The following is a 72089-nucleotide window of genomic DNA, read 5'->3' on the forward strand; positions in this document are numbered from 1 at the left end:
CGAGGAGTGAGGCAGGTTTCCTCTCTGCCATGGATTTCATGGCAGTGAAATTCATAAAATGATTGGCTGAACCAAGGCAGTCCCACCAAGAATATTGCAGCCTCCGGACCACCCCACCACTGTAGAAATCAAAAATCCACTTCTCAGGGGTTCCACTGATACTTAGTCCTTTTAAACTCACAAAGAACTTGACACAGAAGCTGGAATATAAAGTATTAACCTCAAATGAGTGAGACTACGTCACACAGAAGCCTTAGCAACTGAATGAGGCAGTCTGTTAGAATGGTCTTACTTCACGTGTTATATTCTCTTTACCCTGCCCCAGGCATGTAAGGGAGTTGTACCAATTACATTCCTAAACAAATGGAAAATCTGGAGGGTCAGCAGGTGAGTAGCCTTTGGGGTTTTAGCAGGATATCGGCAAAACATTATAATTTCATAGTTCACAAAGGTTAATCTGATTTAGATGGTACTGCAGGGCATGGCATGATTACATGTACAGTATCCCAACCCAAAAGTTAATCATTAAGAATGTCCCAAATTCAACCTCCAAAAGCCGGACAAACCTATAATTGAAAGCATAACCCATGTAATGAAGAAACATAAAAAGAAACAGTAGCAGATGATGGACAAGATAAGGCATGATCAAGGAAACTAAAAGTTAACGATGTCCTGAACGTTGATTGGCAATCTCAGACAAAGATCGATCAGGGAAATTGGCTTTGCGAGGTCAGTTTCAGGTGAAGAGGTCAGTTTCTTACAGTTCATTTCAGAGTCAAAAAGATACCTTAGTTAATGTATACATGAACTAAGAAGGCCAGGCCACTTTATTCGCCAGGCTACCTTCACAGGCCTACGTGAGGGCAACACAAAATGGTGGCACAGAACAAAATGGAGTCAGACTCGATAATTACAGAACCTCACCACCGCCAGGGATGGGTGGTTCCCTGCTAGTGTCGCTGGTCCCATGGCAGTGTGAGATCACGTCGTAATGGGGCAGTCGGACCACTGGTGCGGCAGTGGCTGGATCGTAACCGATGTGCCACCATGAGTCTGGCGGTCCTCGGACCACCAGGCTCGTAATTAACCCCTTAGTCATTGGGGATAGTTGACACCAATTCTGTACGACACATATTTCACCCTTCTTATCTGAATATATTCATCTTACCCAGACATACAGACAATATGCATTAAATCTTATATAGCACTGAATTATTTACCACAGTATTCTTTGATATTTTTAGAAGTACATGAGTTGGACGAATGCCTTGTTTTCAGTCTTCTGGTGGCTTTGAGCTCTACGTGCGTTTTGGCATAAGCGCCGTCATCAGGAAAGCCACGTACATCAAATAATAAGTAGGAACCTGTAATTACACATTTCATTAGTGGGAGCACTAAACACAGCTAAGTGATCAACCTACATGACTTAAAAGAAGCGGGTTGTGACCAGTGACCAGACACCATAGCTAGATCAAGCCAAAGCTAAACACCCATGCAAAAAGTATCCCTTTTACTGTAAAAAAAACCCAAATGTATGAATAATATCAGTTGTAGATCATACCAACACCAGATACTCCAAACCAAAATAGTGAGATACTGAAAATAAAGATGCACACAATACAGTACAGGAATACACTACAGGTATGAATGAAGATGTATTGAACCAGAAATCATGGATCGTATCACTGGAGATTGTAAGTAAATAATAATGAGCCCGGTAACTACACAGTGGGGCTCTGCTGTTAAACCTGTGCAACTTGTATCCAGGAAGATAATGCATAAGCTACTTGCAATGTAATCCTGGCAGCATAATACATCTCCCAGTGAAGTATGGCAAAGTGAGATGTGAGCCCTACTGTGGATGTGAATGTCATCCCAGAGATCTAGAGAAACCAAGGAGTATAGGGGTAAACCTGTCAGGTTACACGTCCTGAATGAAGACCATCGTATAACTATGCATTAAAATCTAACAAAGGCATATCCTCATATGCAGGTGCTAATAGGAATACGTGGAGATGTAAAATTAACGTGTGTACCCTGGGGGAATTGTGGCTCTGTCAGTGAGGGCAAGCATTATACGAGCCCCTGGATTGCAGCTAGTGTGCCGTAGGTGTAGCGAGACCAGGTAGTATGGAATATAACCATTCAAATACTGCGTCCAGATAGAAAAAAGGTAGGATCTTATGTTAGTGCAATATATTCAGTGCTATCTCTTGAGGTCGTAACCACAATACAAATACTGGTTATTAAAAGTGAGCTTGTTATGCCACATGGGACCGGTGCCTCGAAATAATCTATGAGGGCTTGCACAGCATGGGCCTCTAAATCGGCGGCCGGGTGCAGACAATTACCTGAATCAGGCTGTGCGTTAACTTCTGATCATACTGTGAATAACACTAGCAGCCATGTTGCTGTTATGCTGTTATGTGTCTGACCAATCACTAGGAAGTAACCCATAAACAATTAAGACTACTGTTAAGTGGGATAACTAACACTATTTTGTTGGCCAATGTAATGCAGGTAAAATGGTGACACTTCCTCATTTTCTTTACCATTTACATGCCATACTGTCAAACGTTTTTAAGTAACTGTATAAACATTTCTAGTGAGTTATCTCCAGTATTGTTTGATCTTATAAAAAAGCCTGCAGCACATTTCCTGCCCTGTATCTGGGTCTACTTTCCCACATTCAAAATTAATTTACTGGACTGATAAGGAGAATTTTTTATTTAACCTAATTTGAATTGCAATATGTTAATGCCAGCAGATTTCAATCATAAAAAAAGAAACTAGTTCATGTTATCAATGTCTTCCTCCTATTTTTAGGGAGCATCCAACAAAGAGTGGTTGCACAGGGCAAGGTATCAGAAAGACTGTCTGCCATTCCCCCTTTCACAAGACTGATATGTGGAATTGCAAAATATTTGTTCATGTTGAAATTGAAAAGATAAAAACCTCCATCCCCATTAACCCACGCTCTGGCTACTCACTCCAGAAGAAATATTTGCTAACTATCCATTTACTTCTCTATCACAATGGTCACTTCTCATTTTCAGAAATAAATTCTATACACAAACCTTTTGGCTTCAAACAAAAATGCTGAAAGGCCACCTAATTAGGGATATGAACCATATCAATAACCCAGTGCAAGACGTCCCTCTACAAACAAAGATTCTTTTAAATCCCTAAAACAAAAAGATCAAGCAAGCTAGTGTCCAATTGCCACGCATGCTTTTATGACTTAGACTAGTCAAGCCCTTCTGATCACCCAGTTATAAGCTCCAGAAGAATCCCTGCCCCCTTACTCTCAATCAAAAAATGGTATTGCCTCTGCGACCGATGGAACTGCTATCTAATCAAATGTGTGCACCCTTCTAACTCTTCTAACTCCCAATAACTTGCCAGTCCCCTTTAACAACATTGGACATCCAATTGTCATTGACCAGCTCCACTCATTAACCAGGAAAATCTCCCAAATGTTTGGCTGATTTTGATCATTCCTGCAAAACAAATGTAAATGCTTCCCGTTCCAGAGTGCTAAGTTGTGAAGTTCTCTCATAAATTTCTCCTACGGGGTTCCTGAAGTCTCCATACTCTCAATGCCTCCAATGTTCAACATAGGTACTGTTAGCAACCTCCAAGAAACTGCCTATGAGTATTGACTATATGCAATCCCTAGGCAATATCCTAGGAGACTCACTAGGAGGATTTCGTAATTACACAGACAACATCTTCTTTAGTTCGATTGCTGCAGCAGTGTCTCTAATTATCTCTTGCTAATATCTGCTGTAATCAACTCATTTGAATATGGATGAATAGAAACTTGCTACGATTATATATCACCAAAAAGAATTCCTGAAGTTAAACCAAATCAAAACTGAGTAACCTAGGCCACAAAATCCTCATCTCTTAAAGGCCAAATGCTTCGAAATTGATTTTGATCCTCCATTTTCATTTTGCACTTTAATATATAAAAAAAAAACATTAAACTCCTTATCAAACTACATTCCTGAATGCATGAAGAAGCTGAAGATTCTGTTTCAAGGGTCAACATCAAGTCACTAAAACAGGCGAATACATTAAATCTCTTCAGAACGCACCCACCTGATACATTTCAAAAGCTTAAAGAGCAAGTGAAACTGAGGAGTTCTACTAGCTACCAGTTATAGACCACTGCAAATTTAAAGTTCTGGTCCTCACTAAACTTTGCCCACAACATTGAGCTAAAAACTTCAAGCTTTACCAAGTTCATGAATATGGAAAGTGAACACACGCTGCATTAGTCGATCTTAGGGTTCTGTTGTAGGAGTTTAGTTGCTGAGTTTATTTGCTAAGAATTCTGGCATTTGCTGTCACAGAACTTTGTGAATGATGGCAAGGGCTTTCAACTGGATTCTTTTACAATCACGTAGCCAATGGAGAAGTTTCAAAGTGTTAGAAATCATACACCAATTTTTAAAACTAGCCAATAGACACGCAGCAAGATTTTTGATGATCTGCATACTGTTCACCACTGCCGAGGGCCCTTCAAAAACGGCATTATTACGCGAAAAAAGGGTTTTATTGGAGTTTTGCATTTATAAATAACAAAGCAACAAAATAGTCGCATAATGCTAAGTTACGTCAATACAGGCAAATAGAAAAGATACCAAGACATAAAATATTCCTAAAAGGTTGGTTAGCAGCAAGTTTAGAAAGTGGCAGATCGAACACGGAGTATTGGAGTTGAGAAGGTAAGCAGTTGCGGCCGGCATGACTCGTGGCTGGGGGGCTGGGGTCGCGTGGGGATGGGGTCACAGGGGAGGGGTGTTAATTTAACATTTAAAAAAATGTAAAACATACCTCCTGCGGTTCAGTCCTGTGTTGCATAGTCCTCACAGAAATCAGCCGCAGGCAACCTCCATCCCCTCCCCTAAGCCAATCACAATGCTGCAATAGCAGCGTAGTGATTGGCTGGGACACCGACTGCACAGGCGTCTTTTGGGAGGCTGCTTTCTCCATGTATCGATTCAGAAAAGGGGGTGGTGATGAACAGAGTGTCTGAATTAAGCAGACCACTCTTACCCAGTCCAAAGATCAGGGCTTGATCCATCACCGTTATTTATCTCACTGCATCATCCCAGCTCAGAACCTGGCTATATGCAAATCAGTCTGTCCCTGGCCCAGTGCATCATGGGAACAGGGCAGACTAAACTACCAAGCCAATTCTTCACCAGAAAGGAGACAAGCTACCGGGGACCGGTTTCTGGCATTTCAGCCGTCTTCGGCCCGGCTTGCTTGAATCCTGATGATGCAGTGAGAAAGGGACTCATGTCTGAGTATACCCTGCCACACCTATAGTGGCCAAAATCGATTCAGAAAAGGGGGTGGTGATGAACAGAGTGTCTGAATTAAGCAGACCACTCTTACCCAGTCCAAAGATCAGGGCTTGATCCATCACCGTTATTTATCTCACTGCATCATCCCAGCTCAGAACCTGGCTATATGCAAGTCAGTCTGTCCCTGGCCCAGTGCATCATGGGAACAGGGCAGACTAAACTACCAAGCCAATTCTTCACCAGAAAGGAGACAAGCTACCGGGGACCGGTTTGTGGCATTTCAGCCGTCTTCGGCCCGGCTTGCTTGAATCCTGATGATGCAGTGAGAAAGGGACTCATGTCTGAGTATACCCTGCCACACCTATAGTGGCCAAAATCGATTCAGAAAAGGGGGTGGTGATGAACAGAGTGTCTGAATTAAGCAGACCACTCTTACCCAGTCCAAAGATCAGGGCTTGATCCATCACCGTTATTTATCTCACTGCATCATCCCAGCTCAGAACCTGGCTATATGCAAATCAGTCTGTCCCTGGCCCAGTGCATCATGGGAACAGGGCAGACTAAACTACCAAGCCAATTCTTCACCAGAAAGGAGACAAGCTACCGGGGACCGGTTTCTGGCATTTCAGCCGTCTTCGGCCCGGCTTGCTTGAATCCTGATGATGCAGTGAGAAAGGGACTCATGTCTGAGTATACCCTGCCACACCTATAGTGGCCAAAATCGATTCAGAAAAGGGGGTGGTGATGAACAGAGTGTCTGAATTAAGCAGACCACTCTTACCCAGTCCAAAGATCAGGGCTTGATCCATCACCGTTATTTATCTCACTGCATCATCCCAGCTCAGAACCTGGCTATATGCAAATCAGTCTGTCCCTGGCCCAGTGCATCATGGGAACAGGGCAGACTAAACTACCAAGCCAATTCTTCACCAGAAAGGAGACAAGCTACCGGGGACCGGTTTCTGGCATTTCAGCCGTCTTCGGCCCGGCTTGCTTGAATCCTGATGATGCAGTGAGAAAGGGACTCATGTCTGAGTATACCCTGCCACACCTATAGTGGCCAAAATCGATTCAGAAAAGGGGGTGGTGATGAACAGAGTGTCTGAATTAAGCAGACCACTCTTACCCAGTCCAAAGATCAGGGCTTGATCTATCACCGTTATTTATCTCACTGCATCATCCCAGCTCAGAACCTGGCTATATGCAAATCAGTCTGTCCCTGGCCCAGTGCATCATGGGAACAGGGCAGACTAAACTACCAAGCCAATTCTTCACCAGAAAGGAGACAAGCTACCGGGGACCGGTTTCTGGCATTTCAGCCGTCTTCGGCCCGGCTTGCTTGAATCCTGATGATGCAGTGAGAAAGGGACTCATGTCTGAGTATACCCTGCCACACCTATAGTGGCCAAAATCAATTCAGAAAAGGGGGTGGTGATGAACAGAGTGTCTGAATTAAGCAGACCACTCTTACCCAGTCCAAAGATCAGGGCTTGATCCATCACCGTTATTTATCTCACTGCATCATCCCAGCTCAGAACCTGGCTATATGCAAATCAGTCTGTCCCTGGCCCAGTGCATCATGGGAACAGGGCAGACTAAACTACCAAGCCAATTCTTCACCAGAAAGGAGACAAGCTACCGGGGACCGGTTTCTGGCATTTCAGCCGTCTTCGGCCCGGCTTGCTTGAATCCTGATGATGCAGTGAGAAAGGGACTCATGTCTGAGTATACCCTGCCACACCTCTAGTGGCCAAAATCGATTCAGAAAAGGGGGTGGTGATGAACAGAGTGTCTGAATTAAGCAGACCACTCTTACCCAGTCCAAAGATCAGGGCTTGATCCATCACCGTTATTTATCTCACTGCATCATCCCAGCTCAGAACCTGGCTATATGCAAATCAGTCTGTCCCTGGCCCAGTGCATCATGGGCCAGAAACCAGTCCCCGGGAGCTTGTTTCCTTCCCAGTGTAAGAATTGGCTTTTGTAGTTTGGTTTGCCCTGTTCCCATCATGCACTGGGACAGGAACAGACTAATTTGCATACAGCCAGGTTCTGAAACTGGGATGGTGCAGTGAGCTAAAAAACGGTGTTGGATCTAGCCCTGATCTCTTGACTGGGTGAGAGCTTTCTGCTTAATTCAGAGACTCTGTCCCTCACCACCCCTTGTTGTAAATATTTTTGTCCACCCTAAGCGTGGAAGGGTATTCTCAGATGTGAGACCCTTGCTCATTGCACCATCAGGATTCAAGCAAACCGGGCCGAAGACGGCTGTAATGCCAGAAACCGGTCCCCGGGAGCTTGTTTCCTTCCCAGTGTAAGAATTGGCTTTTGTAGTTTGGTTTGCCCTGTTCCCATCATGCACTGGGACAGGAACAGACTAATTTGCATACAGCCAGGTTCTGAAACTGGGATGGTGCAGTGAGCTAAAAAACGGTGTTGGATCTAGCCCTGATCTCTTGACTGGGTGAGAGCTTTCTGCTTAATTCAGAGACTCTGTCCCTCACCACCCCTTGTTGTAAATATTTTTGTCCACCCTAAGCGTGGAAGGGTATTCTCAGATGTGAGACCCTTGCTCATTGCACCATCAGGATTCAAGCAAACCGGGCCGAAGACGGCTGTAATGCCAGAAACCGGTCCCCGGGAGCTTGTTTCCTTCCCAGTGTAAGAATTGGCTTTTGTAGTTTGGTTTGCCCTGTTCCCATCATGCACTGGGACAGGAACAGACTAATTTGCATACAGCCAGGTTCTGAAACTGGGATGGTGCAGTGAGCTAAAAAACGGTGTTGGATCTAGCCCTGATCTCTTGACTGGGTGAGAGCTTTCTGCTTAATTCAGAGACTCTGTCCCTCACCACCCCTTGTTGTAAATATGCTTTCTCCATGTAGGCTGCCTACATGGAGAAAAGGGAGAGTGTGCATGACTGGTTTGGTTGGCCCTGGAGCTGACCAAACAATCAGCGCCCACAACATTGGACTAGCCACTCCTCCCCTGGACTTGTGCGGACCCGCCTCCCCCATCCAAACCCTTCTTCTTCTTTCTAACAGTGCGAGAAGCAGAAACATAAAATGAGATTCATACCATTTTGGGGTGATGCTCCTCCGCCAAATGGAGGAGCAGCCCCTGAAGGTAAGGTAGAATTGTATGTTTCATGGGCTGTGAAGCTGTGCGATCAAGGGCAAAGGGAGGTAGGGAGGTGCTGCAACCGGGGGTAAATTGGGACTAAGGGATAGTAGGCGAAATAGAGCCTCAACATGAGAGCGTCAGGTCAGTGGGGTCATGAAGGGCGATCATCTGTAGTTGTAAAATGTACAAACTGTGACAGCATCGTATCCTGTTTTGGAGAGCCGTGCCCTCAGCAGTTACTCATTTACACACTGCCCCTACTGTCATGCTCCCAAGGGTGGGGGTGTAGGGGTCTTCCATTGCAATGTTTGTGTTCTCTTGGCCAGCAGCAGGACTAGGGGCCAGATGTAGGAGGCCATTTACTGACCGGTAACTGCCGATTTCGGCAGTTACCGACCGGTAAATGGGTATTTGTGATGTAGGTGGCCAATTTTACCGATTCGGTAAATTTACCGAATCGGTAAAAGACAGAATCGGTATTTTTACCGATTCGGTAACTGCCAGATGTAGGTGGGACTCTTCTGAGTCCCAAAGGCCTTACAGATTCGGTATTTTACCACCCAATCCAATTGGGTGGTAAAATACCGAATCCAGGTGTGCATGCACATGTGTGCATGCACACCTATCCCATGTGACAGACAGACATGCCCTTAGGGCATGTCTGTGCGCCACATGGCACACATGCCTGTATTTGGGGTGCTAAAGCGTGTCAAAGTGACACCCCCTGCACCCTTGCAGGATTCGATTCAGTAATGCCCATTGATTCCTATGGGCTTCAAGGCCCGTAGGAATCAATGGGCATTACCGAATCGGTATTTACCGATTCGGTAAATACCGATTTTTACAGATTCGGTAATTCTGTTACCGAATTTACCTAAATCTCCCTCCTTCAATTTTACCGATTCATAAATACCGAATCGGTAAAATTCAGTATTTATGAGTCAGTAAAATATACTTACCTACATCTGGCCCTAGGTAAGGAAAATGTGTGTGGGTGTGGGTGACTGTCATTTTCTGAACTTCAAGATACCGAGAGCACAAGCGTCTAAGTTTGTTTATCGGTTGGTTCACTGACCTCGCGGAGTGTGGTACGTATACCTCGCCAATAAGTAAATTGGGTGGGGCTGGACTACAGCATGTGTTAGAGACCCGCGCCATCCAACTTGCTGTGGTGACAAAGTAAACTTGCAGTGGAGAAATGTCAGCTAAGTTGTGCTGGGGTCAGATATGCTCAGTGTAGAACTTGGAATTGTATAATTTTTAACCCAGTATTTCTCGAGACGTGTGGAGAAACATCAGTGCCTGAGTACATTCTGCTGTTCTCCACCCTCCCAATTTCATCCTCCCATCAGGTGCAAAAAGGGCTCAGTGAGTTGCCAGTGTGACTGCAAATCGCATTGGTTGGTTGGTTGAAAGCTTTATTTCGATATGCAGAGATATCTTAAAAGCATTACATTCATATAAAACTGCAAATCGATAATACAAATATGTCAAAGTTTAAAAAGAATAAAAAATACCTTTTATACATACAATAAGTTAATTAAAAAGTAGATTAAATTGAGATAGACAATCTATTACAGCGAATCAAACATGTCCATTTAAAAAATTTAGAAATACTACAAACTATGGGAGGGGAAGTGTCGGTTAGCAGAATACGTAGCGCCGTTGCCTGCAGGCGCGTCCCCAAACGTCTGAATAGGGGTTTAAGCCAATATCTCCTTGGACGAATGTAATCCGGGCACTCAAAGAGAATATGTGCCACCGTCTCACGCCTTGTGGAGCAGAGGGCACAAAAAGGCGATAGCTGGACAGGCGATTTCCATCTTGAAAGTAGGTCCCCTATCGGGAGAGTGCCTACTCTAAACTTAAAGTAAAGAGCCCTATCAACTGGCATGGTGATCAAATCCAGGTAAGGTTCGTAGGCTACCACGTCCTTAATTCTTAGAAATACCGCAGTCGAGTTGCAGTGGCGTGGATTGCCGACAAGTTGGCAGGAGACCCAGTCCCAATACAGTTTTTTGAGGACAGCCTTGGGTGGAGCAGATTCTGTAAACCAACAGTCCCCCAAACCCAGCTCCCCCAGGAGGTTTTTAGTATCCCTCAACCACTTGATCTTGTGCCAGCCCCCCATTCCCATCACCTCGGCCAACCCATCAGCATAAGATTTTAACTCTGGGACCCTCCACAGGTGAGCCCATAGACGCAATGGCCGGAGACGGGCCTGGTCCTTAATCAACTTGCAGCCCACATCCAAGAGCACTGGAACTGTGGGGGTGCTCGATGGGAGAGCTAGTAGGTCTTTCAAGAATTTGCTCTCAGACTTGGATAGGGACTCCACATTACAATGGCCCCACAGCTCTGCCCCGTAAAGTGCTGATGTGACTCCTCTTGCTTTACAAATGTCAATTACAGGTGCCACAAAGTGTTTCGGTGAGGCTCGATACTCCCTTAACAATGCACCCCCTACCCTTTTATGGCTAAGAACCATCTTGTTAATGTGAGAAGTCCAGGTCATTGCGCCTTGATGCCCCTTGGGGCTAAGTTTTGCGCGGTATAAAAACGCTATTCATTCATTCATTCATAGTGTCACTCAGGCGTATTCCCAGATAGTCAAATTCGGATACTCACCCAAGAGCGACTGAGCTCAAAACTGGAGGGCGGCCTAATTTCCGTGGTGGATGCATTATCAAATATTTTGTTTTGTCCATGTTGATAACCAGCCCCTTTGTCAAACAAAAATCCTGAAAACGGGTCAAGAGCTTCTGGAGGCTCTGGGGGGTCTTGGCAATGAGGAGGGTGTCGTCTGCGAACAGCAATGTGGGGATCCGTACACCCCCCAGGGAGGGTGCATCCGCTGGTTCTTGAAGCAGGTTCTCTACCACGCTGTTAATGTACAGGGAAAATAGGGTGGGAGCTAGCACGCAACCCTGTCGGACACCCCTGCAGACCGGGATCCTATCAGTCTTTTCCCCATTCTGTCCCCAGCGCACCTGAGCATAATTGTCAGTTTGGAGTTTGATCAGGAGTGACAGAATGTAGGGGGTAGACCAAGGCCCTGCAGAACCCTCCAGAGTTCCTTCCTGGGAACCAGATCAAAGGCAGTCTTAAGGTCAATGAAGGCCAAATAAAGACTGCCTTTGCCCAGCTCCACCACCTTCCAGTTCAGAAGCATTAGTCTACAAACCTGCTCAATGGTACCCGTTCCTGAGCGGAATCCTGCCTGGAAGTCAGATAGGACCTGGTTTTCATCCGCCCAATGGAGGATCCTCCCTAAAATCGCCTTCCCTGCCACCTTTTGCGTCGAGTCAATCAGGCTTATCGGCCTATAATTCCCTGGATTGTCCCGACACCCCTTTTTAAAAATGGGGACGACCTCCGCCCCCTTCCAAGATTCTGGAACAGGTCCCCCCTCCAGGATGGCATTCAGAAGGGCGGCGACCAACTTAGCCCATTCAGTCGGATAGGCTCAGAGTAAGTCCCCTGGGAGACCATCAGGGCCGGCTGCTTTTAGGGGTGCCACGGACTTTATTACATTATCTACCTCCCGCACGGTAAATAAATCGAGGGGACTATACCCTACCGAAATGGGAATGGAGACTGGCTCATTCAGAGGCCCTTCTACTGGAGAGTATAAGGCCCCAAAATGGTTGATCCAAGTCTGGGATGGAATAGTACAAGTCCTCAGTGTATCGTCGGGTCTGGTCCTAGAGCCCACCAAGTTCCAGAAACCCCTGGCATCCTTCCCTTGGCTGGCAACCATAAGGTCCGCCCAGAACTTTTCCTCCCATTCTTTTTTAGCTATTTGTAAACTCTGGGAGTAGAGCTTCCTGGCCTCCCTAGTCCTAGTTTGGGATTTTGACTTGACTGCCTCCACCAGCATTTTCTTCCTCACCCTGCATGTATGGGTATACCAACCTTGTCTTCTCAATGGCCTATTCTTATCCTCCTTATGCCCGGTTGATACAATAAACAATTTGCTTAAGGCCATAGTCAGGTCACAGAACTTACCGGATGCCTCCACTGGCCCAACCTCAGAAGTGGTCAAATTGAGTAGGGCTACAGCCAGAAGTTGTGTTATAGCTGCAATCTTCTCTGCGGAGAGGGTGAGCTTTGCCCACTTCAGCCGCCTGCCACAATGTGAGACAGATGTTTCCCCAGAACTGGCAGCGGTACAGGGCAAAGAACCCCCTATTCTCTCTGACCACCAAGGGAGCATAGTAAGGGAGAGCAGGTTGTGCTCGCTCTCAACGGACGGTATGATTACCATGTCCATCACCGAGCTCCATAGACCCACATCTAGCAAGATGCAGTCAATTCTTGATGTATGGTTGGGCCTATTATATGTGTGGGCTCCCGCCTTATCCAAGGGTGACCTCCCGTTGAGGGCCCTCAGGTCAAACTCCATATTAAGGGAATTAATCTGGAGTATCACTTCAGTCCACCTCTTAATGGGGGTTAGCTCTAAAGCCGGGATCCCCTTGCTATGGTCATCCTCCTCCTGATCCAAGATGTTGTCCGAGCCCAAGGGCTCGGATGTACAATTCAAATCACCAGCGACCAGGGTGCATGATTTATATGGGGATGACCGTAACAGGCCCTCCAAGAGAGCAATTGTGGGCGACTGGCTACCACCCTTGGTGCCCCGGGCATAGATGTTATAGATATTCAAGATGGGACGGCCCCGGGCATCTTTTAAGGTGACATTGAGCAGATCAGGGCAGTTAGTCTGATGCTCCTCTACCCTACAGTTTAAAGAGGTAGCCACCCAGATAAGGAGGCCACCGGACGGGACTCCCCTCCCTCATTCTGAATAGACGGCCGGGATGGAGTAGGAAGAATACCCCGCCTTGTGGGTGGGCTCCCTACTCCATGTCTCCTGGAAGATACAGATGGAATACTCTTCCACAAGTGCATTCCAGTCTGGCAGTCCCAGCTTTCTGACAATTCCAGCCACGTTCCAGCTGAAAACCCTAAAAACTGGATCCGTCACAGCTTGAACGTGACCGGGCACAACATCGTTGTCGATAGCAACCCCGACCGGGACGACTAATCTACTGCCCTCACCATTGTTGTCCTGCCCCCATCAGATTCCCAACTGGCCATTGGTACTATATAGTTTTCTATTGGGGAGGGCAAGCTAGTCACCATTTCGGTAGGATAGGTAAGCCCTCCCAGTTTATGTTCCCCCGACTGTTGCCCACTGACATCTTTGAGTCAATATCCCATTGAGCCCCAGCTCGATCCTGGCAGAGCTGCCTGAGGGTAGAACTGAGGCACCACCGGATATAGTGGACATCCACTACTGCTATAGCAAATCGCATTATAAAGCCATGTAATCAAGCGACCTCCCCCCCTTTGGTGAGTAGCACTTGTAGTACAGCTTGGAGCGGAGGCTCTTTGTTCCTGGTTAGCCATTGCATATGACAAGTATCGTGGAGTTGACTGCAGTTGAGGGACTGTCCGGCTGGGAGGTCAAAGTCTGTCTATAGATAGTCAAAGGGGAGACGGTGAACATACGAAATAAGTCACCGGCAGTGGTCAAGGAGCATTCCTGCTAACTACATAGAGCTGCGGCTGGGTGTGCACCTGGATGTCATGGTAGGATCTGAGGCATAAAGAAAGACGAGCTGTAAGAGGTTGCATTTCCTGTTTATACATATGTAAGCAACTTGTATTTGGAGCAAACACAGGGCTCTGGTACTGTCCATGGGAGTAGGATGCCTCTAGCAACAATGAGAGTAAGGGGTAGGGAATGGTGGTATGTTTCCCTGAGAATGAAATGGCATTAAAATATCTTGTAATCTCCGTTTAAAACAGAGATTGGTCTATAAGAACCACATGCCATTGATGGCTTCCCAGGTTTTAATATTACAGTGATAGAGGCATTGCCCCATGACACCGGAGGTGGCGCCCCGTACATAAGAATCTGGTTAAACAGGGTTGTCAAAAAGGGGGCAAGCTCCTGCTCCAATGATCTATAAATTTCTGCTGGCAGGCGATCTGGGCCAGATGCCTTTCCTTTCTTAGCATTCTGGAGAGCTCTCCTCACTTCATCTTCTGAAATTTCGGTCTCTAGCTTCTCACTCTGGCTTGCGGATAGACATGGGAGGGAAATTTTACCAAGCCAATCCCTAATGGTAACAGGATCTAATATTTTGTCCTCCCGATATATGGCTTGGAAGTATTCTTTGAAAGCTGCTCTAATATCAGCATCCACAGTTAAGGGGAGGTCAATAATTTTAATCAGGTCAATGTTGTTAAGTGCCTGATCCGTTTTTGCTTTCCATGCCAGTAATTTTCCGGCACCATCCCCATACTGGAAATGTGCCAGCTTACTGGCCTCCCATCTTTCTTGTAATCTCAGGTTGAGAGTTGAGGCTAATTGACCCTTTAAGGAGAGTAATCTCTCACGCAAAGATATCAAGACATCATCCGAGGAACTAGCCTTGGAATCAATCTCAAGCTGGACCATGGCTATATTCGCCTCCACAGAGGCGACGGCCTCTCTATTACAAGTTATTCTCATCCATACTTGCAAATAGATTAGCCGTAGTTGCACTCTTCATTTTACATCCGGATCAGAAGGGGTTCGTCAAGGGGCGTCAACTATTCCAATTGACACACGACTTAATAGGAGCTATAGATCTGGCACTTCTGAAATCTCTTCCAGTCACGGCTCTAACGTTGGATGCCACCAAGGCCTTAAACAGGGTCAACTGGTTGTACCTGTCGGAGGCCTTGGCAAAGTTCAACATGGGAGGTAGATTCCGTTGTGCTATCGAGCTTTTATACAGGAATCCTAAGGCCAGTGTTCTGGTAAATGGGGTATTATCTGACCCTATTGACATTTCTAGGGGAACTCGGCAGGGCTGCCCTCTCCTCCCACTTCTTTTTTGATTTATATGCTGAACCATTTGCCCAGAGTCTGAGGGATAGTGTTGACATCAAAGGGTTCACATGCGGGGGTTGGGAGATAAAGGTGGCCCTATATGCGGACGATATCCTCATCTTTATGTCCGCACTTCACCTGGCACTTCCTGCAATATTCAAACTGGCATCGGAGTTTGGGGAGATGTCCGGATACGAGATCAACACATTAAAAACTGAGATGATGAACTGGAACATTGATCAGAGCTCCTTTACTGCAGGCATTCGGCTGGGTAAGGAGATGAGGTACCTAGGCCTTGATGTTGTTGGTGATATAGAACAGATTGCTACCAAAAATTTCTCGAAAGTAGCTAAAGAATGTCGCAAGTTTGTCCAGAATTGGTCCCATCTCCCGCTGTCTCTGTTAGGTAGAATTAATCTTGTTAAGATGTCTATTCTACCGTAGATTACTTTCTTATTTAATATTATTCCTTTATACTTTGAACCTCTTCCTATTAAAAAATTACAGGCTGACATTAATAATTTCATTTGGAATAATCACCTCATGAGAATTTCTTGGAAGAAAATCAGGAGACGCAGAGATAAGGGTGGGCTGGTAGCCCCGGACCTGCAGATCTATGCTTGGGCTTTCCAGCTATCTTATGCCAGGATTTTATTAAAGAATCCATCAGATCAAGGAGTTGGTTCTATTTTCACTACTTTATTGGAGGCAGAGGGGGTGAGCCTGTCAGGTTTTCTTTTTAAATTTGGAGATCCTATGTTTTTTTTTAAAGTCAAACTGAAAGTTTTACGGGGTATGTCAAGAATTTGGGCCCAGTTAACAAAAGGTATCAAAATAGGGTACTATGGTAGTAGAACGCCTCTGTGGGGTCTTCCCGAATGTCCGGCGTGGTTGGGAGATACACTGGCTCAATGTATTAGAGATGCTGGACTTCTGGTATGGGGAGAATTATTTGATGATGGCACTCTGCTACCATGGGACTGTTTAAGAAACAAAATTGGCCCAAACTTTTCCAGATTTAAATATACGCAAATATCAAGTTGGTCCAGTGCATATAAAGCTTCACCATCTCGAGGAACTATGTTTCCACTGGGTAGACATAGTAACCTTATCAATCTTCTAGTTGACAAATCTCCCACTAAGAAGGAGATTTCATTTTGGTATAAACTAATCCTGGAAGAACTGGATGGTGAATTCTCGCTTCCGGAAAAGCTTTGGTTACCGCATTTAACTACCCCCAACCTGCAAGACCTTTGGATTACATCATGCGGTATGATGTGGGACATTGTCAAACCAGCATGGCTATGTAGAAACCATATCTTCACCATCCATCGAGCTTATTATTCGCCCGAACGACTTTCCAAATTTAATCAGGGAAATAGGGTGACTTGTGCGAGATGTGGGTTGTTAGCCGCAGCGGACATACATATGTTTTTCGAGTGTCCTCATCTTTCTTTGTTCTGGGAAGACATAAGTAGGACCCTTTCAATATCACTTGGTATTAGCATTGTTCCAGACCTCACCTCTGTAATCTTTGGCATCGTGGACAGTGTTCCGGCAGAGGCAAGGAAGTTGATTTTCTACACTATCCTGCTTGCTAGGAGAGAGATTTGTAAGAAGTGGAAAGACTCTCTTCCTCCCTCAGATAATGATTGGTACACTTCTGTACTACAGGTGTCCAGGTTAGACTTGGCTAGAGCTGGGAACAGCGACAAAATATCATTCTGGTATCTTCTGAGGTGGGACCATTGACAGCCTGGGTTTTTTTTTCCCCAGGTCCAATGATTAAGCCATCAACCCTATTGCTGGGCATAGCCGGACACTAATGCTATCTTAGCATTTTTCTTGGCTGCACACCTGGGATCTCTATATGGTTTTCTGTGTTTGCAAACCTGGTTTATACACTATTGCTGTGGGATGAAGACACCGTTCCATTTTTATACTCCCCACCAGTCGACAGAATTGAGCCAGCATGGTGTTTGTATATCAGCAAGTTGCACAATCAGAACCTAGGTGGCATATGAGGATAATAAAAAATAAAAAAAAGAGAATGAAATGGCATAGCCACCTAGTCACCAACTGTAATTGTGTCACTAGAAAATAGGCTTCAAGTGAAGGGGCACCCAGCCTGCCCTCTCCGTAGGTAATTGCAGCTATCTCAGGGCTATCCGGTGGCGAACATACCCTCAAATATGCTCCATCAGCCAAGTTTTGAGGTCTTGAAAGACAGTAAGTGGAGGAAAAACTGGAAGGTTGGAAAAGTAATAAGTGGTCAGGGTAGGATCACCATCTTCTGAAGTGCAACGCTCGCAGTCTTTCCAGGTGGAAGTTTTGTCAAAAAGAAACTAACATTATCTTTAAGGACAACATGGGAAATTAATTGCTGTCAAAGAAGTCAGTTGGAGAATGGTTTAACCAGATTCCCAGGTATCTGACTGCAGAGTTTTGCCAAGTAAGGGTGTTACCACCTAAAGTGATCACTTGTGGGGCCAGGTTATTGTGAAGTGGTTAACTGCAGTATATGTTCCAGTTGATGATTAAGCCGGACAGCCTAGCGAATGACTGCAGCACACTCTGGATGCTGGTAAGGTCTGCTCGGGTATCTCGGATGAACAGGAGCGAGACTGTATGTATCCTGTCCACAAGGGGGATACTCCAATGCATGCCATTCTGGCGAAGCTGAATAGCCAGAAGCACCATGGTCATCACGAAGAGCAAAGGTGAAAGAGGGCACACCTGCTGAGTACCGAGGTCAACTGAAAAATCCCCTGAGATGTGCAGGCCCACCTGGACCAGTGAAAGGGAAGGAACTTTGTATACAAGCATTGCGTGTAGGCTACACGGCGATTTCCGATGCTCAGAACCTAAAAAAGGCATTTCCAATCCAGGGAGTCAACCGGCGTCTCCAGGTTGAGAAAAAAGGCACACAGCAAATGGACATCGATCCTGAACCTGGCCCTAAATGTAGAAAAGACACTGAAGGTTGTGAGAAGTTCTGCATCTGGGGACAAATACGTTCTAGTGTGATTGGATGATTTACAGCAAGATTTGAGCCTATTGGGTGGACAAGATTATCCCTAAGATTTTATAATCAGCCCCCAGAATAGCAATGGGGCTGCAGGAAGCAGCACTGGTGAGGTCCCTATTAGGTTTGGGGATGGTAACTAATAAGGATTCCCAGAGAAAAGATGGTTGCTCACCGAGCCAGAGGGCTTCTTTGTACATGGCGGCTAGTCGAGGTGCGAGGACCTCAGAGTAAGTACATGCTGTAATATTCTATAGAGAGTCCATCAGGGCCAGGGATATTGGTCCTGGCTAGGTCTCAACGGGGTGGTGAATGTTAGAAAATGTTCACCCTTCTGTCCATCATGTTTTTGTGTTGCTATAAGTCTTGAATTGCCTGTTTGATGTCCACTGGTGTTATGACTGCATTCAAAGTGTCCGGAGTAACAGTGATGATTCTCAGCAGGGGGAGGTGATTAAGGAATGGCTTGGCAGTCCCTTCTAGGTCTAGACAGGGTGCTTTGAAGATGTGGGAATAATAATTGTAGAATTCAATAAGGATATCATGCTGTGTGAGGAGTACCGCACCGGAAGAGGAATTTATTCAAGAATGGGGGACTCCCTTTGCTCCTGATGAATTAGCCAATCAAGAAGATGGCCTGACTTGTCACCTTCCATAAAGGTTCTGGCCGCTTATTCAATGAAATTAAAGCCCTATAAGACTGCAGCCTAATAGCATTTGGCTTCCTCTAGTGCGGATCAATGGGATAAATCCTGCTCAGCCTGATGCTCTAATAAAGGCAGACACTGTTCCACCTCAGTAATTTCTTTGTCCAGTTTGCGACAAATGCCGACTACTTCTTGAACACAAATTCTGTGGGTGACCACCTTGAAGGCATCCTATTCAAGAAATTTATCAGAGACAGTGCTGTCATTTTCAGTTAAGAAATTGTGGATATGAGAGCCCTTGGAGTCCCGGAATATGGAGTCTTCAACGCAATTGCAGGGTAAACGTCAAGCAGGAGCTGGGGTTTGAGGGTCTCTCCACTGCAAGTCCACAGTGTGGCATCATGGTCGGACACCCCCGGGCCCAAATAATCTGAAGCTTGAAAAGAGAACATAGTCTGTGGTCCAGGAGCCCAAATAAGTTGTGGGGTATGCAATAAAAAGAATACACGCAGTAGGTTGGGTTAAAGGTACTCCAAGAATCTGCTAGCGCCCAGTGCTTCAATCAATTCGAAAAACAGTTTGTCTGAGTGTAAGGAGGGGAGCGCAGTAAAGGTGGGTGGGAAAGTGAACAGGGAGTAAGTTGTAATAGGCCGCTACAGTTTAAGATGGGTCGCAGTTGGAGGGGAGCCCGCTACAGAGGTACCCACATGGGTGAGGGTGTGCCACGGCTGCAGATGGGCACCTGACCACTACAAGGCACCAGAGCCAGGGGCTTTGCCATAGATATCGAAGATCCAGGTGCCAGAGCGGGCAAGGATCCTCGGGTCCCAAGAGGCTACGCCTGCAGCAGATTAATGGGCTGCCATCGCGCCTCCTCGCCCAGTGGAGCAAATGACGGCAACGGCTGTACAAAGCATGAGGAGGTAACCTCTCCAATGCAGGGCTCAGCCGGGTTATAGAAGGCTACGGTTCCTATGGAATGCAGCAGCTGCTGGTGGAGGGAAAATTAGCAGGGAGTTGGTTTCAGTAGGCCGCTACTGGCCCAAGAGGGTCGTGGCCAGGAGGGGAGGCTTTCATGAAGGTGCTGCATGGGTAAAGGTGCGCTAAGACTGCAGGTTTTCACCCAGCTCTTATCAGTTACTGGAGCTGGGGTATCGTGCTGAGTAGATCACTGGCACAGGTGCCAGCGTTGTATCAGGCAAGAAGCCTCAGGTCCCAGGAGGCCACGCTTGCAGTAGAATAACGGGATGCCACTTCTTCCCCAGTGGTGCAGACCGGTAAGCATCTCCCCGTCGATGTGTGTTAGCTGCAGCAGTACAGAGCGGGGCAGCTGAATGTTGCAGCATACAGCACCATCTCCCTGGGTACATGGGTGTCAATGCCGGACCCCAGGGTGTGATTTAAGCAGTGGCGTAACAAAACATGAGGGGGCCCCCCTGCAAACTACATGGAGGGGGCCCCCCTCCCATTCTCCGTGCCAGTCTAGAGCTCTCAGGCCAGCGACCCGCCATACTGCAGAGGATGCGGGGCGATTGTTATGCCACTGTCACCAATACAGTTGTTATAAGTAACACTTACCTTGCATCCTTCTCCTCTCTGCTTTGCACCCTTCTCCCCCGCCGCCTTGCACCCTTCTCTACCCTGCATCCTTCTCCCCTCTGCCTTTCACCCTTTACCCCTCTGCCTTGCACCCATCTCCCCTTTGCCTTGTACCCTTCTCCCCTTTGCCTTGCACCCTTCTTCTCTCTTCCTTGCACCCTTCTCCCCTCTGCCATTCACCCTTCTCCCATCTGCCATGCACCCTTCTCCCCCTCCGCCTTGCACCCTTCTCTACCTTGCACCCTTCTCCTCTCTGCCTTGCACCCTTCTCCCCTCTGCCTTGCACCCTTCTCCCCTCTGCCTTGCACCCTTCTCCCCTCTGCCTTGCACCCTTCTCCCCTCCACCTTGCACCCTTCTCCCCTCCGCCTTGCACCCTTCTCCCCTCTGCCTTGCACCCTTCTCCCCTCCGCCTTGCACCCTTCTCCACTCTGCCTTGCACCCTTCTCCCCTCTACCTTGCACCCTTCTCCCCCTCCGCCTTGCACCCTTCTCTACCTTCCACCCTTCTCCTCTCTTCCTTGCACCCTTCTCCTCTTTGCCTTGCACCCTTCTCCTCTTTGCCTTGCACCCTTCTCTTCTCTGCCTTGCACACTTCTCCCCTCTGCCTTGCACCCTTCTCCCCTCTGCCTTGCACCCTTCTCCCCTCTACCTTTCACCCTTCTCCCCTCTGCCTTTCACCCTTCTCCCCTCTGCCTTTCACCCTTATCCCATCTGCCATGCACCCTTCTCCCCCTCTGCCTTGCACCCTTCTCTACCTTGCACCCTTCTCCTCTCTCCCTTGCACCCTTCTCCCCTCTGCCTTGCACCCTTCTCCCATCTGCCTTGCACCCTTCTCCCCTCTGCCTTGCACCCTTCTCCCCTTCACCTTGCACCCTTCTCCCCTCCGCCTTGCACTCTTCTCCCCTCCGCCTTGCACCCTTCTCCCCTCCGCCTTGCACCCTTCTCCTATCTGCCTTGCACCCTTCTCCCCTCCGCCTTGCACCCTTCTCCTCTCTACCTTGCACCCTTCTCCCCCTCCGCCTTGCACCCTTCTCTACCTTGCACCCTTCTCCTCTCTTCCTTGCACCCTTCTCCTCTTTGCCTTGCATCCTTCTCCTCTTTGCCTTGCACCCTTCTCTTCTCTGCCTTGCACCCTTCTCCTCTTTGCCTTGCACCCTTCTCCTCTTTGCCTTGCACCTTTCTCCTCTTTGCCTTGCACCCTTCTCCCCTCCGCCTTGCACCCTTCTCCTATCTGCCTTGCGCCCTTCTCCCCTCCGCCTTGCACCCTTCTCCCCTCCGCCTTGCACCCTTCTCCTCTCTACCTTGCACCCTTCTCCGCCTTGCACCCTTCTCTACCTTGCACCCTTCTCCTCTCTTCCTTGCACCCTTCTCCTCTCTTCCTTGCACCCTTCTCCTCTGTGCCTTGCACCCTTCTCTTCTCTGCCTTGCACCCTTCTCCTCTTTGCCCTGCACCCTTCTCCTCTCTGCCTTGCACCCTTCTCCTCTCTGCCTTGCACCCTTCTCCTCTCTGCCTTGCACCCTTCTCCCCTCTGCCTTGCACCCTTCTCCCCTCTACCTTGCACCCTTCTCCTCTCTGCCTTGCACCCTTCTCCCCTCTGCCTTTCACCCTTCTCCCATCTGCCATGCACCCTTCTCCCCTCCACCTTGCACCCTTCTCTACCTTGCACCCTTCTCCTCTCTGCCTTGCACCCTTCTCCCCTCTGCCTTGCACCCTTCTCCCCTCTGCCTTGCACCCTTCTCCCCTCCACCTTGCACCCTTCTCCCCTCCGCCTTGCACCCTTCTCCCCTCTGCCTTGCACCCTTCTCCCCTCCGCCTTGCACCCTTCTCCACTCTGCCTTGCACCCTTCTCCCCTCTACCTTGCACCCTTCTCCCCCTCCGCCTTGCACCCTTCTCTACCTTCCACCCTTCTCCTCTCTTCCTTGCACCCTTCTCCTCTTTGCCTTGCACTCTTCTCCTCTTTGCCTTGCACCCTTCTCCTCTCTGCCTTGCACACTTCTCCCCTCTGCCTTGCACCCTTCTCCCCTCTGCCTTTCACCCTTCTCCCCTCTACCTTTCACCCTTCTCCCCTCTGCCTTTCACCCTTCTCCCCTCTGCCTTTCACCCTTATCCCATCTGCCATGCACCCTTCTCCCCCTCTGCCTTGCACCCTTCTCTACCTTGCACCCTTCTCCTCTCTCCCTTGCACCCTTCTCCCCTCTGCCTTGCACCCTTCTCCCATCTGCCTTGCACCCTTCTCCCCTCTGCCTTGCACCCTTCTCCCCTTCACCTTGCACCCTTCTCCCCTCCACCTTGCACCCTTCTCCCCTCCGCCTTGCACTCTTCTCCCCTCCGCCTTGCACCCATCTCCCCTCCGCCTTGCACCCTTCTCCTATCTGCCTTGCACCCTTCTCCCCTCCGCCTTGCACCCTTCTCCTCTCTACCTTGCACCCTTCTCCCCCTCCGCCTTGCACCCTTCTCTACCTTGCACCCTTCTCCTCTCTTCCTTGCACCCTTCTCCTCTTTGCCTTGCACCCTTCTCCTCTTTGCCTTGCACCCTTCTCTTCTCTGCCTTGCACCCTTCTCTTCTCTGCCTTGCACCCTTCTCCTCTTTGCCTTGCACCCTTCTCCTCTTTGCCTTGCACCCTTCTCCTCTTTGCCTTGCACCCTTCTCCCCTCCGCCTTGCACCCTTCTCCTATCTGCCTTGCGCCCTTCTCCCCTCCGCCTTGCACCCTTCTCCCCTCCGCCTTGCACCCTTCTCCTCTCTACCTTGCACCCTTCTCCGCCTTGCACCCTTCTCTACCTTGCACCCTTCTCCTCTCTTCCTTGCACCCTTCTCCTCTTTGCCTTGCACCCTTCTCCTCTGTGCCTTGCACCCTTCTCTTCTCTGCCTTGCACCCTTCTCCTCTTTGCCCTGCACCCTTCTCCTCTCTGCCTTGCACCCTTCTCCCCTCCCCTTGCACCCTTCTCCTCTCTGCCTTGCACCCTTCTCCCCTCTACCTTGCACCCTTCTCTTCTCTGCCTTGCACCCTTCTCCCCTCTGCCTTGCACCCTTCTCCCCTCTGCCTTGCACCCTTCTCTACCATGCATTCTTCTCCCCCTATGCCTTGCACCCTTCTCCCCCTCTGCCTTGCACCCTTCTCGGACCCCCATTTCCCTCTCCCTGCGGACGCCCATGGTGTGTTCTAACAAGCGTGCTTACCTGAGGGCACCATTTTGCTGCCTTGTCCCTTCTCATGTGAGCTTTGCCCTGGAGAATACTCTGTCTGGGGGCCCCCACTCCCACCCTTGTCAGGGTCCCGAGCACTGCTCTGTGCTGTCTCTTGCTCTTGCTCTCTGAGGCCCCCACCCCATCCTTGTCCCTGTCTCTTCTCTTCTCTTGTGGGTGGGCCCCCATCCTTGTCCCTGTCTCTTCTTGTCCCTGTCTCTTCTCTTCTCTTGTGGGGTGGAGCCCCCACCCCACCCCATCCTTGTCCCTGTCTCTTCTCTTCTCTTGTGGGGTGGGCCCCCCACCCTCTCTTCTCTTCTCTTGTGGGGTGGGCCCCCCACCCCATCCTTGTCCCTGTCTCTTCTGCTCACTTGTGGGTGGGCCCCCCACCCCATCCTTGTCCCTGTCTCTTCTCAGATGGGGGCCTGTCCCTGTCTCTTCTCTTCTCTTCTCTTGTGGGGTGGGCCCCCCACCCCATCCTTGTCCCTGTCTCTTCTGCTCTCTTGTGGGTGGGCCCCCCACCCCATCCTTGTCCCTGTCTCTTCTCGGATGGGGGCCTGTCCCTTTCTCTTCTCTTCTCTTCTCTTGTGGGGTGGCCCCCCCACCCCATCCTTGTCCCTGTCTCTTCTCGGATGGGGGCCTGTCCCTGTCTCTTCTCTTCTCTTCTCTTGTGGGTGGGCCCCCCACCCCATCCTTGTCCCTGTCTCTTCTCGGATGGGGGCCTGTCCCTGTCTCTTCTCTTCTCTTCTCTTGTGGGGTGGGCCCCCCACCCCATCCTTGTCCCTGTCTCTTCTCTTGTGGGGTGAAGCCCCCACCCCATCCTTGTCCCTGTCTCTTCTCTGGGCTGGGGGAGGAGAGGAGAGAGTGGGGGCCTGGCTCTGTGCTGCCTCAGAGGAGCAGTGGAGACTGCTGTCTCTGGGGCCCCGTCCTTGTCCCGGGCCTGCCTCTGGCTCTGACTGAAGTGAAACAATGTATATTGATACTTTGTTTCTCTTCAGTCAGAGGGAGGGGGTGAGGGGCTCCGAGCAGGCTGGCAGACCTCTCTCACAGCTCTCAGAAGAGCTGAGGGGGCCGGGGCCCCTTCATTAACTGTGGAGAGTGAGGCCCCCCCGCACTGCGGGGTCTGCGGGGGCGTTTGTTACGCCCCTGACTGAGCCAAGGAGTTAAAGGTACGAAAGAGCAACAGTTGAGACCTGTTGGCCAAACGCAAATTAAACAACTCAACAACTTGCACTTGACAGTCAGAAAAATGTGGTCCATCCAGTAGGAAGTGGTGATCAAAGGCAGGCGACAGAATCAGCTCCCCCACTCCAGTTCAACCCACCTTTAAACGCAGCTCATCAAGCGAGGACAGAAACATAAGCTCCATACTATGACCTAGCCTAAAACCAAAGTGGTTACATCTAAGAAGGCCCTCTTCTTCCTATAGTCTTGAAATTGACCCAGAACTACCCTATCAAGTAGTTTTGCTTTAGAAAGAAGCAAATAAATGGACAGCAAGTTACTTAAATTATGTGGGTCCATTGACGATTTATTAAGGAAGGCTGTGACTGCAGCTACTTTTCATTCATTCATTCAGTTGCTGTTTGTGGGAAGCTATTTAGGTTGTCAGAGGGTCTTTATACACAAAACCCGTTTGCTTCAGGACCCCTGAAGAACAATGGGCCCGATTCACAAAGGTAAACTTACTCTTTTGGGTAAGTTTACTACTTTTCGGTATTCACAAAGGTAAACTTAAACCAAAAGTCTAACGTTACTACTTTTCAGTATTCACAAAGGTAAACTTAGACCAAAAGTCTAACTTTACGACCTTTCCCTATTCACAAAAGTGAGTTACTATTAGTAAAGTTAGGCTTTTGGTCTAAGTTTACCTTTGTAAATACCGAAAACAGGTAAAGTTAGACTTTTGGTCTAAATTTACCCTTCTGAATGCAGAAAGGTAGTAAGCTTACTCATAAGTGTAAATTCATCTTTGTGAAACAGGCCCGTTGTTTAGAAAGTGACCAAGGTGGTTTATTCTCTGCAATGAATTTTAAAGTATCTTGCAAGGAGAAATGTATAAGAGGATGGAACTGTGAATACCCGTGATTGGACGGGAAGGTATTTAACCCATTTTATCAATTTTCTCTCCAGCCTCAAAGCAGGTTGGAAATATCTTCTGACAGAAAAAGATTAATAACTCACCACAGAAAGTTTGTGAAGTCAGTTAAGTGGTTGTTGAGAGTTGGAAAATGGTTCAAATGTTCAATACTTCTAAACACTTCTTTCCCCTACATATTGGGCTGAAGTGATACGTTTGCTGAATTAATGTAATTTAACACTTTTTTATTGCTGCTACATGTTCTGAACAATTAGCCTTAATGGTTAATTTCTCATCTGGTGCATATTCGATTCTCCATTGCATCTACCTTGCAAATAACTCGTCTTATCTTCGCAATAGATTTATTAAGCCATTTGTTCTGATACTATTTGTGACAGGATTACTTCATCCAAAGTATTTTTGATGGGTTGAATAAATACCTGGAGCTTATCCTTATATGATGGGGATTGTGTCATCTGCATCTGGCCATACCAGTCCATTGGTGGAAAAATATGGTCAAGTGGATGATCTGCAACGTGAATATGCTGACACGTTTTGAATTCTAAATTGAGAAGGAACATATCATGCAGAAGAACAACAGGATGTGGGCTGGGGTCTACAACCCAATTTTACTATTCTTAATCACATTCTTAATACTAAGAATTAGATGGGGCAGACCGGGTCAATAGACTGGCATATAATTAAATCAGCAAAGAAGCAGGCTTTGCACTGAAGCACATAGGTCAACAGCATCGTTTCGAAATCTGGCTCAGTTTTAACTCAGAGGATTGCTTGAGATTTGATGTAGCAACAGAGTGAAAGGTGTAGCACATTTTCTGCATTTGGGGCTGCTCTCATTTCGAGTTTAGCAGATAGTTTACATCCAACGTAAACAGTATATACTCAGGAATGTACCGTCCTTTCTCACCTGAAGTGTGATAGGTGCAATGCACATGGTTTAAGGCTGCAACAGGGGCGAGAAACATGTCGCATATGAGTAATGCAAGACTATGAACATCTGCCATAAAGTAGCCATCTACCAGCTCACTCTGACCAAGAAGACTGAACACATGGCAATTGGAAGTTGGTGATTGTAGATTTCTAACAACGAGTACATTTCCCAGGTCAGGGCTGGTGCCAGAAGTCAAGCCAAGAAGGCTACTAAAATACACAGATTCTAAAATTAAAGGACAGCACTCTTCCACACCAGCAAATCCACTATACGAGATGGAGGTAAGGCAATTTCCAGTTCTAAGCAGTAACGAAGCTGGGAGATGTTGAAGGGCTGTGCAAAAAAGAATCCCATACAGCTGTGAAATAGCAAGCTGCTGGCAGGACTGTGACCAGGGTGCCAGGGACCCCAATGCAAGCATGGAAAAGGATCCCTCACCCAATGTTGAGTCGTAAAACATCCAAAACTGGTGTACACGGGGCCACCCACTGCCCTGCTCTCTGGTGACAATGCTATTACATATGGTAACTAGGTACTACTTTGTCAAAACCATTACATAAATCACAGCGTGGAAACCGAAGATATCCACAAGCATACTTAATTAATGACTGCAGAGCCTTGCACCGCAAAGACATCCGTTTCCTCCCACGCCAGTGGTAGAAGGCTTCCTCTGGCAGTCATTTGGGGGCACTGGTTAATAAGGAGAAACTTCCAACCACTCACCAAGACGACAAAACAAGTCCTGTGATGAAAACATCTTGCAACAACATCTTCTTAAGCATGATGAGAGAAGAAAGATGTTGATGAGTTCCTTTTAAGCTAGGGAATGTAGGATGGCTACAACAAATCCTAGATATGTACACTTGGTAATAAACAGCATGCTTTTTTCATTCACATACAGCTTCCTTAATACAGTATATCATAAGGTCAAGGAATGTTAATAAAATTCGGAACCAAATCAGCATTCAAAAATACTTCCATCATGAAAACACTTGGCAGACATAAACTAGTAGAACATGGACCTGATTTAGGCATGTGGCAGCCATCTGTCAGGGTGGTGGACAAAAATAACTGTACTCATCACCACTGGAGGTCATTCCTTCACCACCTTGGTTGGACTACCATCCACCATAAGGCCCGATCCCGATGCAGTGAAGAATGGCTCCAACCCTCGTTCGGAGCCATCCTAACTGAATCGGACCTGCCTGTTCCGATAGAGCCATTCCAATGGGCTTGGTTGGTACGGAATCCGAAACGGTTTTCTGGATGGCTTCCGACTGGCTCAGACAGCCCATCCACCATCCAGAAACCTTTCAGTACTCGCCAGGTCGGCTCTTTCTGGCACAGAAAGGCAGTGGGAAACTGCCTTGGGGGGCCCCCAGCAGGGCCTCCATGGGTGTGAGGCGGCCGAATGTTGACCTTGGGGGGCCTGCCACAGGGTGCAGGGATGAACTGCACCTCTGCACTTAACGTTGCAAGCATGCATTCCATTTGGAACTCATGCTCCCATTGTTAAGTATAGGATTGTATCCTACTTGCAGGTAAGGAACCGACGACAAGAGGTCATTTGGTTCCAGTTCCTGACCAATTTCAGATGGACTCCGGTCCGTTCCTGAGATCTCAGGCAGCCCAGTGGAGATCTCTGTGTCCTTAGACGAACTGCTATCACAGTGACTCCTCTGAAGGCACTGAATGTTTAGTGGTTCTGGATGCTGCACATCGAATGTTTTTTTCCCACATTTTGTTTTTGTCAAACAAAAAATAAATAACCCTGACACCCTTGGACATTTCTCTGGTGGTCCGAATGGCAAAAAAGTACCCCAGACCGTCTGTACGAAATGGGGTGAATGTCTGATGTACCTATTCCTTTGGCCCACCTGTGTAGGGCCTTTTCTATGGTAGAGCCAGTGGGGGCTTCCTACTCTGAGTAATGTGGACGGACCATCGGATTAGCAAACAAGTTATTCTCCCATGTTTGTGATGGAGTAACCTGTCCGCCAAACTCTAAATCATGCCCTGTGCTTGTTCTTCCATGTACTTATCCTTATGTAAACCGATATTTCAAAGTCTTACCTCCCCATTTGTTTGGTTTGCAATGCTTAAGTTGTAATTGTGTTCTTCTTGTGCACTATACATTGATCGTGTTCATTAGCATCACACAGAGTGAATCATAATGAGCACATGATTGTAAGGCAGCTCAAGAGACTCCATTATTGACTCACGTGGGCCTGCTACCTGCGAACCATTTAGTCGGTGATTATTCAATAAATGCAAACATTGATGAACCTCGGGGGCGTCGGATATTGCACTAATTCTGAGAATGAAAACTTGATTTCTTGATTGCTTTCATCGATTATAAAATCATTCGCACGCACTTAGCTTCCCACTTAGGGAAAACAGAAATGTTAACCATTGCTGAGATGGTAGAAAAGATTATTCAAATAAAGAATAAAAAGGATTACATGTTCACATTTTATACTCTTACACATGTCTGAATGTTCTCCCCAATATAAAAAAAACAGCAGAACACATTTTAATATTGAAATCCTTTTAAATAAACGTGTATAATATTTGGTGATCGTGGAAGTTTATGTTTTTAAATTAACATCCATGCCATTTGTAATACCTTGATTCTTTGTAGTTTTCTAATACCCCCGTGGGCATTGGAGGACTTCACATACAACAAAGTATGATTCAGTTTTTTTGTTTTTGGACACAGGGAGCTTAACTAACTAATTTGCCCAGAATCGCAGGATGCTGAGCCGACGCCAAGACTCGAACCAGGTTCCCAGGGGCATCTTAAATATTTGGGGACCCCTTGCAAAACATATTTCGGGGCTTTCTGTGTTCAGCAACTTTGTATTTCTAATTCATTTTCATCTAATTCAGGCTCATCGAATTGTACATTAAAATTTCAAAAACTGCAAAAGATGGAGACAAATGGTAGACAACTACTTATATAAAATCTGCACAAATTCACCCATACCCTTTAACACCCTCCTTTTCTTGACGCGACCATCAGCTGTTTTGATTCACATATAACACACAATGGGGCATCATGAGTCAACCCACTAAGACGTTATTGTCTCTTTGCCAACATTCTATGACCAACAGAGGTAGGATTTTTTTAAATTTCAAACATGCTAATTTGCATGACAGTGACATCACAGTAAAATACATCACAAAACCTTTAACATGACAATGAGATTAGAGGAAATGACTGCACAACACATTATTTGGGTGATGTGCTCTTTGATTCTGAGACCATCACTAAGAGGTGTGAAGGCTTGGCTAAACACTTAAAGATATTTCATTTTACACAATGGAAACATAGCAGTAGATGAGGACTGCAAGCCCCATCGAGTCTCACTATTTGCTGCCCCTTACTTATTTACCAGCTTTAACCTTGCCTTTTTCCAATACTATTTTTACCCAAGGCAGTGGTCTGTTGAGTGTACCCTTTTCAATCGTAGCATTACTTTCAAACTCTAGAAGTTCTCCAGCTTCAACCAACTTCACACAAGCATATTAATTCTATTGTCATTTGTGAGTTCTACCAAGAGAAAAGAAAAGAAGAGAAAGGAGTTAATAGTGAAATAGATAGAAAGAAGAAAGGAGTGAAAAAGGGTAAGGCGAGAAAGGTATTATAGAGCGGATGAGAAAAGAAGACAAAGAAGTAGAAGGGATAGAAGCAGGCAATGGGACAAAAGGAATGATAAACAAGCTTAAGGGAAAGAGAGATAGAAGGGTGGATGAGAGAGTATTAAACAGGGTAGCACTTAGGTGAAGAATCTTAGGCTATCCCAAATAAAGTGATGGTAAAGGAAGAGTGAGGGAAAAGATGGTAATCTTCAGTGAAAATATGGGAGGAAGAAAAGGTGGCTGAGGAATATATGAACTGGGAAAAGGAGGAGTGATCAGAAGACAAAGACAAAAATCAGATGGCAAAAGAAAAGCTTAAGAAGGTAGGCACCCAGATAGCCCTAGGGGTGAAAGAGTGTGCTTTACAAATGCTGATTGATTGATTGATTGATTGATTGATTGATTGATTGATAGAACGTGGCATCTAATTAAAAAGTGTAGGAAGGAGGATGTTGAAACATTGGGGGTCATTAGTATGGCTGGCGGACTTTGTCCGCCCTCCATAACCTCTGGAAACGAGACCGCCCGCTGAGGGTGCGGCCGTCCTGCACTCCCAATTAGGATGCGCCCGCCACACTGGCAGGCGCATGGCGCATTTGTGACATTGCGGCGGGCGGTGCTGAAAGCACCGCCCACCGCAATGCCACAAAGGCAGGTTGTGCCTTTCAATGCACAAGGTGACAGGCACCATACGGTGCCTGCCCTGTGTACATTGAAATGGTACACCCCATGTGCACCCGCCACCCACCAGAGTTCCTGGGGGCCCGCAACGGGCCCCCGTATGCAAACTCTGCATGCCTTTCCGTGGCGGCAATGCCACCATGGAAAGGCATGTTACTGCCCACATTGTAATATGGCTGGCAGTGTCTAACAGACACTGCCACCATATTGAACCCTTTTCCACCTGGTCGACTTATCGACCGGGCGGAAAAGCGGCGGACGGTCTTTCCATCCGCCGCGGAGCCCCCAGCCATCGTAATTTGGTGGGAGGTCTTTGCTGCAAGGATGGCGGGCGAATAGCCCCCGCCGGGCCGGCGGGGCAATCCGCCCGCCATCCTAATGAGGCCCTCTGTATTAAGGGAGAGTAAAGTGATGGAGAAAATAGAAGCATGAGGAGAAGAAGTGGAAAGACAAGCGAGACAAGGTGAAGGGGTCTAGTGACAAAGGGGAGAGGGAATCAAAGATTATCTATAGAGAAAGTGTGAAGAACTGAGCAGGAATGTGGTTGTCAAGAGTTTGAGGCCATAAGAGATTTCTTGGGGAAGGAGGGCATGCATATGTATTATGTTCATGGTGCTCTATATCTCAATTGTTAAGCGTACTGCTTTAGTTATGTTCCCAGTGCCTGTGCACTGAGCTCAGACCAGTATCTTCCTGCAACCTAGAAACCACTAATAAAGGACATTTCATCATAATGGTATGACACCAAAGTCATACCATAATGTCTGAGTATGTCTGGAATTCATATTGATAGCTGTGGTTTAGGAAAAACATCTCTTGTTCGCTCATTCATTCACTAACCCATCCCTGGTACCCTCACACTCACCCACTTGCCCACCAACAACCTGCATGCACTCAGCATTCTCATAGTTGCTTACATGTTCGCTGATATTTTTACTCAGTCAATACCCTCACACATAGCATGCACTTACAATACTGTTTCAAATCTGCAAATGTTCCCTCCTTAGGAGTTAAGAGAACGGTCCTGATCCATGTGCAAACCTGTGTTAGCACAGGGAACAAAAGTACAAGTTGTTTGATAATTATGACATTCTATGACCAACATAGGTAGGATTTTTTAAATTTCAAACATGCTAATTTGCATGACAATGACATCACAGTAAACGACATCACAAAACCTTTAACAAGTGAGATTAGAGGAAATGACTTCACAACACATTCTTTGGATGATTTGCTCTTTGATTCTGAGAACATCACCTCCACAGTTTTCTCCTGATAACTTCCGGCAGGTCAAACTTGCTGAAATTTATCAGGGGGAAATTCCCTTAAGAAAGGCAAACATTTGTAATTTGGTGTGTTAAAAATAATTCCACATGTTATGCCCGATTTTCCATGTAAAAACTCAGAATAGGAGTTACTTACCACACATGATAAATACCTCACCATGAGGTAATGGTATTTACCAAAGCCTTGATTCCGAGTTCGTCGTACACAAGGTGCTATTTATCACTCCTCATAAACAAAGAGCCCATGGTGTTCGTTATTTATGGGATGCAATAAATAATATCTATTACAAATCTTTGGGGCATAACGTGTATTTTGGTGCTTAGAGCATCAAAATACACATGGTACAACACATATGATTTTCTTTTCCCCTGCTATATTCTGGCAGGTTTGGTCTGCCTCAGTGTGAGGAACGGTGAAATATTAACTGCACCCAGGGTTTACCGAGTGTTCAGTTTCGACCCCTCTGCAAACATGAGTTTCCGCAGAGGTCGTGAAACTCCAGCCCACACTTATAATCAGTGCCCAAATGTGGGAAATATCCCATCCTATTACCACAAACTCACAATGAGGACCTTAGTATGTTGACGTTGCACTGGGATAACGTGCATTGTAATGCGCTAAAGGCAATGAATCTCCTTGTTACTCAGCAGTGAAAAGTTTGAAAAGAACTGTCTGTGTGCATGCAACCTTTTTCTACCAGCAGGGACGCTATGCTATTTACAGTGTATAGTGTCACTGAGGTTTTCTCCTCCATACTTTAAAAATACTAAGGCACCCAAATTGTCACATTAGTTTCTGAACCTGCTTAAAATAGTCTATTCATACTAGAAGGTCTTTCAGCACCACCTGTCCTATCCACACTTTAAGATTGTTGGTAACACTTTCTTTGACACTGTATGCCAAAGCATCATTTTCTTGTTATTTTGTTTTTGTATATAATAGTGATCAGTTCAATCTTGGGATTCACCTCAGCCACTCTCTATCACCGAAACTCACGTGCAATGTCTGCAGCAGGCATTATTTTCCCCTCACAAATTAAGTAGTCAAGCAACTCAAAACGTGTAAGTCAGTAAGTAGATTTTTTTGTTTTAGGTTAATTAAAACCATTACAAAATATACATTGATAGCTCATATCATCGGGTAAAAGATTGTAAGAAAAGTTTTAAAAACAAGAACACTTTGGTTAAAAAAGGTGATAGTGCTAAAACAGTTTGATGGGGAAGCGTGATCATAATATGGTGTCTTGGCCAATGTTCAGTTAATCTGGTCTGGGCCAGCTTCATGGTTTTTTAATTTCAGTTCCATAAGTTTCAGGAATTTGACCAGCTTCCCATTTAATGGCGGAAGACCTGGGTCAAAACAAGCAAGGACTGCTTGTCTGCGTGTGCGGATATTTTGTTCATTGAAGGCAGTTTTTAACAGAGCTACTCTTTCCTCTTTCAGTTTCAGGCAGGTGCATAATAGGTGTTCCAAATCTTCATTCTCTGCACCGCACAGTCTGCATTTAGTCCCAGAGTCCCTTCTCATCCATGGTTGTAAATGTGGAATAGCTGGTAGGATGCCTAGCCTATATTTTAAAAAGGCTTCTTTAGATTTCCTGCCATATCCCAGACCAAAGTATGCTTGTAACCCCGGCGATTTGTATGTAGACAGAGTCATCCAGGCGTGACGCCTTTGGGAAAAGGTAGCTTTGTCTTCTACATGCGATAGTTTTTTATGCACTTGTTTACAACATGCTTGAATTGCGCATGCGGCAATGGAGTTTCCCATAATTCTTTCAGGCTTGTGTCAGTCAGGGATTCCTCTAAAAATGTTTTCGCCGGTAGTTTGGAGGAGCTGCTTAAGTCTTGCCATAGCTGGTGGTTCAGTGTGTTTTCTGGCGAGTTCTTTATTTTCTGCCAGCACTTTATGTATGACCCTCTCCTTGCAAGCATTTGGCAGGTCAGTCCAAATTCTAACCGGATCTGAGCTTGTGAGGTGTAGGTTGGCAGGTTAAAGAGAAGTCAATAGGCCTTTGCAATGGTTATGTCCAGCAGTCTCGCGTCTATGCCTCTTAGAGCCTCACTGCCGTATGTGATGGGTGACTCTATTTTGACTTGCGCCACATGAAGTAGTGGGAGAAGAGTGGGACCATTCAGATTTAACTTAAGCTGTTCAAGCGTAGTAGCTATCAGCATCCCTTTCCTCTTGATTGCCTCTAGTTGGTTTGAGAAGCGGCCTCCTTTATCGACCAAGATTCCAAGATATTTATATTCTGAGCAATTTGCGACTAATTTTGTTCCAAGGAACCAAGTGTGCAGCTGTAGGGTTTCTGAGGCTCTCACTCAGTAAATAACATAAAGGAACTTCCTATGCTGCTGTTCTACAAATTGAGCCACCATTACGTTTAATCATTGTATAAACAGGCAGCTGCATCTAAACATTTTTAGGAACAATCTGCACTTTCAAATGAGAACACTTAGGGCCTGATTACAAGTCTAGCGGTCCTCGGATCGCCAGACTTGTGGTGGCACGAGGTTGGAGTATCCCCAAATACCAGCCCCACACATAAGAACAGGGAGACATTTACTCCTAAAAACCTCCACCATGGACACCACAGGCTTTGTGCCAATTTGTGAGGCTCAGATGTAAACGTAGCCAGCAGCATTAGCAAACCTTTGAGAGTTTTCATATCTATAAGGACCCCAGTTTCCCCTAGCATTAAAAACATGGCCAGATAAGAAAAATCCTGGATGGGTGCATTAGGGTGACCTTGTAGAAGCACACTCTTCATTTTCACAGATTTGGGGCCAAAAACATATTGAATGTTTTACAGCAATTCATAGCTAAGCCCAAGAACTCCATAAAGTTGACAATTTCCTCTAAAAATATGTTTAGGCTTATGTGTCCTCTGAAATAAAACACTGTCATCCCAGTGGAGTAACGCCTGGAATTTTTCTTGCCCACATATGGTACATATGCAGCACAAGAGGGTGCATCCTCAAGACTGTTAATGCACAATAAAAATAGTATAGGGGCCTATGTGCACCCTTGGCATTCACCGTTCTGCAACGTGAAGCTAGTAGGGCGCTCGCTGGCTTGGCCATACCTTAAAGGACATTGCGAGATCAAAGTGCAAGGCCCACATAAATTGGACAAGCCCTAAACCCACACCATACCCTTCAGCAAGGCCCACATCTGAGATCTTTCTGCACTATTGGAGGCACTCAACAGATTCATGAAGGCTAGGTAGATGATCGCATTGAAGCTCCGTCATGTTCCCCAGCATCGATCTGGCTGTCTCCGTTGAAATTACCTGGTAAAACGTTGCAGCATGAAGCATTTCATCCTCGTCTGAAGTAGCGGCTGTGGTGACCTCTTCATCTTGTAACATCGCCCGCAACACGCAGAAATGCGCTCCGAAGTCTGAAGCCTGCGACGCTGCCTGCCGGGGTCTCTGGTCCCCTGCCTATGTGACTGTGCTGGCAACACGCAAGAGACCCTATGGTGGACGCCAGGCTGCCGTGAGTTCATCACCAGAACCCCCCTCTACATGCCCTACCTCATGTGGCCCTCTCTGCGTGGTCCCCATTGTTAACCAGCATATATGAGGCTGGGCTCTGATCTGCCGATGCTCCCGTAGGCCCCTGGGGTGACAGGGTCCTTGGGCGTGCCAGGGAGACAGCCCCCCAGTTGTGCATGGGGGCAGCGGGGGGAATGACCGCCGGCAAATCTGCAGGCATTTGGCCACAAATCCATTGTCTGGCTTAAGCTGGGGTGATTGAGGCGTGGAGAGGAGAGCCTGCCACCGCCCTTGAGATGCTGATTAGTGGAAATGCCGCCACACAAATCCCCACTACAGCACTTGGCACCTGACAGTGTCAATCTGGGCCGGAGAGTGGGCCTGCCCTCAACCACGACGAGTACTGCTCAGCGGTTTTCCGGGATGTGGTGGTCCCTCCCTGTGCAGTACATGTGCTCTGCCTCTACCTACTCACCTGGCATGGCCTGTGTCTCTCCGGCTGTAGACACTACTGCAGGCCAATTCTTGATGGGTCCCCCAGACTCCTGATCTTGCCGCACCTGGGAAAACATTGGGGGCCCACCTTGCTGGACACTAATTTTGGTTGATGCCGATTTTATGCTCCGCCTACACCGCACACTTTCTGAACTGAGGACAGCAGAGCTTCAACGTCCCCACAATTGCCATAGCAGTCACTTGCCCTCATCTTGTCCCAGTTTTGCTGTTTTGGGTGGTGGTGCGCAATTCTACTAGCCTCAAACGCACAGGCCACAGAAAAAGAACAGGACAACAGCGTTGACATGGGGATGGGTCCCGGGGCTCGGCTGTAGTGTCATGGGCTGCTTCAACCAACCCCGATTTACTGGCAGAACTCAGGGCCGGATTTAAATCAATAGACAGCAGATTTGACACACTCAATAAGCGCCTAGGCTCCCTTGTGGCCCAAATAGACATTCACGATCAGCGGTTAGACACAGAGGAAGGTCGTATTTCGGATCTTGAAGACAGCGCTGCTCAATCGACGAAATGATTGGAATGAATGAAAAAAATCTAAAAGACATTGCCATTAAAAATTAGGATTTGGAAGCGCGTAGTCGTCACAACAACCTCCATATAATTGGGGTTCTGGAGTCGACCAACACGAGCAGAATGGACACCTTTGTGGAATTGCTGCTGGTTGACATTTTTGGTAAGGAGGAGTTCACCCTTAGTTTTGTTGTGGAGTGTGTGCGTCGATCGTTGGGCCCACGTCCTTATCCTGCACTGCAGGAGAACACACACTTATATAGGCCTGGGAGCGGAAACAGTTGTGGGACTGTACCTGCTCTAAAGACGTCAGCCATCTTGGAACTGTAAATTCAGTACCCCGCTGATCAGTAGTGGTTAAAAGTGGACAATTCATCAGCCTCTGAGGTGTGTTGATGTAAAGCTCAAGGGTCGTGGGGTATTGATCATCATTATGCTCAATGGGCTAATTCATAGTAGTAAAACAAATACCCGTTGGTCATATAGGAGTGTCTAATCTCCGCATACGGCTTGATAACAGTGATAGTGAGTAATAGAGGTTAAAAATGGGCAATTCATCAGCCTCCAAGGTGTGTTGATGTAAAGCTCAAGGGACATCGGGTATTGATCAGCATTATGCTCGATGGGCGAATTCATAGTAGTAAAACAAATACTGTTGGCCATCTTGGAGTGTCTAATCTCTGCATCCAGCTTAATAACAGAGATAGTGATGGGCAAATAACGGCCCGAGAAGTAATAAAGAACATATCAAATTAAAGCAAATGCAGCTGTGTGCATCCAATAAGGATCTGAAAATATGATTTTGAATATTGCTGTGTGCATACAGAAAATGTTTTGTAGAAGGAAAGCAATGATGATGCCCCCATGTAATGGTGCATCCACAGCAAGTTTAGGAATGTAAAAAAAATGTAATAAACGGAATGTGGGTGAACCATCCCTAGGGTAACAAATCCATCTGGATATAAAATACCTGAAACAATAAGTTATTTATTATTTGAGTCCAAGAAAAAAGGGGGTGTCCTAGTAGTCGAGTTCTAAGGTAACCTTAAAGGAGAGTTAAGGGAAAGGGATTCCCGAGTTCAGTGTGTGCTGCAACTGTCTAATTAGAAAGGTACAGAATAATAGTTATAAATCTAAATAACATATATTATATGCCCACAGGATCTACAAGCACAATCCTGTGGGTCACCTTAAGATAGTTAAACATACCCAGTAAGTACATCCGTGCCAGAGTTAGCATATCAGTTCCAGAGTAAATAAGAGAGGTTGTGACAGTAGAATCCTAAATCCGAGGGGATAGGAGAACAGGTATAAGGAAACAGTGCACTAGCTTTGCGCAATCTAAGATGCAGACCACCTAACTACAAATGCCAGGTATGGGTCCGGTTCTAATCCCAGAGATCACTGATTTTTCACTGTGCTCATGTAGTGTGGCTAGTCTTAGGCAGATATATAATTTACCATAGAAGGGTTCTTCATTGTATACAGTTTGTTCATAGTGGTGATAACTTTGCTCAGTTGTAGATGTTTTCTAATTGCAGCACAGCTGCTTCATAATACAGCATAATAGTTTCAAGACATATTGTAAACTTTCCCCGTGCCTTTCTTTTGTTTATTATGAACATGCATAAGTGAGAAAACAAGGGACTTGAAGTTGTGTTCTGGGTTGCCAATTTACCTGTTACTCTGGGAAGGTTAGCGAGCAGGTAAAGACTTTTGAGTAGTCAGATTTAGGTCCATAGTTACAGATGTGGTATAGTGACTCAGTCCCTACATTCTTACATCCTTTGATCCCAGGCATATTCCTGTTTCCAAACAGAATCCCTACAACCCTCTTTATTTCCCGGTTGTGAGGAGGAGTTGAAACAGGGCATTGTGCCTTATAAACACTGCAAAATATTAGGGCAGGGTTTACGTAAATAGCGACTTTGTAATTCGGGCAGATGGACCCACCGCTTAAAGAAGTTAAAAAATATTATATCAGCACTACTGTTACCAGTATCCAATCATGAGTAAGTGTATTGGTTGTAGTACACACTTTTATTATACAGAATTTTTTTTTTATAAAGGGAAAAGAACCAAATGGATGTATGTCCAAAATTGCGCGGGAATTTACCTCCCGAGATACATGTAGTCATTTCAGTAGTTGTAAGGTAACATGATATCATGTGACCAGGCACATACGTTACACCGGTCCTTGCCGTAAATGTTGGAAAGTTTCAAATCACTCCATACTCATATTGGTGAGGACGTGATGGTTAATGAAAATTATGGTGTTGCTCTAGGTAAGAGTTTGCTAGTATTGGATCTTGCCTGGAAGTAGTGTAATGGAAATTTTTGGTTGGGGGTGATCTAAAGCTCTAAGGATGTCATAATTTATTCACAGGTTGGAACTTATCAGGGTTCAGCTGTTTCTCCCCTTTTTCTGCTGGTCAAATTGAATAGACATATATATAAGGTGAGTCTTGCCTCACTATGTGTACAAACAAAAGAAAAGAGGAATAAAATAGGAAACATGGTTACATATATTATGTCTTACCTACAGGGGAACCCTTGCTATTTTGAGGTCTAAACAAATAGATGCGCCATAATACACCACAGAGACTGCCAGGTGGTGAGGTCAATAAAGAGTAAGTTTTACTTTTCGGACAATAATATAAACCCTATGTAAGAGTGTGGGGAAAAGGTTCAATATGATATAAGTTTCTTTTGGATTCTTACCAAAAAACTTAAGGAGATACTGTATATTTTTTTGAGACAAACAAATTGATTTCTTTCGCGGTGATGTGATGAGATGCAAATGGTGCCGAAGCATTAAAGAAGATTGCTTCCTGGTTAGGATCGTAAATTTATTTCGAGCAAGCGTTCAATAACTTGAGGGTTTGTAAATGTTTTTAATGTGAACGATGTATATAAAGACTTAGGGCCAGATGTATCAAGGCTTTTGCGACTCGCAAAGGCTGAAATTCGCAGATTTTCGGCCTTTGCGACTCGCAAACGGCCGGTTTGCGATATTTCACATGTATGAAATAATCGCAATTCATTTAATCGCAATTATTTGCGATTCCTTCTTTTGCATAGCATTTAAGGAATCGCAAATTTTGCGATTCCTTAAATGATATGTATGACACATTTTTGGTGTGCGAATTTGTTTAAAAAAATCGCATTTTACCATCAACTTGTAGTTGGTGGTAAATTGCGATTTTTTACAAAAATGCCCTAATTGGCATTTGTAAGGGTGGCATGTGACACTCATACATGCCCATAGGGCATGTATGTGTGCCACATGCACACACATGTAGATTTGAGGGGTGCAGCAGGGTGTCTTTGAGACACCCCTGCACCCTTGAAATAATTCTCAAATTGCGATTAGCAAATTGCGAATTCGCAATTTGAGAATTACAGCACAATCATTCCTATGGGCCTCCTGGCCCATAGAAATGAATGGGAAAATTATTCCTTAATTGCGATTAGCAATTTGCTAATCGCAATTAAGGAATTGTAAGGAATCGCTAAAAAATAGCGAAATTCTACATACATACCATTTTGCACTTCTCAAATAGCGATTCCTTAACAATCGCTATTAGAGAAGTGCAAAATGGTTTCTTGATACATCTGCCCCATTATACCTATGTCTAAATAAAATATGCCATGTGTTTAGTGTTTACACATAAGGCCAAATCTTCCAAAATAAATCGCAGCATTTTTAAAACTAACAAGAGTTGTACACCAGAGGTCATCCTTTTATGTGCGATTTCGGCGCTTACATAGGTCAGGGACATTAATAGAATAGAAGTATACAAAAAAAACGGAACCTAGTAAGTGAATATGATTTTCTTCCCATAAATAGATATTACGAAGAATAATTTTGGTAGTCGTATGGGAAACCACCCCAACTGCCTGAGGTACACATTATTTGTTTGAAAGGCAGTTCACCGTTCGGTAAGTAGACGAATCTCTTCACAAACACTTATTTGGGGAGTCTAGAAAACTGACACTTTTTTGGGGTGATACTTTTGATTTTTCATCATTTTTCTGGTGAAAGTAGGTTGTTTTTAAACAAACTTTCTTGCTCACGTACTCGGGTGTTTCTAATTTTCATTCTGAAACTTACAATCTGCTAGCTTCTTTGGTGGATATTTTCGGGCATTCATGTCCTTTTTTCTATACAATCACAATATAAATTGATTTTTCTAAAATCTATTTCGTGTTTCTGCCAAAATCAAACTGAGCATTTCTGATGTATCCAAAGTTCACGATATGTGAAACAGACAAAAGGAAAAAATTCTGTATAATATGAGTGTGTACTACAACCAATACACTTACTCATGATTGGATACTGGTAACAGTAGTGCTGATATACTATTTTATAACTTCTTTTGTTAGAAAATGCTTTTAATATTTGAAGGGACAGTTACAATGATATATATCTTGTGTTACAGCCTTGACAAAGTCTAAGGGAAGACAAAACATGTGTTTTTTGTTGTATCATCAAGAATCAATAAAAAGAATCACGTCTTTAAAGAAAATCCAGTGATGTGGACTCTGCTTTTTGAAAACATTTAAAGGATTTGGACAGTTCAGTAGTACGAAGAAGATTGAAGTTGTTAATTGGCGTATTATACATAAAGCCAATAATTATGTACCTTTGAGACAAATATAAGGGTGTGCTATATATTTCGTTCATTTGTTCTAATTGTGTTTACTCAACTTTTGGCTGAGTTGTTGGCACCTCTGGGCAGTAGGTGCAAGGAAGAACGGGTTAGCAACCCGAACAAACTATTGATACATGTATAAGAAAACTCACACTTAAAACTGTTATTGTGAATAATCTGGTGATTGTGCGTTTCCAATCCTTTGAAAGGATACACCTACTACCTAAATACTTATGGCTACGCTTAAAAAAGCTGGTTGGATTTTCCAGTGTTTTGCAACCTGTCTTTAGAGTCCCAACTATTTCCAAGCACACTAGAGACTGCAAGAGCAGTTCAAACCTGAGGCAGGTAGGAATATTGTGCAGTATCACTTAGAGCCCACCTTCACAAAATCCAGTCAGATACTCTGTGGGACAAAGGCCAAAAACAGAATGGTCTCTCTATCCCAGGTCCCTACGTAGGTTGCCAGTCCAGTGTAGATTTTACTTTTCAAAGACCTAGGCCCAGATTTACCAAAGGATTGTCTTGCTCTTAAGGCACACAACGTGATGCATAGGCAGAACAATCCTTCAGTCAGATTTGCCAAGCAACGCTAAGCCAACTTGGAGTGCCCTAAGTGGATCGGTATTTCTGGAGTAAGGCAAGGAAGCGCAAGCCATTCGCTTGTGTTACTCTTCCCTGGTAAAGTGTTCTAATGGTGGAGCATGAGTGTTCCCACGTGTCCATTCATGCTTTTTGACACTTTCCTAGTTTTTCCAAGACTACTGAATTTGGGAATGCATCAAAACTGTACAGCTTCCCGATAGATGCCCCTCTCACTAAGTTTACTGCATTCGTCAGAACCAGACTGAACTGCACACCTCTGAAACACAGAGACATTTATTGGGATGCAGAGTAGAAAGGAAGGCAGTGACTCTGTTATATAGTGTGCTCCTGGAATTCCACCTCACTGAGTACCCTGGTTTGAGGTGTAGATGGCATACCATCGTAGTCCAGGAAATGACTGAAGGACAATGGGAAGGTGTGAAGCGGCAGGTAAAAACAATGATAAGGAACCTGAGAATTAAATATACCCAGTTCAACTACCTTCACCATATATACTTTACTCCTGTGTTATTGAACCGCATTATACCAGGTGTAGAGCCTACATGCCATAGAAGCCCCTCACAGACAGTGTATTTCCAGCACATGGTTTAGTCTTGCTCCCTAATAGCAAGGTATTGGGAATCTGTAGGAGCAACTATGACTGAAATCATAAACAAACCCCTTGAGCAGACCACGGAGCAATGTCTCCTAGGGCTGATACCCTATACAAAAAGACTAAGTATGTCACAAAACTCATTGCCCTAGCATACGCTTTGGCTAAGCACAGTGTTGCCATGGCCAGGAAGTCACGGGGGCCCACCAGCGGTGAAGGAGGCTCAGTGATCTCCTTAAATAGGGGGCGGTGAAGACAGATGCGTGGGATAAATTACACACACAGGGCCTTAGAGGCCCTTGCGCAGATAAATGGCACAATTACCTGAATGCATTAAAATCTAAAACAGATGATAAACCACCGTGAATGAAGGGCACAGAAGGACCAGAATTTTCATGATGGGGTGGAAATAGAAGAGCAGCCTGAGGAGTGCCACTACACACCATCATTGAGCATCCGAAGACGCGGGCTGTACCACGCATGAGGACACCCTGTGAGTAGTGCAAACATTGACTGAAGAAATAACACGTACAGTAGGCACACATATTATGAAAGCTTGGTACCCTGCCAGGGATGCCCCTGTAATCACTAGGAAATGGTGTTCCTTGAGTAGGAAACTGTGATTAAAACCCCGCTTTATAGTTTAGTTCCACGCGAGAGAGAGTGGTAATGGTTCTTGGTTATTATTTTATTTTCTGTGTGGGCCTCTGGTGAATCCTATATCTCCCAACTGCAGCTGATCACATGGAAATAGTCTATGTGTCTGTATGTATAATTTTGAGGATTGGGAGACGTCACATGTCTCAATCCTTGCTAACATGTGAAAGACATTGGTAATATGATGTGCGTATAACTGAAAAGTGGTTTTTATGCCTGAATAGTTTTGCAAACTGCACACAATGATGACGATGGATCAAATAATGATGAAGTTGGCCCTCAGTGTCTCAATTACATTGAAATAATATGATATTGCAGTGTGGACTTTGGATCAGCTCCTTGCTCTTGATTTGATGGCTTTCTTGTTTATCTAATTTCTGTGCTTTTTAATAAATTACTCCCCTTCCTGTTTTTTGTTTCTCCCACCTCTGGCGCATTTCTTCTTTACTACATTTTGCTTAGACAACTTGAGTCCTTCGACTGCTTGCATTCAGCGAATTACTTTTTTTCCACTCCAAGCGGTTGCATGTGTCTTAGTGCTTTCTCACTCATGTGATCCTTACCCCTTTAAATCCCGTCCTCGCGTGTTCTTTGTTTTGCTTCTGTCCTCCCTCAAACAAATTAATTTATCTCTCCGAACAGATGCATCTGCTTTTTTAATTATTTGTTTAAACCCCCTCTGCCCCTTCCTTGCTCTCCACAAGCCATGCTCAGTCCACCCTGAAGCATTGACTACTTCCCGCTAACTCAGAAATCCCCTGCCGCTTTCCGTCGCATATGAAAACTCTTTTTTGAAGGAGCCAGCAGCTGCAATTTGCAACCAGCTGCGCCTTTCTTTTGTATGTGCTTTGACTGCTACTTTTTAATTCACAACTCTGATATTGGTGTCTGCCATCATGGAAAGATACACATGTGAGTGTGTGACGATGTATGCATGCAGAAATATATTTGTGCCTTTTTTCTCCTTATGCAGAGCACCGTCTGCAACAACAATTGGCGAAGCCAATATGTCTATATTGACAAAGCCAAAAGGCAAGACGGATTAGCTTTGGCCATGCTCGTTTTAATTTGCAGTCTGGGTTTTGTAACTTTTTCATGTAAAATGAAGACTATAAGTCCCAGAATGTAAAGCAAAACCCCGACCTGCATGAGCTAAGCATGCTTTGACCTGGGAAATTCGAGAACCCCGAGGACAAGAGGTGCCAGTAAGACAAGCAGAATGGGATAGAGAACTTTCGTGGATGTGGTAGCTCGATGGAATATTGCTTCCAGTATTTAGGTCTATGTTTGACCCCGTGGCCAGTGGTTCAAATCCGGGCTCAGCCTCTCTTTCTCTCGAGGTCGAAAAGTAAGTCTAAGTGTGCTGGACAACAACAAGTGTTTTTAGTTAGGAGAAGTGTGGCTCACCGGTTAGAGGAGGCAGTACCTGATGCAGAGGTCAGACCCGGGACCAGGGTTCAATCCCGACGCGGCAGGGCCTTGAGCTGAAAATGTCCACGGACTCAATAATTCTCGCCTCGGTGCCTGCTCGAATCGTGGGTTCACACTCTGCAATTCTGGGCAATAGCTTGCTTAATCTCCACTACGGCCCTACCGCGATGGGATGCCTGGTCTTCACCTTGGGGATGCCCAGTAGGGGTCATCTCACAGGGAAAGACCAGGACGGGTTCCCAAAGCAAGCCCCTTGAGACCTTACAGTGAAAGGCGCTATACAAGAACGCATGATTTACGATTTACGATTAGTTCCCAGAGGCTCCTTGGAGTGACAGTGAGCTTTACAAACATACAATTCAGCCCAAATCCGTTTTGGCTGTGCTGTCCTCCTTCAGCCCCAGCGCCACTACACTCTCCCTCTTTTACTCCAGCTTCCCCTATTTCTCCTTCACTCAGCCTTTCCTTTCCACCATGTGACTCAGGCTGCCTCCCTCCTTCAACCAAAATGTTAATTCCACTGTAAGGCCCGGCGGACTAACCTCTACAATGTCCCTTCATCCCTCCAAACCCCCTCTCTACCCAGTTATTCTTTCACTCCTGCTTCCTAAATTCCCTCCTACCCACATACCTCAGCTCCTCTCTACCTCCTTCACATGAGTATCACTCTCTTCGCCCAGCTCTTCTCCCACTCTTCAGAGCACAGGCCACCCAGCTTCACCGCAGTTCTCCTCTTTCTCATTTATTTCAGCTCTTCCTTTCCTCTCCACCTTTGATTTCTGCTCTCATTACTCCTTCGCCCGCCCGAGCTCTTCTTCCTCTTCTTTAGCTTCATCTGATCTCCTCTCTCTCCTGTTCACCCCCCACCTCTTTATTTTTAGCCCTGCTCGGCCTTCATTATCAGCCACAGCTCTGTTCTCCCATCTGCAGCCCCTTCCTTTCTTTCCCTCTACATCTCCACATGTCCACTCCCTCTTTTAAATCAAAGCATCCACTCTGTCCTCCACTTCGCAAAACCCTTCCCTTATCAGTGTCCAGCAGGGCTGGTGTTTGAAGGCCTCTAGAAACCCGATTATTCCACACCGCCAGCATCCCCAGTGTAAATGTTTTGTTAATGCACATACAACAGGGAAGGAGCACTGTTTCTACTGTCCTTAAAAGAGTGGTATCCCAGAAACCCACCACTGTGACTTATCATTCACACATGCCTGCCATATTCAGAATTAGGCTTGTCTACTTTATGTAGGACTGCATCTTCGCAATCCTAACTTGGAAGAAACCTCTTATCTCCCACCTTTCAAGCTGTGCACATGAAGGTTCATCAGTCGGTGCTAGACAGGTTTTAAGTGCCTGGTCTGCACCATGCTAGTGATCCTTCCCCTCGCAGACAACATGTTGGTGCCCAATGGTCATCTCATACACCATATCCACCTTTGTTCACCTTTCTGAGTCAGTTTCCGTGGTTCCATGATGATTGCCCAAGACCTTCCTGTCAACTACGAATTCACTGAGGGCATTCTCCTTTTTGCTCCTAGTGGCACAGGTCAAAGGCAAGATGGCAATGGATAAGACTGTGACATTATATACCTTTACTGGATATTATGTATTAATGGTTTCACACCCCACTGCGCTGTATGCTAACTGTAGACCTCTTTACCATATCTGCATCCCTCAAGATACGTCTCATGTGATGCTGTGCCTCTTCTATCCATTATTGTATTCTACCTGCACCGCCAACACCGTCCTGCACCCAGGTTCAATGCCAGAAAGTGTAATACTGCAAGAACATTCTAATTGCACTGTCCAGCCATGCCAGGGCACCAGTTTCTTGTCAGTTGAGCTGACTCAATTAAGCTTTACTGTTTTGTAATGTGCAAGAGGAGGCTTCAGAAGTGCATTTTTGGAAGCAAGTTTTGACTCGTGTCTGTGCCTTGGTGGTTGTTCTAATTTCCCCTCACTCTGGAGGCTAACTCGTACCAGCAAAGGATTTGACATTTTGGGGGCTTTAAGGCGGAAGTTGTCAGAAGTCTCATGGCCTTCCAGCCATCTTGGTGAGGTCAAACTACATCAACACGGTGAATTTTTGATAGACGGCTGATATGCAAGGTGTCAGAACATTGACATACTGTCGATAGGAATACATGTCTAAATGTGAGATTGCTTTATATAGTATTCCTTATCACATCAGCAAAACAAAAACAGCTAGTAATTTTTGTTTTATTGCATGTCTAATCTGGCCATTGTTGTTGCAATTTTTCCTTGTTAAAACTAGATATTTGCTTGGGGTCATCGCTAGTATACCAGTTATTACTGACTATTTGTGAGTGCAGGTACCCAATTTGTGGCAATTTTGCGGCAATTGAAAGGACACACACGTACACAAAGGAATGCAAAGAGCCAGTATAACAAATTACTTCCAAACGAAAACCTACAGTTGTTGATTCTTTTTCATAATATTTAGAGAATGAATCAATATAACTCTCTTGTTACCGTGGTTGGGATATTGCTTTTTTGTTGCCTGGTGATTCTTCTGAAGCATTCCCTATCATCAGTTTTTCATTATTTTATACAATTCTGTCAACAGATAGCACAGGGACAGCAGGGAACTCCACTCGAAGCATCAACCATTTTATCACTTCAGTAAGTTTGCTTCATTAAAACCACAAAGCTTAGAGAATTAGGAGAAAAAACATTTACCAGTATGTTAGCTTTATGATCAGAAAAGTGATACAAAAGGCAATGCGCGCTTCAACACTTCCTTCTAAATTATTTTTCGCGGGCTCTCTGCCACTGAAAACTGTGATTTGACAGTTGAAGAGTACATGCTGTGCCTGTGAAGTTATATATCGAATCTCTTGTCTTGAAGCAACATTGCTCACCAAAAGTACTTCAGTAAATGAAGTCAATTTGTTCTATGTGTGCAGTATGCGTTTCAAATATATGGGCCACATCCATTTCCATCTCTACAAGACAGTGTTCAAGTGCACCAAGTTAAGGTTAGCAACAGAGCCAGGCCCTTATCTAGAGTAGGGCATACGCAGGATGTTTGCCAGAATATCGCGGGTATCCTGTCTGCCATATTAAGAGTGAGTGAAAGGCTGTCAATGGCGCAAGACTCAAGCTCTATTAATGCCTTGACAAGTAATTTAAAAAGTTTTTGATATTAGGATGTTTTATGTGTGATTATATATATCGCCTCAATCCCTGTATCAGCGTGTCCATTCGAGCCTGAAGCTCGAAAGGACACGCTGATACAGGGATTGAGGCGATACGAGGGCACTCGAGGGCAGACTTGTTGCTTGGGGAACTGCCATTGCATCATTGGTTCCTGCTAAGGGTGCCGTAGTGAAGATTTTACCCCACACCCTCCCCATTCCACCGGCCTGGGACGCTTGCAACATGTGGCATCCTGGGAGTGGTAGTTCAGGATTTACCGATGAATTCCCACAGGTGTGCCGAATTGCGTGAGGGAGGGGCGGACCTACGCCAGCTATTTTCAGGCAGCAGGAAATCACCTAACAATAGGACTGCATTGGGTGCTGGGCACTGAAGAATGCTCTCCATGCCGAAATGCATTTGCCGCCACCCTAGGTGTTTTCCAGGCAATAAAGGCTGTCTCACCTGCTCACCTCTGAGTCCTGCTTCGTTCTTTTTTGGAGGAAGGGTTTACATATATATATATATATATATATATATATATATATATATATATATATATATATATATATATATATATATATATATATATATATATATATATATATATATATATATATTACCGGTTGCCAGTAGGTAGTTATAGTTAGGACCTATTTTCCATAGGAAATCTGCAACATTCTATCTGGAATAACTTTAGCGCCAGTTGAAGAATCTGTCAGAAGTAGTACCTGAATTTCCTGATTCCGCGGGAGCGAGTGGCCAGGTCTTCTATTCAGAATATTTCCCAATTCCCAAACACCCCTACACCCGGATTTCGCCGAGCCCAGGAATGGAAGGGAAAGGGGACGTGGATAACGAACAACAAAGAGAGACTTCCACACTGGTGCCTTCTTCGCGTCCTCTATGTATGAGGGACTGGTACACCTGTAACAATTAACAGAGAATTACTACAGTTCTAATAACCCTTGCCTGCTTATTGCTCTCTCCCAACATCCCTCTAAGTACCTGTAGTAGTGTGGACTGAGCAACTCTCTTAATGGAATACTGATAACATTTTCTTCAATAAGTGGTACTCCTGTTGTCGTTAGAGTCTTATTAGGTTGACAAGAATAAAGGTGGTAAACTACTGTATTATTATATGCATACAACAATACCCTAATTTACTTGTAGAGAATCTGTTCACACTGAAGTTTCATACAGTCTTTCAATGAAGGCTTCAATTCGAAATACTGAACTTCACTTGTTGAAAGTCTATGAGCTGTCTGGAGAAAACCTGGCTCTGACTAGCCTGAGCGGAGCTCTTCAGAATAGCGCAGCTGAACAAATGCGGAATTGACAGTCTTAGGCAAGAAATTGAACTCCTTACCGCTCTCCAGAAGAAATAGCGGAGCAGATAAGTTCACCTGTGTACCGCCTCTGAATTCACCTCAGCAGTGCAGGAAATGCGGAAAGTGGCTGAGTCTCTGCAGGAAGTGAAGGCGGGAAACTGAACTGAGGAAACGGAGTGCCGATAATCCGCTCGGCGGTCTCCACAGGAATGCGGAACCAAGAGATAGGCGGGGGAAGCAGGCGGGGCTTCGGAATCTGAATACCTGCAAAACCCTTCCTAAACTACTTGCAATAACCCAGTGGAAACCCAGCAGCAAACGGGGAAAGAACGGGGACAGAATGACTGGAGCTCGGAACGGACAACCAACCGCCATGAAATTTCAGTTGAAGTGCGCCAGATAGAACGCACTAGCCCATGAAATGGCAGACTGCTACAAACGCTAGAATGCTAACCTAGTCCCCAGCGCGGAACAACCAGGAAGCATGAGCCTGAATTTGAAGTGAGCGCCAGATTGGAATCTGCCTAACAGAGGGACATCGCACCTTGTAAGAAGGGGCATTGGGTGGTCTAACAGACGTACCTGGCCAGATCCTGACAGTACCCCCCACCAAAGCCCCCTCCCTAGGTTTCGAAGGATGACTCTTATGAAATTCCGTGACCAATCTGGGAGCATGAACGTTGCAACTAGGTTCCCAAGACCTCTCCTCAGGACCATAACCCTTCCAGTCCACTAAATAGTAGACTTTTCCTCTTCTTAATTTGGAGTCCAAAATTCGCTTAACCTCAAACTCTTCAGAACTCTGCACAGTGATTGGGGCAGGTGGTTTAACAAGTCTAAGATTTGGGGGGTTTCTTTTTATCAATGAGACGTGAAAAGTTGGGTGAATCTTCAGTGACTTAGGAAGAGCTACTCTAACACTCACTGGATTAACCATCCGAATGACAGCATAGGGACCCACAAATCTTGGTTGAAACTTTCGATTTCCCTTCAACCGCATGCGTCGAGTGGAAATCCAAACCTTTTCCCCAGGCTCAAAATTGGGACTTTCTCTTCGCTTCTTATCTGCTTGAGTCTTGTAAGCCTCTTTAGCCTTATGGAGATTAGAGGTTGCCCTCAGGAAAGATTGGCGTAATTCTTGCACCACCTCCTCAGCTGCCGGAACCTCAACCTCCTCCCGTCCCACTAACATATTGGGATGGCGACCAGAATTCAAGTAGAATGGGGAGAAACCTGTAGCTGAATGGACAGAATTGTTATAGGAAAACTCTGCAGTACTCAACAAGGTGGGCCATTCCCCTTCCTGATCCATCAGATACATCCGAAGATATTGTTCAAGGTCCTGGTTTACTCTCTCCGTCTGTCCATCCGTTTCTGGATGGTAACTGGTGGACAAACGAGAGTCAACCCCCAATCCTTTGAGGAAGGACTTCCAAAATCGAGAAACAAATTGTGGACCTCGATCTGAAATAACCACCTTGGGAATCCCATGCAACCTGACTATGTGCTCAACAAACAGCGTGGCCAACTGGGGAGCAGTAGGAAGGGTTTTCAAAGGAATAAAATGGCTCATCTTGGAGAATTGGTCCACTACCACCCAAATCACAGAATAACCTTGACTAGAGGGCAAGTCTACGATGAAATCCATGGATATGGTGTGCCAGGGAGATGGGGCTACAGGTAAAGGCATAAGGAGACCCTGTGGGGATTGTCTCAAACTTTTACCCTTAACACAGGGCTCACAAGTGGCGATGTACTGTCTCACCTGAGTGTCCATGCCCGGCCAAAGGAAGGTTCTCTGAATTAACTCCAGTGTCTTCTTGGGACCTTTATGACCTGCCAGCTGATGATCATGGAAATGCTGAATGACTTCTCTTTGCAGTCTTTCACTGGGGACGAACATTTTTCCAAGTAAGAAGGGCTTCCCATCCTGAACTCTTCTATCAGGGCCTTCTACTTCCCAAGTTGCAAATTCAGTCTTGGCGAATTCCTCTCTAATCTGGTTCTCCAGTTTATCCTCAACTGTAATTGCCACAATCTTGTCTTCTGGAATGATGAATTCCTCCATCTTGGCTTTACTTTCTTCTCCCATACTCAGACGTGAAAGGGCGTCCGCCTTTCCATTCGCCGAACCGGGTTTATAAGTCAGAACGAAGTCATAATCTGCAAAAAATAGCGACCACCGCAACTGTCTAGGAGTTAAGGTTCGTGCAGATTTCAAAAATTGCAGATTCCGATGATCCGTGAACACGGTGATGACATGCCTCGCTCCAAACAGATAATGCCTCCATACCTTGAAAGCCTCTTTTATGGCCAGAAGTTCTTTGTCTGCAATTGAATAATTAATCTCAGCAGGAGATAATTTGCGAGAATGATAAGCCACTGGATGGAGTTGACCAGTGTCTTTCTGGCGTTGTGACAGAATTCCTCCAATTGCCAAATTCGAGACATCAGCTTCAATAAAGAACGGTTCCTTCAAATTTGGGTGTTGCAGAACTGGTGCGGTGACAAATGCTTCTTTTAAAAGCTGAAAAGCCTCTTCCGATTCTCGTTCCCAAATGAATTGTACATTCTTTTTTAGCAGACAAGTAATAGGACTAACCTTTTCGGAGAAATTCTGAATGAATCGCTGATAAAAATTGGCGAATCCCAAAAAACTCTGAATCTCCTTCACAGATCTTGGAGCAGGCCAGGACTTAATTGCCTGAAGTTTGGAATCATCCATTGATACCCCCTCAGGAGACAGGATGAAACCCAAAAACTCCACACTTGCCGAATGAAACACGCACTTTTCCAGTTTAACATACAGATGATTCTCCAACAGTCGCTCCAAAATTGCTCGTACATGGTCAACATGTTCCTCTAAGCTGTTTGAGAATATAAGGATATCATCTATGTAAACCACAGCTATACGATCCAGAAACTCACGAAGCACATCATTCACAAAATGCTGAAAGGCTACAGGGGCATTACATAGCCCAAAGGGCATCACTTGGTATTCGAACAGTCCGAGCCTAGTTCGGAAGGCAGTCTTCCACTCCTCACCCTCTGCCATGCGCACCAAATGATAGGCCCCCCGTAAGTCCAATTTGGTATACACACAAGCATCCTTCACCTGATCAAGGAGTTCAGAGATGAGGGGTAGAGGATAACGATTCTTTTTTGTGACCAGATTCAAGGCTCTATAATCGATGCAGGTTCTCAAGGTCCCATCCTTCTTAGGAATGAAAAACAAAGGTGATGACACAGGAGATTTTGAAGGTCGAATGAATCCGCAAGCCAAATTTTGTTCTATATAGTCTTTCAAATGAATATTCTCTGGTTCCGATAAAGCATAGATCCAGCTACATGGTAAAGAAGCTCCCGGCTCCAATTCGATCCGACAATCGTAGTCCCGATGAGGTGGCAATTTACGTGCTTCTTTTTCGTTGAAAACTTCCTTCAAATCTTGATATTCATCTGGGATAACAGGTAGTTCCAGAGCACAAACCATTTGGATTTGATTGACCAAATTTTGAGACATCGTGGAACCTGTGGTTTCTGGAATAGCCTGAAAACAGTGCTCGCCACAAAATTCTGAGTTCATCTTCACAGTGCGGCGGGACCAATCAATTTGTGGGTTATGATCGGTGAGCCAAGGCAAACCCAGTATGAGCTGAAACTGTGGTGCGTCGATCAAATTGAATCGGATGAAACTCTGATGTTCACCCGGGCCAACGACAGTTATCTCCTCAGTATCGTAAGCTATTGGCCCGGAAGACAAATTGGTGCCGTCCACTGCCTGAACTGGTTCTGGCCTTAGCTTCTTTTCAAAATGGATACCAATAGATCTGGCAAATTGGATGTCACAAAAATTTCCAGTTGCCCCCGAATCCACCATCACTGAAACCTCTTCCACATGAGTCTTTCCAAATTGAATCTTACAAGACAAAATCAAATGTGGGGCTGCTGACTGCAGAGTATTTGCCAAAAACTGAGATTTTGGAGTTGTCTCTTCCTTCGCTCCCACCAGTGCAACTCCGTCTACTGGTGGAGCCTGTCTTTTACCCACAAACTATTCTTCGATTTCTTCGGACAATCTTTGACAAAGTGACCTGCTTGGCCACAATACATGCACAACTTGCCCAGACGCCTCTTTTCTCTTTCTTCCTGGGTAAGAGGTCCTCGAATTGTTCCAACCTGCATGGGTTCTTCGATTGAATGACTCAGACCATCTTGACTCTTGACAGATTCGGACCTAGCACGGTCAAAACGCGGTGGAATTGTTCGAACTTCTTTCCGGCGTTCATTGCGTCTTTCCGCCTGCCTCTGATCTATCTGCAAAACTAGATCAATTAGTTCTGATACCTCCGTAGGCCTCCTAGGAATCTGAGCCAATCCATCCTTCAATTCATCCTTTAATCCTCGATAAAAGATAGCCGCTCTCTTCGCCTCTGGCCAACTAGTTTCTACAATCAATTTATTAAAGTGGGCCAGATAAGCCACTAGATCTCGGTTCCCCTGCTTTAACTCTAATAGCTCATTATCTGTGGTTTGAGAAATGGTTCTCCGATCAAAAATGCGCAGAAATTCAGCCTTGAACTCCTCGAATTTGTACAACACTGGATCGTTGCAAGCCACCAAAGGCAATGACCAAGCAGCAGCATCGCCACTCAGGTAGGACAGCACAAACGCCACCTTAGACTGGTCCTCTTTAAACAGGATGGGCTTGCATAGGAAGTGTAAGGAGCATTGGGTAAGAAAAATCTGTGCCTTATGGGGATCACCCTGAAATCTCTCGGGAGGGGCTAAAGGGATAGTAGGAGACATGGCGTGCACAACCTGTGTGGTGAGTTCTGACGAAGATGAGGAAGAGGGAGTAAAGGCTGGAGACTTGATACTCTCAAAATTAGGACGTGGGCTTTCAGATAACTCCTCCAATCTCTGACGTAAATAACTAGTCTCTTGATTTGACTTTCTCACCTCCTCCCTAGTCTCACTTAACTGTTTCTGTAACCCTTCAAGTACTGAGGCCAAAGCCTTAACATCTAATCCTTCTGCCATCTCGCTCAGACGGAAGGTAATTGTCGGCACTTCAATCTGTCAGAAGTAGTACCTGAATTTCCTGATTCCGCGGGAGCGAGTGGCCAGGTCTTCTATGCAGAATATTTCCCAATTCCCAAACACCCCTACACCCGGATTTCGCCGAGCCCAGGAATGGAAGGGAAAGGGGAAGTGGATAACGAACAACAAAGAGAGACTTCCACACTGGTGCCTTCTTCGCGTCCTCTATGTATGAGGGACTGGTACACCTGTAACAATTAACAGAGAATTACTACAGTTCTAATAACCCTTGCCTGCTTATTGCTCTCTCCCAACATCCCTCTAAGTACCTGTAGTAGTGTGGACTGAGCAACTCTCTTAATGGAATACTGATAACATTTTCTTCAATAAGTGGTACTCCTGTTGTCGTTAGAGTCTTATTAGGTTGACAAGAATAAAGGTGGTAAACTACTGTATTATTATATGCATACAACAATACCCTAATTTACTTGTAGAGAATCTGTTCACACTGAAGTTTCATACAGTCTTTCAATGAAGGCTTCAATTCGAAATACTGAACTTCACTTGTTGAAAGTCTATGAGCTGTCTGGAGAAAACCTGGCTCTGACTAAGCCTGAGCGGAGCTCTTCAGAATAGCGCAGCTGAACAAATGCGGAATTGACAGTCTTAGGCAAGAAATTGAACTCCTTACCGCTCTCCAGAAGAAATAACGGAGCAGATAAGTTCACCTGTGTACCGCCTCTGAATTCACCTCAGCAGTGCAGGAAATGCGGAAAGTGGCTGAGTCTCTGCAGGAAGTGAAGGCGGGAAACTGAACTGAGGAAACGGAGTGCCGATAATCCGCTCGGCGGTCTCCACAGGAATGCGGAACCAAGAGATAGGCGGGGGAAGCAGGCGGGGCTTCGGAATCTGAATACCTGCAAAACCCTTCCTCAACTACTTGGAATAACCCCGTGGAAACCCGGCAGCAAACGGGGAAAGAACGGGGACAGAATGACTGGAGCTCGGAACGGACAACCAACCGCCAGGAAATTTCAGTTGAAGTGCGCCAGATAGAACGCACTAGCCCATGAAATGGCGGACGGCTACAAACGCTAGAATGCTAACCTAGTCCCCAGCGCGGAACAACCAGGAAGCATGAGCCTGAATTTGAAGGGAGCTCCAGATTGGAATCTGCCTAACAGAGGGACATCGCACCTTGTAAGAAGGGGCATTGGGTGGTCTAACAGACGTACCTGGCCAGATCCTGACAGAATCCTCACAACATTTTCAAAAGTGGTGGAGCGCTCCGGTCCGCTCCTATCCTGAAAGTCTTGGGGTGATTTGTGAAGCGGAGGCTGAGAAAAAGGGGGTCCCAAAATGTGTTTTACCCATGCAATTTTCCATAGGTACCGTTCATCGCGGCTACAGCCTGAATGGCTGAACGGAATTACACCACATTTGGCAAAGTTGTAGTCCTTGGGTCAGACTCATGCATTTTGCTTATATTGTGTAAATCTGTTGAGTAGTTTTTGAGAAAATTACAATTAAAAGCACGTATATATCTATGGCCTCTGTGGAGCCGCACATCTTGCGCGGATTATAAGCGTACTGTCCCGATCACGCACAGAATGCTGATTGGCTGTCAACATTCAAAACCAGGAAGTGTTGGCGGCCATTTTGTGCCTTGGTAGAAGCGAGGATCTAGAAATTAGTGGAACAAGTGTTTAAAACGTATAAAAAGGGCAGGTAAGAAGTATTTTGACCCTCTAGACATGCTTAGGGGGTCCCACAAGGACCTCCAGGGCCCCAAAAATATTTTTTTAATGTTGAAAAAACTGAGAAATGTGCGCTGGGTGCATGGATCTGCCATAAAAAAATAAAAACGAAGCGCAGGTTCCAGTGCTTGTTTAAAAATTAGCAATGTGGGAAGGAGAAATCCCAGGGTCTAAAATATTGCATTTAAAGCGGGGGCAGAGGAAAAAGAGGTTCCCAAAACATGTTCTCCCCATGCAATTTTCCATTGGAATCGTTCATCACCGCTACAGCCCGAACGGCTGAACAGAATTACACCAAATTTGGCAAAGTGGTAGTCCTTGGTTCAGACTGGTGTAATTTGCTTAAATGGTGTAAGTTCCTGGGAAAATGACAATTAAAAATACATATATATCTATGACCTCGGTGTATCCGCGCATCTTGCGAGCACACTAAGCGCACCGTCCCGATCACGGGCTGAATGCTAATTGGCTGTCAAGTGGTTGTTAATATTCGAAACCAGGAATTGTTGGAAGCCATTTTGTGCCTTGGTAGAAGCGAGGATCTAGAAAATAGTGGGACAAGTGTTCAACACGTATAAAGGGGGCATGTAAGAAATATTTTGATCATCTAGACCTGCTTAGGGGGTCCCACAAGGACTTCTAGGGTCCCAAAAATAATTTTGGGGTGGGCGGAAACTGAAAAATGTGCGTTGGGTGCATGGATCCGCCGCAATAAAAATAAAAACGAAGCGGGGGCTCCTGTGCTTGTTTAAAAATTAGCTACCTGGGAGGGCCAAATCCCGGGGTCTAAAATATTACATTTGATGGGGTCCAGAGGGGCCCTGTAGCCCGGGGACCGCCATTCCTCGGTGCTACAAAATAAATGGGTGAGGGAGCTCAAAGGTCCATCTAAGCCCCAGGGATTGCCACCCTCAGGGGCTTTTTATATTTTGAGAGGGGGGCTGCATGGTCTCCATTCTGGAGCAGTCGAAAGCCTTGGGGAACACCACCCCCTAGGAGGGGCTCCTGCTGTGTCTCGGGATGTCTACACCCGGGACACGGCTGTTTGCTATGGCAGGGCGGGAGTCGAGGTTCCCATGTGTCATAGCAAGCTTGGGGGCATATTAACAAGTGCCATTTTGCCGCTATTTTTTTTTTTTTAAAAAGCCCAAAATGCTGTGAAAATTATATTGCCCTATTTACTAGGTGACGCTAAGATGCATTAATGCATGTTAGCAGCCGGTTGGTAAAGGTTTGCCGCGTATCTCCAATGAGTTGCAATGTAGGTGTTCTCAGTGGTAAGGTAGGTGTTTCTATGACTATAGCGTTGTATTTACCAGGCGGCCCTGGATTTGAGGACCAATAGGATAACTCTCGCTAATTGCGGTTTATGTCGGATCCTAACATCTGTTCTGAAGTAGACTTAAGCATGTTTAATATGCGAGGTGGATTGATATGTTGAGTCCACAGTCTTATATTAATAAGCTTTTCACTTGCGAACATAAATTATCGCTGTATTCCTCGTGATATTGGGGGCATATTTACAAGGAGAGCGTTAAAATTATTGTTGCTTTAGCGTTAGGAAAGTGTCGCTAAGGCGGCCATAATGGCTTAATAATAGGCTTTTGAGAATTTGTGAGAATTCCAATAGAAGCCCAGGTTTACACCAGAACATGTTAACACTATCCTTGATAATGTGCTCCCAAGTTTGCTATGGCAGGGCGAGAGCCTCGGCTCTCACTCGTGCATAGCAAACAGCAATGTTGAAAAAAATCTTCCGGTAAGATAACAAAGGATTTTGAAGTCCATTATCGCCGTTTTAGTTGTAGTTTCCTGCTGTTAAAGCAGTGCCAATTTTAACGCCGTCCTTGTAAATATGTCCCTAAGATTTGTTATGTCGAGAATCCTGTCTCCCATTTAAATAGGCATGAAGTATTTAGTGAAGTGCATTGTGAATCGTGAAGCAACACTGTCCAATTGTGATCAATAAAGAATTCAAAGAGTTGTGTACTTATTTTGCTTGTAATGTGTATAGAGGCAGATTTACAAGTTCCTTGCGCCACTATTGCATCACTTTTAAGATGGGAAAAGTGACACAAAGGTGGCGCAATGGGCTTGTAAGTCTTAGTTTGCTTTCCTCTCTGTCATGTAGAGGATCGTGGGTAAATATAACGGTTTCTGTACAGCCAGTACCTTTCAACCCTACGCCCAAACTGCTTACTCCCTGTTACCATAGTAACAGTTCATGGAACACTTAAGTGACCACACAGGTTACAAGTTCACCACACAATGTTGCTAATCCAAACAGTTACTGTGCTGGAGTTTTACATTTTTTCCATAGGAACTGTTAATCGCAGCTACAGATTCTGGTAACGAGCTAGTAAGGAGTTAGCCTCAGTATTACTTCTAGTTAATAACATAATTTCTATTTTTAATTGTTTAATGTTTTCTAAGCAAATAATTACCACACTAAATAATAGAGAAATGTTGTCAGAACAAGAAGACGTATATACTTTTTTAAATGAACTTTTATTTAAACAACAATAAATAACAAGAAATGTAACTTTAAGATAACAATATAATAAATAACTAGAAACATAACTTCACAAACTAAGGTAACACTTGGCAATATTTGTTAATTTGCACGTCTGCAGTGTGCCTGATATATTCCACCTTTCTTATAGGCCCGCGTTGAAGAGGTGTCTGTACGGAAGTGCCTAATGCGCCAGATTTACAGTATGGACCAAAAGGTCTTTAAAATGATTCAGGGATGAGACAGAATTAGGTGAGAGATCACGTCATTATGCAGGACAATATTGTTTATTTTCAACACATTTAATCGGAGGCATTGTGAATCTAGGCCGCTCTGCTTACCTTGTGTAAACACTGTGGTGAATAGAACTTGAACTCTGCTTTGGTTCTACACTGCAGACTGTATTAAATTCAGCCTTGATTTTTTTATAGGCAGAGTGGATAGCAGCGTCCATAACTTTAAAAGAGAAAGAGAAACAATATGAGAGAGAGTGAGAGAGAGAAATAGAGATAAAATGTGAGAGAGAGAAAGTAATAGATGGAGCAGGAGAGGTAGTCTTAATACTGGAGAAAATCTTCGTAGCTCACCTTTTTGCCTCAGTTGTGTGTCCAAGCATGTGCCGGTTCAAAGTGCAACCTCAAGTTTAGTGATCTGAAAGAGTTAGTAATAGCAGAGTACATACAACTGCACAAGTATATTTCTCTTTTATGTCTTTGCACACTCAGGATACTGTATTTCATCAACTTCCAATGCAAGGAGGTGTCTGTGCGCGTTTTTTCTCCCAAAGTACTATACCCCATGCACTCCCACTGCATAGGGGTGATTTCTCATTACTGCGTTCTTGGACTGTTGCACCCCATTGGATCACTGACAGAATATCGACATCAGAAATATCGACCTACAAGAATATCGAGTCAACAATATCGAGGGCAAAAATATCGACATCCTATCTACAACATGGTAAGTACAAAAATATCGAAAAAAAAATATAGATGTTAAAAATATCGATGTTAAAAACATCGATTTTTTTTATATATATAAATGTAAAAGTAAGTATATAACACTAATAAATAAAATATACATATTTAAAAGTATCTAATAATGTTTAAAATTAATAAATAATACATATATATTAATAATACATTAATTAAATATATACAGTAAATATATAATATATATGTACTGAACAATAAGTATTAATAATTAATTTACTAATTTATAAATTAATGAAATATATTCTAATTTACTAATACATTTACAAACATAAAACAATAACATAAATAAAATGTAAGTAATATAAAAAATAAAATAAACATTTGATATTTTAACAATTAATGATATAAAACGTTGGATACCGTAAGGGTAAAAATTACTATTCCTACTCCAGAGAGTGGAAAAGTAGGGAAAGCATTTGATAGCGTAGGGATAAAATTACTATTCCCACTCCAGAGAGTGCAACAGTAGGGAAAACTGACCCTGAACCCCAAAAACACCCCTTTACCCAAGAACTGAAAACTGACCCTGAACCCTAAAAATACCCCTTTACCCAAAAACTAAAAACTTACCCTGAACCCTAAAAATACCCCTTTACCCAAGAACTGAAAACTGACCCTGAACCCTAAAAATACCCCTTTACCCAAAAACTGAAAACTGACCCTGAACACTAAAAATACCCCTTTACCCAAGAACTGAAAACTGACCCTGAACCCAAAAAATACCCCTTTACCCAAAAACTGAAAACTGACCCTAAACCCTAAAAATACCCCTTTACCCAAAAACTGAAAACTGCGCCTGAACCCTAAAAATACCCCTTTACCGAAGAACTGAAAACTGACCGTGAACCCTAAAAATACACCTTTACCCAAAATCTGAAAACTGACCCTGAACCCTAAAAATACCCCTTTACCCAAGAACTGAAAACTGACCCTGAACCCTAAAAATACCCCTTTACCCAAAAACTGAAAACTGACCCTAAACCCTAAAAATACCTCTTTACCCAAGAACTGAAAACTGACCCTGAACCCTAAAAATACCCCTTTACCCAAAAACTGAAAACTGACCCTAAACCCTAAAAATACCCCTTTACCCAAGAACTGAAAACTGACCCTGAACCCTAAAAAAACCCTTTACCCAAAACCCCAAAACTGACCCTGAACACTAAAAATACCCCTTTACCCAAAAACCCAAAACTGACCCTGAACCCTAAAAATACTCCTTAACCCAAAGTTAATTAATATTATTTAATTAGCAATTAATAATTAATTAACAATAACAATAAAGTAAATATATTAGCACATTAGCTGTAATTAATATAATTTAATATTTAATATAATTTTTCCCCAATTAATTAACAGTAACTAAAAATTATATATATACATAAATTACTCTAATTAATGTAATTGACTAATTAATATTATTTAATTACCAATTAATTACTAATTTAAAATATGTACAAAATTATATTAATTAATTAACTAATTAATATTAATTATTTGCCAATTAATTAGTTATAAATATTTAAAAACATATATTAATTAATTAATTAATTATTATTAAATTACTCCCCACCCTATTCCCCTATAAACCCACATCCCGCTACAGAAAATATATATCAATTAATCAATTAATTTTTTCCCAATTAATCAATATTAATTAGCAAATAATTATAATGAATTAATTAATCCTACTAAATATTAATCAACTTACCATAATTAAATTACTTCCCACCCTATTCCCCTATAAACCCACAACCCGTTTCGGGACTAAAAGATAAAATTTCCTTATAAATGTATATATTATTATAGAAAATTTATACACATATAATAGTAATTATTTTAAATACTTAAATTAAACATATAACACATACATAATAAAAAACTATAAAATAATACAAATATCGATATTAGTGTCATCGAAATTAGTAACATCGATATATATGCTATCGATATTACTAACTTCGATATTACTTACATCGATATTAAGTATTTCGATATTACTTACCTTGGGTCGATATTCTGTCCTACAATATTCTTGCCTTCGATATTATGCTCCTTCGATATTTCAGACTCGATATAATGGTAGGTCGATATTTCCAACTCGATATTTTGACTCTGTACCCACCCCATTGACTCCCAGAGTCCGGAGGTGAGTGCCTTTTCTTGTGCACTCAGGGGCAGATTTACAAGCTCCTTGCACCACTTTTCCCAAGTTAAATGTGACACAAAAGTGGTGCAAGGGGCTTGTAAATCTGCCCCTCAGACTGTTGCAACCTATCTATTCTCACTGCCCGGAGGTAATTGTACATTCCTACGCAGTCAAGCTGCTGCACACTACCCACTTTCTCCGCCCACAGGTGACTTGTCGTTGCTTTGGAAACAAGCTTCTTTGCTCACCTTGTGCCATTGGCGTGATTCAAAGAGGGTCCACCACGTGTCGAGCAACCTTCTCAGACCTTGTTACGATGGCCATGTATCATCGCAGAATCCTCGAACGTTGAGCTTTGGAGGTGTGGGGGCACGCCAATTTGTGAAACAAAACCTGTAAGATAAAAAGGAAGTTAACATTGTGCGTCATTTCCTTATCAAAGGAGAGAGGCAGTAAAAGAGTGACTGAAAAGAATATTCGCAGCTGACCTTTCTGTCACCGGTGTGTCTTTCACCACGTGCCGGGACATAATGCACCCTGAAGCTTTACATCTAAAAGATAGTAAAAGAAAGATGTTATGATTGGTAATTGTTACTATCTTAATGTGGAGTAGAATTACATCGCCCTTTCACACACCTTCCCTCCAGCATTTAAAAAACAACTATTCGTACAGTTCCAGCTTGTTTAATAGGCTTCAATGTTTGTACAATTACTATAGTAGTAATGTTTTTTATCCGGTTGTGAAAGCAAGTGATGTGTAGTGATACACGTGGTTTTGATCATCACAAGCGACAGACATTTGACCGATTATAAAAACTTTCCTGCTATTGAAAAAAAAATACAAATGCAATACGATACAGTGTATACGACTGCGTATGCCTCAATTGCTGCGTCGCCTTTTTGTATCCAGTCTGCTGCACCCCATCTATTCCCTCTGCTGTGCACCCAGGCCTGACTCCTCACTTTTTCATGGACAGGGCACCTTCTACATCATGCAGTCTCGCTATGCCACCAAGAAGTCTCACATATGGTGCTGAGTCTTGATATCACTATGGCTAAGGACATACCCATGCTCCCATCATCATCAATGGTTGCTCACATGCTGAGTCCTTGCGGTACCACTAACTCAGTGACTAAAGAGGCCACACATGTGGTAGTGGGTCCCCCTGCTCGGTGGATTGGCCCTACATAAGGTGTCCGAATCACTAGGACGGGTCATCACAGCGTTTGCGATAGAAGCAACTCTAAAATGGCATAGAGCACGTGTGCCCCATCTTTTTTATTGGTAGGGTCACGTGTGTAGTGATGTATGTGCTGGATGGGTGTGGTGTGGGTGTATACCAGCCATGAGGGAGTGAGTGTGTGCTGTTCTGACAACTAGACCTGAAAGTAAGAAATCACTACAATAGAACTCTGTGCCATGTACGTACCGTTGTTGTGTTTTCCTGGAAGCGTAATCGGAGTGGGCTGAACTGACGTATGCCAGTGCTGCGCGAGGCTGTGAACGATGACTCCAGAGCTATGAGCGTGGTTCCGTTGTGAGCTATATGAAAAATCTACTGATTTGGGTGTCCGTGTTGTAGTGCTGCTGTCACCCGGGTCTTACAGGCAAATGTGCCATTATGTCTGTTAAGTCCCACAATATGGCTAACATGGAAGGTACGGGGTATCACTGATCCTATATTCAACCATAGATGCACACATAAAAGATGGTGGACATGACGCATGTCTACGAAAAAGAATGTTTTTTGTACATTCAGTGGAGTGTTGTAGCTGTGGTAATACAGGGCTGTGAAAGGTTTAGGTTGCAGTTTTTGGCATATGAAGGACAGATAATATATATAGGTATGTGGTTATTCAGGTATACTGTCGAACTTGGTGCTGGAAATCATTGTTCGAGGCTCGGAGTCGCATCCACATCCTGTTATTGTAGAGTAATGACGTAATCAACGCGTGCCTGAAAATGTACTGTAAATACGGTGGTCATGTAAATTGTTGATATAGTTTAGGCCAACTTCACGCTATATAAATATGCTAAAAAAAGAAAGCAAAAACAAGAAATAGCACACATTTATAAATTGACTATACAGTTTCTTTGCAGTATTGTAATGATCCACTCTGTACGTTTGTATTTGTAGAATGAGCAAAAGAAAGTTATATTATCAAAGTTTTTGTTATTGGCAGAGGTAAGATGGTTGCATACGCTGTTTACAGAACAATATAGTGTAGTAGGGCGCAGGAGCAGCATTTTACAAACATATTAAGTACACAGGCACAGATAGATAGTTGAAGTGGGTACAGGCATGTGTGCTCGACTCCATTTTATGACGTAGCTGTTGGTAACAAGTAGAATAGTAATCATGGTATCATACACAGATATTCAATCATAAACGGTTTATGACTTCTGCTGTACAAAGGTAGGAGCACTATATGTGAAAATATATACAGAAGGTTCTATCGTAAAGGGTTCATGAGTTGTGGTACACTGAGGTAGGGGCGGTTTGTGTGGAGCCTGCTATGATGCGTGGTTCAGGCAGAGCACACTGGTAAGAATGTCTTTTGGCAACAAAATTTTGCCTTAATAAGGCCACGTGGCGATTATTTATGGTGCACTGAGTTAGTGGTACGTATGGAGCGCAGCGTGTTGCCTACTGGACTGCATCATTTGTAATCACGATTGAAATAAAAGATGAAACATGTATGGAATATATTGTTGAAATATGTATGTTTCAGGGAGATTATAGTTCAAGTTGTGACCTGTGGTGTCCTCAGTGTAGACTACCATTGAGTGTGTCTTTGCACTTGCAGCATGTATTTTGTTTTTCAAACAAAACTAGGACTGATATAAAATACGTTTTTGAAGGAAGGCTACTAAAGGGATATTGTGCAGGTTTGAGGGATGTTTTACTTTGTTTGGTACTGCACTCTATAAATAATGAATGAAGAGTCAGTTGAATTCTGCTTGAATGTCATGTGGCGATGAATTATAGTGCACTGAGCTGATAGTACCTTTGGGACTGAGCATGAACATAACCTGTGATGATGCGTGGTCTCGGCAGGCAGCACTGGGGGTAATGTTTTTTGACTACTGAATGTTGCCTTAATTAAGCCTTGTGGTGATTATGTACTGTGTACTGAGTTAGTGGTACGTCTGGTGTTTAGCGTGTGCTCACCCTGCGATGATGCGTTGTCTGAACGGGCTGCACTCAAAGCATTGATAGTTTCATACTGGCCTGCATGTACTTTGAGGGGGAAAAAAAAAGTACCATCGATGGTTATCAATTCTTGAGCAACAAAATGATCAGAATCAGATGAATCTTTCAGTGGTGTAGCTGTTTTTGTCTCCAAAAAAGAAATTCAGGTTTCCAATGAAGAAAAAGTGACGTTCAAATTGTGATCTATGCTGTCAGCAGTGTAGATTGCCATTAAGTGTGCCTTTGCACTTGCAGCGTGAATTTTATTATTCAACTAAATCTATAACTGATATAAAAGACGTTTTTGAAGGAAGCATACTAAAGGGGTATTGTTTAGGTTCGATAGGTGTTATACTTAGTTTGGTATTGTACTCTGCAAATAATGTATCAATATTTAATTGTGAGTACTGATGACAACAGTGTAGGCAGGAGACAGCGGTTAGCAAGAGCCCACGGCCATGTGGCCTTGAGTAGAGCTGCACAGTATTGGTAATTTAGCGTGTGTGAAACCAGCAATGATAAGTGGTACACAGAGTTAGTGGCACCTGAAGCAACACTGTTAATAAAATCAAGTTTTGTTATAAATACTTTTTGTCCTTTTATGGGACTAAGTTGCAGTAGATCTCCAAAAACTATGATTCATTTTTCATTAATTAGGACAGTATGGCTTTAGTATAGATTCAAAGCTGAATTGTAGTTGTGAACCCTGCTGTCCGCACTGTATATCGAAGGCAGTAGTCAGGAGAGATGTCGACAAAGGATTTTTGTCACTTATTTTAACAAAATCAGAACACATACAGTACAATTGTCTCTGCATCAAATAAATCAAGGTTGAATTCCCTACTGTCCGTAGTGTACATGCAAAGCTGAATTCAAGTTGTGAACCCTGCTGTCCGCACTGTAGATGGAAAGCAGTAGTCAGCACAGATATCGACGAATGATTATTGTCACTTATTTTAACAAAATGTAAATATATATTCAGCACAATTGTCTCTTCCTTAAATAAACCAAGGCTGAATTTTCTACTGTCCGTAGTATAGATGCAAAGCTGAATTCAAGTTGTGAACCCTGCTGTCTGCAGTGTAGATCTTAGGCTGCACTGCATTATCTGTAATGTACTTCATAGATTGACTGTTGCATACGGTACTGCATGAACTGGTATCAAGTGGTGAACTCTGTTGATCGCAGTGTACATTTGAAGGCAGTACTCAGTACAGACAATGAGGTATGTTTTTTGTTGCATCATTTAACAAAATTGTCACAGCCTTACATAAATCAAGGCTAACTTCAATGCTGTCCGTAGTGTAGATGCAAAGCTGAATTCAAGTTGTGAACCCTGCTGTCTGCAGTGTAGATCGAAGTCAGTAGTCAGCACAGTTACAGACGAATGCTTTTTGTCACATCCTTTTACAAAATCGGAAGACATAAAGTACAATTGTCTCTATCTTAAATAAAGCAAGGCTTGTTTTAATGCTGTCCGTAGTGCATATCCAAAGTAGAATTCAAGTTGTGAACCCTCCTGTCCGCATTGTAGATCGAAGGCAGTAGTTGACACAGACATTGAGGAATGCTTTTATGATACATACTTTAACAAAATCTGAGGACACAGTACAATTGTCTCTGCCTTAAATAAATCCAGACTGAATTCAATGTTGTCTGTACTGCTGATGCTCCACTGTTATCAAGTTATAAACTCTACTGACTGCACTGTAGTTCGAAGGCAGTAATCAGCACAGATATCGACAAAGATTTTGTATCACTTATTTTAACAAAGTCTGAGGATATAGAGTATAATTGTCTCTGTCTTACATAAATCAAGGATAACTTCAATGCTGTATGTAGTGTAGATCCAAAGCTGCATTCAAGTAGTGAACCCTGCTGTCCGCAGTGTAGATCGAAGGTAGTAGTCGAAACAGACATAAGTCTGAGGTGCTGTGGCGCTGAGTTCGGAATGGTGGCAGCCACGTGGCAGGGCGAGGACCTTCGCTGTGGCAGTCTTTTGTCTTTGAACAAGTGAACCACACCCAAGGCGTAGCCTATATATTTATACTCTTACGCTGGAGTTGCGTACGTTGGACTAGCCAACTCCGCTTCTGCTTGAAAGGGGGGGAGAGACAACACAGCTACATGACCGAGATATTTCCCAGATAATATGGTTGAGTCCACTGTACAGTACACTACAGATATCAATACTATATTTTCACATGGAAAAGTTTTTTGTTTCTATAGTGAGTTGGGTATAGCATATCATCGGTACACTTGGGATTCTGTAAATTATTGTTGATGTGCGAATTTACTCCCCTATACATAGTTGGTTGCCACATCTCTGAACATTCAGCTATTGTGCGTTTGAGAGGATATGGTATCTTGGGAAGGTCCATTGTCCTGTTTTGCTCTGCCTGATGTAGGGGGGGTGGTTTTGGTGGTGGTGGTGCTGGGTGTTGTGAGTGGATGTTTGAGGTACATGATTAGTACCTCTATCACATATTCGTCTTTAAATATGGGTGTGAGTTGGATGTAATTTACGCAGTAGATAGTCGACCTCCTTATACCAGTTAAATGTTGATGTTAATTTGTTACTGGTAAGTGGAGCTATCGCCTGTTTTTTTAGTGGTTTGTGGCCATTTAGTTAGCAGAAGGAATCAATTGAAGAGTGGTGATATTTGCAGTCTTTACTAGGTTGAGATTGGGATGATAATAAGATGGGAAAAAACAGTTATGCATAATGAACATTATAATTAGGAATTATCATTTAAAAAACCTTTGAAATTCACTGAAAAAACCATAGGTTTCAGGCAGGTTATAGTTAGGAATTATCAATTAAAAAACCTTAGAAATTCATTGAAAAAACCATAGGTTTCGGGTGTGGTATAGTTAGCTGGACATTTCACTCATACAAAACCATTCAAATTCCTCCGTTATAGTTAGTTGTACTAACTGTAACTCTCACGCCTGCAATCCAATGGTGATGATGTCACATATTACATCATTAATGACATGGTCTGTGACATCACTGATGACATCTCAAATGACATCACTGATGACATCACTGATGACATCATCCATGTGACAATCAGATACACCTCATCATACACTACTATAACCTTTCATCACTCACTATAAAATACAGAGTACCATATTTGAATCCATTGGCACCTCAATACAAGTATCTAAAAACCCATACAGTGATTCCTAGATCTACACACACATCTAATCAATTAACTATAGATTCACTCATACATGTTGTCAATGATCAATAGAACACTATCAAATATACTTACACACCAATAATGACATTGCACACCAGCACACATCCTATTCAGTTATGCAGTCATCCTACTCACTTTTGCAAACAATGCATCTTATTTACATGTACTCAGCTACACACTAATACAAATAACACATTATTTATTTATATAGATAGTAATTCATACTTAGTGTGTTATGAAATCACTATTATAAGTATACAGTTATCTATACAGTCACTCATGCAATCAATGAGTTTTATGTATACTTATTTATATACAACAACTGTCACATACACTGTTGTTGGACATGTACCATTGAGAAATGTATTTGCTCATCACCACACCCATAAGGATATTCACTCTCCCAAACAACTATTATAACATGTAGTCTTAACGTCATATACCTACTAAATTAACTATTCACATGTCTTTGGGCAGTCACAGACCCCCCACCGAACCACACACACATGTACTCTCCCATAGAACTAGTCAGTTAACTAATCAATAACTAATATAGACTTTCACGTAGCTAGTAACCAACTGGTGCAGCAGTTTACACAACAACTGACCAGGTAATACAGATATTCACACTGTTTAGTTACTATGTTATGTTATGAAAACTTATAAAGCGCGCTGCTACCCTAAGGTGTCCTGGCACTGGTGCATTACAAGCCTATCGATTGGCATTTCTTAATTATTCTGGAGGAGATACTTTAACCCACTTGAATGGCCAATTCTTCTTCGGTGTTTAAACCTCCTGGAGTCCTAGTCTGAAGATCAATTATATATCTGGACTCATGTCTCCGCAGGCAGAGCTCACTATTCCCTCCTATTTCATTCTGAGGGACATGGTCAACAGAGAAAAACTGTAAAGAAATTCTGTTGCTGGAGTGCAATTGGGCAAAATGCCTGGCAATGGGATATGTTTGGTCTTTCTTTTCTATGGGCTTGGCATGCTCGAGAATACATTTTTTAGTAGGATGGCTTGTACTCCCTATGTACATTCAGTTACATGGGCACAATAGAATGTACACATAGAATGGGGTATTACATGTGAGAAATGTATTCATCTTTCTCTTTCTATTCGATCCTGGTACTTTATATGAAAGTATTTTGCTGCTGTGTCTACATGCCTTGCATTTTGTACAGGGAAAGAATCTAGTCAATTTGCTTATCCGTGGGTTCCTTCTAGCTTGATCTAAGTGATTTTGAGTCAAGCAGTCTTTTAATGATCGACTTCTCCTGTATGTGAGTTTAGGATAGTTTGACATATCCCATTGCCAGGCATTTTGCCCAATTGCAAAAATTGGAGACCACAGTTTTTAGAAAAGCTACCACTGTAAATTCTGTCCTCCATACGAGGAGTGCTCACCCAGAAGCATTGATTAGAAGCATCCCCTTTGGGGGGTTTTATAGAGCTCGAAGGGCATGTAGCAATCAGGAAGAGTATGACATAATAGAACGAGAAATGACAGATAGGTTCATCCAGAGAGGATATTTGCCTGATGTTATAAAAGGGGCTGCCACCAAGGCTAGAAATCTAGAAAATGGTGGTTTGAAACATCAAGAACATAACAGAGGAAAAAAAGAAAAGAGCAGAAAAGTCAGGAGAATTCTAGATTGATAATGACATTTAATGTCAAACATAAAGAAATCAGATCTATTTGAAATAGACATTGGTATTTGATAAGAAATGATGCAGTTTTAGGTTCTAAGATGAAAAGACACCCAGATATTACCTATAATAAATCAAAGTCATTAGAAAGATATGATTGTCAAGAGTGAATACCAGGAAAGGAGAGGAGGTGCCCCCACATGGCTACAACAGAAACCAGGTTTTAAAAAAGGTTCTAAATGTATATAAGAAGTACAACCTTGCCTGTATATAAACAAATTATGCAACATAGGAGAGCAATTGTGAATCAGGATAGGACTTATCAGATTGCAAGGCATTTTGAAACTCACCACCAAAGTAATCCCTTGAGCTTGCAGTACACCTGTATAGCAGAAATCCCCAGGAAAAGGAGAGGAAATGACTAGGGAAAAAGAGTTCAGGAAACTAGAAACGTATTTTATACTTGATTTCATATGCAAGTAACCTCATGGGTTGAATTTATACTTGCCTGTATTAAGAAAAAAGAGTATAAGAAGAAACCTGCACATAGTAAAGACCATTAATCTCATTTTTAAATCTTGAATTTTTGTGAACGAGTGTACAATACAGGAGACCTATAACAAAATCAATACATTTGATAGAAATATATGTTTTAGGATAATGCTTAGCTTAATGAACAGTGCTAGAAGAATACAAGTAAGATTGAGAAATAGTTTTATAATATCGTTTTTGTAAAAAGGAAAGTTTCTTAAGAGGTATGTGAATATGTTTTATAATTAACATATTGTATTAGCACTTGCACTTTCTATTGATCCGTGTACTGTATTTAAGTATCCATGGTAGATGGAGAGAACGGTATATATTTGAAATATGCCTGGTGTACCACAGCACTACAACTATAAAGAAAACTTTTTGTGATGATATTAATCACTAGAAATTTTGTTTATACCATTCTCATTCTCTTAGGTGCAATACAATTGTTTTGAAAAGCGGCGTATGGACTGTGCATCTGCTACAATACCACTGCCATCATGATATGGTGGGGTATTTTACGTTATGATGGTATAATGGTCCCCACCGCCGGCTCGTCTGTGGCGATCGTTACGCCATCGTAATGAGCCCCTAAATTCTTAAATAAACCTTTCTTTCCCACATGCAAAATATAAATATTATCTAAATTAATTTTAACTTATTTTTAAAAATTATTTGACATGATAAATATATTTTATATATTTACATTTTTTTTTTAAATGACAAAAAGTAAATTTCCTTCCCATTGAAAATAATTTAAAATTACTTATTTTTTTATTGCTGAAGAATTGAATCCAAACTGTCATAAATAAATCCAAACGTGTAAAAATCCCAAAACTTACATAAAAGTCCCCCAAAAAATGGAAAAATACAACTGTAAAAAAAAAAATTATCTGGCAACAACATATCCGTAGACTCCAAAACATTAACAACTGGACAAATGTAATTAAAAGAAGAAATGCTCCAGGAAAACACAAAAATACAGAAACTGTAAAATAGTTATTAGTTTACTAGAAACTCATACAGAGTTCCTTAAAAAAAGCATTCTTCTCCCAACAGCAACTTCCAAACGACAAAAACCTGTTAAGAAAACAACACAATCCCTCCCGCACAAATACACAATAAAATCATTAAAATCATTAAAAAACACACGCAAACGCAAAACTACTAACTAAACCGCACCAAAAGCCCAAAATACAAACTATCCACACACTATACACTACCTAACTACCTTTACCCTACACCTAAATTAAGCCTGAAAGTGATTACATTAAACTTACCTTATCCGTTGTGAGCAGCTACCAACCGCGAGCTTCTCCCCTCAGAAATTGCCTAAACAACACAGATAGCCTACAAAATACAGCTTAGTTTAGAAGATGGCTACCTAAATGAAATAACAACAATACTTTTTCACATTAAAGTCAATGTACATTAGAAATGCAATACATGTATTTTTTAATTAATCATTAATACTACTAAATGTTTTTATCTACAATGTTTAAAAATGTTAAAGTATAAAGCTACATTTTAGAAAATAAATAATATGTGTTATTATCCATTAAAACAAAATATGTTAACTTACTAATGTGATTTTTTTAAAATTATAAGGCTCGCTAAAAATGTGAAAAAATGTTTAAATGTTAAAAAATATTTTTCTTT

At 43.9% G+C, this 72089-nt stretch overlaps 1 protein-coding gene across 1 annotated transcript; it reads right to left on the bottom strand.

Moving 5' to 3' along the window:
* Positions 1-19092: 19092 nt before the first annotated feature.
* RTL1 (retrotransposon Gag like 1) lies at positions 19093-53266 on the bottom strand. The gene is made up of 2 exons (XM_086939465.1): positions 51152-53266; positions 19093-19233 (listed from the first exon to the last, which is right to left on the bottom strand). The coding sequence occupies exons 1-2, from the start codon at positions 53264-53266 to the stop codon at positions 19093-19095; spliced, it is 2256 nt and encodes a 751-aa protein (XP_086795591.1).
* Between the last annotated feature and the right edge of the window lie 18823 nt (positions 53267-72089).

This window comes from Lissotriton vulgaris, chromosome 9 (genome assembly GCF_964263255.1).
Source record: "Lissotriton vulgaris chromosome 9, aLisVul1.2, whole genome shotgun sequence".
NCBI classification, from domain to species: domain Eukaryota; kingdom Metazoa; phylum Chordata; class Amphibia; order Caudata; family Salamandridae; genus Lissotriton; species Lissotriton vulgaris.

What these genes read in the sequence shown, in the direction of transcription:
- RTL1 (XM_086939465.1), bottom strand. Translation starts at nt 53,266, where the DNA reads ATGGTGGATTCGGGGGCAACTGGAAATTTTTGTGACATCCAATTTGCC. An exon ending in GGCCGGGCATGGACACTCAG is followed by an intron (nt 19,234 to 51,151) that starts GTGAGACAGTAC and finishes TTTCTTGAATAG; the next exon opens with GATGCCTTCAAGGTGGTCAC.